At 36.7% G+C, this 72,089-nt stretch overlaps 3 gene segments (V, D, J or C); all 3 read right to left on the bottom strand.

Annotated features, from left to right (window-relative positions):
* Positions 1–12,914: 12,914 nt before the first annotated feature.
* On the bottom strand, positions 12,915–14,312 carry LOC130456256 (T cell receptor alpha variable 38-2/delta variable 8-like). The segment is given in 2 exon segments: positions 12,915–13,993; positions 14,200–14,312. Coding segments are annotated over 2 exon segments (357 nt in total).
* A 26,815-nt stretch (positions 14,313–41,127) lies between these two features.
* On the bottom strand, positions 41,128–41,950 carry LOC103096204 (T cell receptor alpha variable 14/delta variable 4-like). The segment is given in 2 exon segments: positions 41,128–41,495; positions 41,710–41,950. Coding segments are annotated over 2 exon segments (357 nt in total).
* Positions 41,951–51,163: 9,213 nt separating this feature from the next.
* On the bottom strand, positions 51,164–53,061 carry LOC130456255 (T cell receptor alpha variable 18-like). The segment is given in 2 exon segments: positions 51,164–52,689; positions 52,830–53,061. Coding segments are annotated over 2 exon segments (384 nt in total).
* Positions 53,062–72,089: the final 19,028 nt, after the last annotated feature.

Genomic DNA, 72,089 nt, shown 5'->3' with positions numbered 1-72,089 from the left:
TATCTATCTATCTATCATCTATCTATCTATCTATCTATCTATATCTATATCTATAGAGAAAGAGACTGATCCTATTTAGTATGAAATACCTAGATATGTGCTAGTAAATTTACGTTCTTACCCCCTCTGCCACCTAACTTAGGAAATCATTCTAGGCTTCTTGGACTTCTCTCAGATTTGGTGATAGCTATTATAACTGATCTTTTTGTCTTTGCCTCTCACACATGCCCCAGAATCCTTTTTGTAGTCTAGGGGTTTGGTGTGTATTAATCGCTTAATATTTGAGACTCTTAGCTCCCATCCTACTTTAGGAAACTACTCATCAAATACTTTTCTAGCTGCATTTCATTTAAGATCATTTACAAAGACATAACTGAACATTTTTTTAAATTCTAATATTACAAACTCATAAAAAATAAATAGATCAAAGTCCCCAATAGGAACATCTCCCAGTCCACAAGTTCCTTCTCAAACAAGCCCTTCACCTTACCCTTGCTGATAAGCAAGCCATATTCCAAGATCAAAATAACCCAGTTCTGGTGTTCAATCCAATTGTCCCATGGAAGCTTCTTTATGGAGCAGGAGTTATCAGTGACTCACAGGCTTCCATGTTTAGGTTAGCTGTTGGAGGTTCTAACTCAATCCTATCATACTGTTGCTTTTCCTCGTTCACTTTCCCTCTGGTTCCCACTCTGATTGCTGCCAACTATTCTCTCAGCTTCCTTACTTTTTGGCTTGGCTCTGTATACATTCACCCACTTGTTCTTGGGTTGAAATTTTGCCCCTGATGCTTCCTAATTATGAGAACATGGGCAAGTCATGTGATTTCTTCATCTTTAGAGTGACTGGATTATACAAAATGGTCTCTAAGGTTCCTTTCAGCCCTAAATCCCTGATACTGTGATCTTAGCTTATAAATTCAATCAACAATAATGGTATCATCACCACCCCCTCCCTTCCAGGTAATCATCAGATTGTGTCCATTCTTAACTCAGCCTTCTCTCAACTTCTCATACCCATCAAAGAGGAATCACTGAAATTTGTGTGACCCTGGACAAGCTATTTAAATGCTGTCTACCTCAGTTTCCTCATATGTAAACATGAAAATAAAAATAATCCCTACTTTACATGTTGTGAGGTTAAATGAGATAATATTTGTAGAGTATTTTTCAAACTGTAAAGCACTATATAAAACCTAGCTATTATTACTGAAAACTTGTTGTTGTGACAGATGGGATAGAAAATACTGCAAAAGTGAGATGACCCCTGACTTCATAGGGCACCAAGTCTACTTGGAGAGACCAAGATATATATGATAGCATATAATTCTAGATTCTCTAAAGAATGCTAAATTGAGAAACAGTGTGGTTTTGTGGATACAGAACTGTCCTGGGTCAAGAAGACCCCTGGTTCAAGGCCTGATTGTATAACCCTCTTCAAGCTACACAGCTTTTCAGTGCCTCAGGCAAAGTATCTAAATCTGTCATTTAATGTAGAAGAGCTATTTCTGATCCATATTGGTGAAGGGAGTTTTCTAGTCAAAATTTTCCTATATCAAAGAAATCATGATACCAGATTTTAAAAAAGAAAATAATTAAAAAAAACATAAAGTGCTTACTATATGCAAAGTGCTTGAAATATAAATAGGAAAGTAAGACAGTTCCTGCTCTCAAGAAACTCATATTCTAACAGAATAGACAATACATATAAGAAGGGTCAGCTATAAGTCATATAGGAAGATCCATGCCCCTTAGGATAGAACTGAACAGAAGATCATTTATCTTCATTAATTGATAAAATCATGAGGGATTTGATGTTGAAATATTTGATAATGTCATGAATAGTACAAACTCTAAGTTCTATGGGAGTCCAAAGAAAGGGAAAGATAAAAGAGCAGAAATAGAGAAATTAGTAATGATAAAATAATCATAATAGCTAATATTTATAGTGCTTACCTTAGGCCAAGTGGAAATGATAAATCTCCTTTGATCCTCATAAAAACCCTGTAAGGTGCTTCTATTATGCCATTTTATAAATGAGGAAACTGAGGCAAATGTGGGGTAAGTGACTGTTGCAAGGTCACAGAGCTACTAAGTGTTCAAGGTCAAGTTTGAACGCAGGTCTTTCTGATTCCAGGCTGAGTGTTCTAACCACTCTATTACCTGACTGAGAGGTAAGCAGGCACTTGAAAAATAGGCAAGCTTTGTATGAGAAGAGAAGTAGGATGAAGAAGGTGATTCCGGTTTGGGATAGTGGCTTTACTAAACACTCCCTTAATTACTGCTATTTTCAATGTGGCTCCACTAAGTAGAAGATTATGCTGTCCTTCCATCTTTGAAGCAGAGCTGAGGAGAGATTGTACTGGAGCTGAGAGTCTTGTTTTTCCTTCTTTCTTATTTTTCCCACCATATATATAACCCAGGGCTCAAGCCTTAAATTTGCATAATATTCTTTTCTTTGCTGGAGAGAACTATTATATTCCATGCTTAAGGGAGGGATGGAGTAGCTGAGAGCTTGTAGGAAGAGAGATTCCTGATTTTTTGGCTTCCAGCTTAGAAGGACAAACCTAGGTCCAGGCTTTCTTTAGAGAGGCATCCCTGGAGAGAGAGAAGGACTCTAGGAAGGAGTTGACACACAGCGGATTTAGTACCTCAAGCATGTCCTTGTTCTCATCTTGCTTCCTAGAACCTTTGATGGATTTTCTCTTGACTAGTTCAGCTACACTCATGGTTGAGCTAAGATATCTCACTCCCAACAGACCTCATTCACTTTGTGGATTGTTTGATATATCCTCATCAGTATAACTTCTCTGATTTCTCTTTTCTAGCAGCATAGATAAATTTTTCTCTCCTTCACTATTTACTAAGTGTGATGATATAATTAGCATTTAGTGGGAAGGGAATTAAGCCTTCTGATATAACTTGGAGCACTCCCTCCATATTAAGAGAGAGTTCAGTGGCTTGAAATTAAAAATCATTTTTCCAAGACCACTGATATTTAGATGGGCAAGCAGAGAAATATAATTATTGCCTGGTACCCCCTCTATGAGGGAAATAGAATGGCCAAACTTGTGGCCCTAATTTTTTGCTTTCGCCCTACCCTACCATCCTCCAATCCCAGTAGGAATCCAAGTATCCCTCGTAGAAGGGTACACAAAGGATGCTTCATTTACTTTTTTAAAAAAATCTATATTATTCATTTTGTGAGTAATATAAAATCAACACCCCAAACATAAACCCAAATAAGAAATTGAAAAATCATATTCTTTCATATGCATTCTGACTGCAACAACTCTTTCTCTGGTGGTGGATAGCATTCTTTGTCATAAGTCCTTCAGAATTGTCTTGGATCATTGTATCAATATTAGCTAAGTCTATCTCGGTTGAACATCCCACAATATTGCTGTTACAGTGTACAATGTTTTCCTCATTTGCTTATTTCACTCTGCATCAGTCCATGAAAGTCTTTCCAGTTCTTTCTGAAATTATCCTGTTCATCAGTCCTTATTAGTATTCATCAGTCCAATAGTATTCTATCACTGTCATTTACTCCAATTTGTTCATCTATTCTCCAATTGATGAACACCCCTTTAATTTCCAGTTCTTTACCACCACAAAGATAGTAGCTATAAATATCCTTTCCTCCTGCTTTTTTTTAAAATCTCTCTGACATGCAAACCTAGTGGTGGTATTAAGTGCCTAGCAATGGAGAAGAGAAAGCATTCTAGCTGTATTTCTGAGAATATATGTACATGGGGGAGAGAAGGAAGAAAAGATCTGAGTTCTGACCTTGACTTTGGACTTAGTCTTCTCAAACCTCCTCTTCTGATCTAGGAAGATCTTGTGCTTTTCTGAACTAGAAGATTTTTAACTTTCTATCTTTCCATCAATATTGTAGCAAAGTCTCTGGATTGGCTGAAGGCTCTCTGTATTAGGAGGCAAAAGCAGACTGGAGGAGATGAAGAATGCAGATTCAAGGCTCCATGAAAAAGACTCAGCATGATCTTATAGACTCCACCAAAAAGATTTAGAGCTCTAAGTTACCCCTTTGCCACACGAGCTCAAGGCCACATTCCTTTGGATTCTGTATTTATGCAAGAGTGTGTCAGACTTCTGGGGAAACATTTTGTACAACTATTTTTGTTATATCACTTCAATAAATACCCTTTTTGAAATGCCAATTGTGTCCAGAAGACTAATTTGTCTCAATTGGTAATCATGGAGGGAAGTGAGCTGATAAAAACTCATTAGCTACAACGTTGGAGAGATAACTCTCAACCACTCAGGGCTACCCTTGGACTCTCAGGGCACAGGTAACAGTCACCTTCTGAGGACCTGCTCCTTAAGCCTAGAGGCATGGTAGCTTCAAAGCATTTGATATACTCACTTCCCAGCAATTTTTAAGTAAAAGTTAATGGAAAGACAAGGTATGCTACTTTTTGTTTCTACTCCCCAACTTATGTTTTGTTATATTTGAATGCAAATTGGCTCCAATTAGTTCAAAAAGTAAAGAAAAAAGAAAGCCTGAAGGAGTCTCTAGCTCTCTCCATGGCTGACCTCATGAATTTATTATTTATCACATTTAACAAGGGGCAGGATCTCATGATTTTGAGCTGAGGTTTGTAAAGTATTTTTTCTATACATTTTTTTTCTGAGCCCAGGAACTAAAATTTCTATACCAATGGTTATCATCTATAAAACTAGGATCGTTAGGAATTAGAATAGAGTCTCATGATTCAGGGAACACATAATAGCAACCCTCAAAAAAACCCAAAAACCCAAATGAATAAGTTAAGACACGTCAGCAAGCATTTATGAAAAGTCTAATATATTCTAAACTCTATGCTAAGTGTTAGCAATGAAAAACATAGATACTATTCATCTGTGGATGGAATTCTCATTTAACTCTCTAGTGTCTATTCTTTTTGGTCTCAGGACCCCTTTATATTGTTAAAATGATCAAGGATAGCCCAAAGACCTTTTGCTTATATGGGTTACTATATTTATAATTATTGTTTTGGTAATTAGAATATTTTAGTATTATTACATAAATAATTTTGACCTTGAAGACCCTCTGAGCCTTGGGGAGCCTCCCCTCCCCTCTCCCCAAGGATCCTTGGACTAAACTTTGAGAACAAAGTTCTAAAGAATAATTTCACTATGGGTGCAGTGAATTGGTAACCATTAACTAGGGTTTTCCCCTCGTTTTTGCATCTGTGAAACAGATCACCAGAAAAGAAGAGGGGGATTGAGAATTGCTTCCACTACAGCAAAGGTGTGGTAAACAGAGCCTGGTTCCAAATCACTATGTAACCACATTAGAACTACAAAAGGAAAAAAAACCAACCTGGTGCAACAGGAAGAAAATGAATATTGGATTTAGAAAAAGTGGTTTCAAATATTGACTCTTCTGCTTAGTAGACGTGTGATGCTAGGCAAGTCATTTGACTCTCTAAACTACAGTTTTCTTATTTGTAAAATGGGATGAATTGTACTGATATTACCTGCCTCTCAGAAATATGTGAGGGAAAAACTTTGGAAACCTCAAAATGTCATGTAAATGTGAACTTTTCCTCTGTAATAGCCACCAGTACCTATAAGTGGTGCAGGGATGCCATCCAGGCCTGGCATCAGCAAGACTAATCTTCCTGAGTTCAAGTCTGGCTTCAGACACTTAAGTAGTGTGAGAATTTATTTTTTGTATATTATATTAACTTCCATTTAAGGTTCAATGAGAATTTTCCATGTATTCCTGTGTCCGAGCTTTGGGCCCTTTTTATATTTCCTTTGTTTCTATGAATCCTCAGGAGTGTATTCCTTTCACAGATTCTGGCTAATGGAAAGGTTTTACAATGGTTCTTTTCTGGGGTACATGACATACAATTCATTACCTATCCACCTGTGAGGATGGGGAGGGACAAATATTTGATGGACCACCTCTTAAATAGCTGTTTATCAATTAGAGAAGTCTTGGGATGTTCAAGGGAGGGGCTGAATAATGAGCTCCTAAAATTCTATTTGTTGCACTGCCTGACCAAGCTTCAAGGTCCCTTGACAGATGGCCATTGACCTATATCATGTTATTGGTTAAGATGCTGACCTAACCAATTAAGTGATATCAGCAATAAACAGTCTCTAAAAAGAATTTTAATTGTAACTTTATCTATATGACCTTGGGCAAGTCGCTTAACTTTGTTTGCCTCAGTTCCTCATCTGTAAAATGATCTGGGGAAGAAATAACAAACTCTCCAGTATCTTTGCCAAGAAAACCTCAAATTGTGGTACACTAATGCATTGCTGGTGGAGTTATGAATTGATCCAACCATTCTGGAAGGCAATTTAGAACTATGCCCAATGGGCACTAAAAGAATGCATACCCTTTGATCTTGCAATACCATTATTAGGTTTGCATCTTAAAAAGATAATAATGAAAAATGTTTGTACAAAAATATTCATAGCCACACTCTTTGTGGTGCAAAAAAATGGGAAAACGAGGGGGTGTCCCTTACCCCCTCGATTGAGGAATGGCTGAACAAATTGTGGCATATGTTCGTGATGGAATACTATTGTGTTGTAATGAATGATGAACTGGAAGATTTCTATATGAACTGGAAGAACATCCAGAAACTGATGCAGAGTGAAATGAGCAGAACCAAGAGAACATTGTACACAGAAAGGGAAACACTGTGGAACACTACAATGTAATGGACTATGCTATTGCAAGACAATCCCAAGGGATTTATGAGAAAGAACTATGGGAGTAGAAGCACAGGAGAAAAACAAGTGACTTATTTGTTTATATGGATATGTGATTTGGGGTTTAGGTTTTAAAAGACTGCTCTATTGCAAAAAGGAGTAATATGGAAATAGATATGTGATAACATTTGTATAACCCAGTAGAAGTGCTTATTGGATAGGGGAAGGGGGAGGGTAGAGGGGAAGGAAAGAAAATGAAATATGTAAACATGGAAAAATATTTTAAAAATTAAATTAAATTAAAAAAGAAAACTCCAAATGGGATCACCAAGAGTCAGACAACACTAAGAAACAACTGGATCTCCATGAATTCACATGGAAAACTATAAAATGCTCCTATGGTGCCACACAACTTTGCCTGTAGTAGGTGCTCTGTTTGTTGTATTGAATTGAAACATGTGTCCCTTAGCAGAGAGTGGGATTAGAGTTTGAGTCACAGGGTTTGAGAACAGCCTGCAGGTGCTTGAGGAGCACTGTGCCTCTACAGCACAAAGGTAGGTGGTTGAATCTCCCCTCTGCAAATTGTTGATGTGCAGAGAGCTACGACGGTCCTTCAGGTTCATCTTGGCAATGAATCTTCCTTTCTGCTTCACCCCGGAAGCAATGAAAAACAGGGAGACGGGGCCTTCCCCAGGATTCTGTGTTAACCACTGCAAATTAGTTGTAGAAGATGACCAATTGCATTCCAACATGGCGCTCTCTCCCTCTTGGAGGTTCAGAACTGAAGGGCTTTGATCCACCTTCATCTGCCCCCATACCCCTGGCCAGAAAGAGAAAAGACATAGGTGAGGAATTACTGTGACTCTTCCCAAACTAGTGACAACATCCCCAGAAACAGCTTGTGAAGAGGACAAAGAACTTATCCCCTACTGTCAAATTCATCTGTAAACCCCCCCACCACCGTCCCTTCTATGAACCTTCACTCACCGAAAAACTGTATCCACAGGATCACCAGGAAAGCTCCCAATTTCCTCTTCATGATTCTTGCCACTAAGGGCACTCAGGCACGAATGTGTCTTTTCTGCAATCTGGAGGTGTTTTCTTTTGGGGACCCAGCCAATTCTATGAGACACACTTAGAATCAGTAGCTGAGAGACTGTCTTCTCGGTTCTGTGTTTGGAAGCTCTGCCCCCTACATCTCAGCTCATCTGGAGCAGCATATTCCTCAGAACCATCAGAGACATCACCATTCAATTTTCTTTCATCTTTCTTTGAGAACACCTGTCAGATAGGTTGGGCTTTGTCCCTGACCACAGACAGTCCTATCACCCTGTCTGACTCAAACACTGCTCATTGCCTTTCCTGTTCTGGTCCTGATAGCTTATTTGATATGATTTAGAAAAGGGGAATGGGTTCCCCGTAGAATTTTTCTTTGTAGTAAATTTAAGTACTTGAAATAATTAGGAACTTTACTCATTTTTAACTATCAAAATATGGCATATAGTTTTATGGAGGTTACAGTATATTCTCTATATTTCCAGAAAGCAAATAATTTCACTTTAGGCTGACATTCCTTCCTGGAGGGTGAGAACTAATTATAAAGTGCTCATATTTCTTTCATTATATTTTTCTTTATCATTATAGTTTATTTTATATCTTTATTCATGAGATCATAGGCTTAAAGCCAGAAGGGACCTCAGAAGTCATCTACTCCAACCCTTTGATTTTACAAAATGAAGAAACTGAGGCAAATGGACTTACCCAAGGCCACAATATAATACACTGCCCAATTTTTCAATTAATGAAAGAAAAAAAACATTCTTTTTGATTCTCATTGATCCATAAATCTGTCCCAAGATATGTATATTATGGGCAAGACAAAGAGTTGAAAAAAAGGATAAAAGTCATGAGACAGATAGTGAAAGGGAAGGCAGAAGTGGGCAACTAGGTAGCACATAGAGATTTCTGGGCATGGAATCAGGAAGATGAGAGTTTAAATCCTGCCTCAGACACTGCCTGGATGTATGACCCTTGGCAAGTCACTTAAACTTGTTTGCCTCAGTTACTTCATCTGTAAAATGCATTGGAGAAGGAAATGGCAAGTCACTCCAGTATCTTTGCCAAGAAAACCTTAAAACGGGGCCCCAAAGAATGGTATATAACTGAAAAGGGCTAAACAATAAGAATATAAAGGAGTACCCCCAATGTGCCATGACACTTAACTCTCTCAAATGGCAATGGAATTGGACTTTGAGGAAGTTGGGAAAGAAAACTAACCTCCTTCTCCACCTCTTTCCTATTTCTCCCAAAGTGTGGAGAAGAAATAGCCTTTTATACTGTGAAAAGAAGCTCCCAAAGGCTTTCAACAACAGAAGACCTCATATAGTCCCTGGTTGTTATTTGTTCAGTTATTTTCAGTTGTATCTAACTCTTCATGACCTCATTTGGGGTTTTCTTGGCAAAAATATTGGAGTGGTTTGCCATTTACTTCCCTAGATCACTTGACACATAATGAAACTGAGGCAAACAGGGTTAAGTGACTTGCCCACAGTCACCAAGAAAGTAAATGCCTGAGTCAGATTTGAATTCAGGAAATTGAATCTTTCTGAAACCAAGTCCATCACTATCTATTATACCACTGAGCTGTCCCATAGCCTCTGGAGCTGAATACAAGTCAAAGTATCTGGAGGGGGAGATTGGAGATGAGTGTAATATTTGTCTTTCTTCCCTGCCACAGCTTCCAGGCCCAAAATATTCAGTTTGCAGCTGCAACAGCCCCATCTTGTGACTCGATGAATAAACTAAAAAGCCAACTCTCTCAAAGGCAACAGCAAAAACCCTGCTTTAGCTAAATTTGAGAGAAGACAGGGTTTTCAGGTCTGTTTATGCAGTTATGTCATTAATTCCTTGGAATGCCAGAATTTTGAAGAGACTCAAAGGTTGCCTAACTCGAGAGTTGAGTCACTTCCCTCTTAGATTATTTGGTGCCCCTTGATGCCAATACACTGAACTTGAGTCTAGAGAAAAGATCTGTAGTAATTGGAGACCCAGCTCATCTTCTCAACCACAAGATGCTCATTTTAGCCAGTTAACTTCCAGTCCCTTTGGGACACAAAGATTTTCCTCATGTTTTTAATTCCACAGCCAAATTTTTTCATATTCCCTTTATATTTCTTCCCTTTCTTTCTTGAATTCTAATAAATGTCATTATCAAAAAGTTAGTTAAAAGAAACTAGGCAGATCAAAATATTGTTTTTTTTTAATTTTCTTGGCAAAGATACTGGAAGTGGTTTCCCATTTGCTTCTCCAGCTCATTTTGTACATGAAGAAAAGAGGCAAATAAAGTTTGCCTTGGGTCATACAACTTGTAAATGTCTAAGGCCATGGTTTACCTTAGGAAGATGAGAATTCCTGACTCTAAGTCTGACCTCTCCTGTGGATTGAGGCAAATGGAGGTTAAATAACTTGCCTAGCATCACATAGCCAGTATCTGATGCTGGACTTGAACTTGAGTCTTCTTGACCCCAGGACCCAGTGCTTTATCCACGGAGCTGCCTCTAGTTGTGTCACTCACCTGTCTCCAGTTCCATTTCCTAATAATATGATTTTAGATAAATAGAAAGAACACAGATACTGGAATCCAATGACTTGAGTCTGAATCCCAGTTCTGCTTATTAGTATACATATGGCCTTAAGCAAACTCATTTACTGTCTTTCAGCTCCAGTTTCCTCATCTAAACAGTTGCAAGACCGATCTGAATAGTCTCTAAGACTCCAATTAATTTCTTCTTTCTCAGTCTTATTTTTATCCTCTCTAATATGAAGTGGCTGGACTAGAAGATCATTATTATCCAGTTTTAATGATCTTTGTCCCTTCCAGAATAAAAAAGGAATGAGCCATTTGCACAAAGCTGAGGATAATGCTTTAGGCCATCTGGTTACTGGGAGGGAACACAAAAATATGTAGTGAATCAATTACCATTTAAGACCAAGGCCAGGAAAGGTCTTAGTGGACAGTGAGCTCCATGTGACTCAGTAGTGTAACATCAATAAAGCAGAAACTTTGTAATTAGCTTTTACAAAAACAATACTAATAAAATAACTTTCAGAACATGTGCCCAAATTATTACACAATGAAACAAAAGGTTTTATGTTCCCCATTTAACCATATCAGGGGGCTTGACATCAGGGATTACTTCACAGACAAGGTGTTACTGTTTTGCTTTGTTTTTTTTTTAACAGGTAGAAAAACAATACATTTAGATGTGAAAAGAGAATATTCCAGGCATAGTTAAGTATAGTGTGTATCATGTTTTTAGTCTCTGTCAATTCACTCCTAGGAGTCTTGTGTTTTAATCATTAAAAAATAGCTTCCTAACACAATCTACATCATAAATTATATACCTTTCTGGTCCCTTTTGGGAAACTTTGACCTTGAGATGGTGTATGTTTAAGGAAAGAATACTTGAGATAGACTTTAACTTTACAGGAATTTTTCCCTTGGTGCTCCTGAAGAGGAGCATAAAGAATTAGAGGCAATGAGAAAAGAATCCCCAAATCTCCCTTTGAAGGGCCCTTTTCTTTACTACTGAACCTTGTACATATGTAAGCACAAGGTAGGGAATCCTTAATGGGAAAAGATATTTCAACCTCCTGGGTCAGCACCAACTTTTATTATATATTAGAGTTTAAAAAGAAGAGAAGGAGATGGAATGGATGATAACTATGAAGGGCAAGAGGTCCAAGATTTTTCTAAGATTAGGGAGACATAAACATGATTGTAGGTTAAAATGAAGGAAATATTGTAGTTGGAAAAAAAAAGCTGAAGATAGATATAAAATAGAGGATGGTTAATAGAGCGAGTTCCTGGAAAAGGCATGATAGAATGGAATCTTTTTTTATTCAAAGAGGAAGTATATCTCTTCCTCTGATATCAAATGCAAAGAAAGATGACATTTTCAGGACTATAATGAGGGGCAAGTTGGGGACTTCTTGCTGATAGGCCAAACTTCTCCATGAAATAAAAAGCCCAGTAATTGAATATAAAAATTGATTTTGAATAATCCACGATATAGCAGTATTTTAGCTTTAGGAATATAAACTTTGGCATGTATTTGGAGGATAGATTAGAGAGGGGAGAGAGACTGGAAGCAGGGTGACCATTTAGGAGAGTATTATAGGCCAGGCAAGAGGTGATGAGTATTGGAATAAAGATGGTGGATCTCAGAATCAAGGAAAAGGGATGGATGCAAGAGATATTGAAAAGTTATAATTGATAAGACTTGGAAACTGATTGGATATGGGGTTATGAGCCTGTTGACTACAAGAGTGACCATTTCAATTTTTCAAAGTTGGTTTGAATATCTCATCTTATTTCATTCTGAAGTTAACTTAATACTCAACAGAAATAGGAAAGTTGGGAGAAATAGAAAAATAATGTATTTTGTCTTGGAAATGTCGCATTTGAGATATCCAGTTAAAAATGTCTAATAGGCTGTACTGGAGGGCAAGAGAGAAACTAGTGAGGGAGACATAGATGTGGGAGTCAGCTGCATAGAGATGATAACTGAGCCCCTGGTAGCTGATGAGATCACTCAGAGAGAAGGTATAGAAAGAAATGAAGAAAATCAAGGGCAAAGCATGATAATCGTTGAGACATTGATAATAATTCAGTGTAGGAGATAGAGAAGGAAGTAGGCAGAGGTTGGGAGATAGATAGTGATAAGAAAAAATTTGGAACCTGTGTTTGTTTTTCTTTTGAATTTTACCTTCTGTCATAGAACCTCTACTAACTACATCATGAATTTTTTTACTCTTATCTTCCATCTTAGGATCCATACTAAGTATTGGTTCTAAGGAAGAAGAGGGGTAAAGAAAGAGAAAGGAGAAGGTGAAGAAGAAGAAGGAGGAGGAAGAGAAGGAAGATAAGGAGGAAGATGTAGAGGAGGAGGAGGAGGAGAAGAAAGCTGAAAAGACATTGTGGCTTGAATGGACATTTAAGTGTTCCATATTTTGGAGGATGTGTGCTTCTGAAAGATAATGAAATCTAAGTTGCAGCCTTACAATAGGGTGAAGAAGGTCATTAGAGATGAAGAATTAAGATAGGGGATAGGTTAGTGAGGAATACTCTGAGGAAGAAATTGAAGTCATTGATAAAATTTTAAAAATTACCCAGAGATCAGCCAATCAATCAATCAGTAAATAAACCTTTATTAAGTGCTTATGGTGCATTAAGATTATGCTAGGTTTGGAGGATACAAAGATAGAAGAAAACAGAACAATTTCTACCTACTTTCAAGTATTAAATAGATGATAGCAAAGGATGAGAAAGTATGATACAGAGATAAAAAGATACCTATAGACAGACATTGAATTATAAATATAATAATAAGGATAGTTAACATGTAGTGTTTACTATGTACCAGGCACTGTGCTAAGCACTTTATGATTATTATTTCACTTTATCCTCACAATAGCTCTGGTAGGTAGGTATTATTATTATTCCCATTTAACACTATAGAAAACTAAGGCAAACAGAGGTTAAATGACTTATCCAGGGACACACAGCTATTAAAAATGTCTGAGACTAAATTTGAATTCAGGTCTTTCTTCCTGATTCCAGATATTGTGATATTTTTGCCTTCCCTCAATACTAACATGAGAAACTTTCTGAAAACTTCGTTGGGTGCACTCATTTATCTATTACTTGATTGTGGGAGGAGAAGGGCTCAAGAATGTGAATACTTTTGAAGAATATGATTCACAAACGTCACTGTAAATTCCTTGAGGTCAACTTCAACTATGAGGGTGTGTTTCCTGGGATAAAGTCAATGGTTTCCTTCCCAGCCTCTCAGCTGAACTATGCACAGCCATCCTTGGTTCTCAGCCCACTTCCTCTCAGGGTTTCTGGACATCTGTTGGATTCTGTTGCAAGTCTCCGATGATCTCTCCTTTGCTGACGTTTTTGTACAACTGTGCTTTCCACACTTCTCACTGTGCCTGTCTTAGAACGCAGAAATACACTGCAGCGTCCCCCAGCTGGGAGGCAGAGATCATGAGCCTGATGGAGGCTGCCGCTTTCTGAAAGTTTACCGAATATCGGCCCTCACTCACATTCTGTGCGCCGTAAGAATCCTGACGAATAAGGAAAATCAGCTCCCCACCGGGAGACTGCTTGTACCAGAATAAAAAATAAGTAGCGTCACTGGTGGAATACTTGCAATTAAGAGTCGCAGTCTGCCCCTCCTGCACAGATACGACTGGTGGGCTTTGAGTGACCGTCGGTGCTGAGCCAAGTCCTGCGGAGAGGCATCAAAAATGAGACCGAAAGAATCCCTAATATGATTCAAAGCATTAGCAGACGACCATTAAACAAAAGCAGTGATCTAGCCCTCCTTCCCTCTCATCAGCACAAAGCCCCTTGGGGCTCCCAACCAATTTCCCCTCCTTTTGACCCCCTAGACCCAAGGAGTGACTCAGTTCCCCACTTGCTTGCTCTTCTCACCAAGGCAGCTGAAGGCTATGAGTACCCACAGCACTTTGGGGAGGGGCATACTGGTTATCCTTCCCTTTGGTGTAAAGTGACTTGTTCTGGACTGGAGCCTGGGGCACAGTGCCGCTCAGTGTGACAATTGAAGCTTCTATTTGTGCTACTCCAGAAGAGGAAATGGAGTCAAAGATTGGCAGCCAATCCTGGCATACCTCAGCACATTTATCTATCCCGACCTCCCCTTCTCTTTCACATCAAAGAACAAGACTCTGGCTGCACTTTCAATTGAAATAGAAAAGAAGAGTTATCCAGACCTTACTTTCTTCTTGGTATGAAGGAAGGAAGAAGGAGGTGGACGTTTGCAAGGTCATCTAAATACAGAAAAAGATTCATTCTTATGACTGACGAGACACAAAGAAAGCCTACCTAGAAAGGCAGGAAAGAGGTATCTTGGGAATCACATTACACCAGAATCTGGCTCTGTGATTTTTCTTTTTAGAACACACAGGCTGTTATTCGTAATCATATGAAAGATTGCTCTAACTGACTAATAATTAGGCAAAATACAGATAAAAATAACTCAATGTAGCAAACTGCAAAAATGATAACATATAAAAGTATTCATCTGGTAGGGCTGTGAATTGGTATAGGCCCACTGGAAAACAAATCGGAATGTTAAGAAACTAGCTGCAATATCTATACTCATTGACTAAGAAATCCCACCACTAAATATTAGTCCAAAGGAGATAAAAAACCCAGAAAGGTTTTGTAAATTCTAAAAACGCTTGTAGCTGTATTTTGTGAGTGTGTGTGGTAGCAAAGCACTAGAAATAAAGTAGATATTTATCCATTAGGGAATGGCTAAATAAATTGTGATATCTAAATGTTATTATGAGGTGAGAAAAGATGAATATGAAGAATACAGAGGAGCACAAGGAGGCTTATATAAACTGATGGATGAGGTAAACAGAACCAGGAGAACATATATGCAAACGACAAGCTAATATTAACAGAAAGAACAGGAAAACAAAACCAAGTACTAGTTAATATAATTATCATGCTTGCCCTGAGAAGAGTGGAGAAAATGTACTTCCTTCTCTTCATTGCAGAGGTAGAGGACTATAAATCTGAGATGCAACATTGTCATTGTTGGTTGTTTCTACTGAAATGTTTTTTTAAAAAATATTTATTTGTTTTGATAACAAATTTCCACATAGGTTTTCTGTCTCCCTCCCTTCTTCCTTCCTCCTTCCTGGAGTTCACAAGCAATTCAATCTGGGTTATACATGTATTATCATACAAAATATATTCCATGTTATTCATTTTTGTAAGCAAATAATCTTATAAAACCAAAACCCCCAAACATATACCCAGATAAACAAGTGATTAATGGCATTTTTTCATGCTAAAAATGCTTAATTTTTTCCATTATTTTGTTCAATGGGGAGGAGAGGGGAAAAGGAATATGTTTGGAAATGAATATGATATAAAAATAAAGTGTCCATTTAAAAATGTAAATAAAAAAAGAATACAGTTTGAGATGATAGTTGGAAACCCTAGTATGCTTTGATAAGGGGAACCAGCAACATATCGGGTGACAGCTTCTAATTGACATATTGATACTCCACAAACTTAGATTGAGCTGATGGAAGAGCAATAGGCCACTAGACTCAGAATAGCTCTGGACTTATCCCAATTATTTGCCAGCTGAGTTTCTCTTTTTAATTCAAATGAATCTCTTTGAATTACATTCTTTAAATTAGACATTCCTTACTGTTCATATCATACAACTGTTTTGAGAAACAAATTATGTATCTAAAAGTGTTTCATTAGTAAGATTATAAACACCTTTCTGCTAAGGATCTAACAGAAGGTCTTTGTTTCATCCATGCTTTTCAGTTAGGGAGCAAAGGACAAGAATTACTGCCTTTATTTTACAACAGGTAATTGTTTCTATTGATCCAGCTAAGACTCATCACATAGGAAGGTTTTCAAAGTAGAATTTTCTCCTTAGAAAAGAAGAATGGTTGGTTGGTGGGGGAAGAGATTCACTTCAAAATATTATGATCGTTAATATAAAATATTATATCATTAACTTGTAATGCAGAAAGCTTTGACATCTTAGAATAATCTTTCTTCTTGTTTATTCTCTTCTTTAAAACATTCTATAAGCGCTAAGCTTTTATGAGATCCTCCAGATGATATCTAAAGAAATGCTTGATTAATTGTAGCAGTTAGTTTTATCACAGACCCAAGCATTAGGTCTCTCTTCTATTTTTTAAATTGCTTGTCCTTCTTAAAATCTTCTTGACAATCCCTAGACCAGTTAGAGTAAATTCTATCTACTTCCCCACTCCTTCCCACTTAGCCTTCTGGATTGCATTGGCCAAAACTCTGTTCTCATTTCTTTAAAAAAATGTCTAGCTCAAATTCCAGATGATGCCGAAGGACCACTAATAAGACTCTCTAGGGTTTCTCTATTCTTCCTCCTGCCTAGGTTTACTAAGAACTCAGTTCTGGGGCTTTGGAAGATGAAAAGAGAGTAGGAATTTCTGCTTTGTCCCATTTCTTGGTCTGATCAAGCCTGCCTAGCTAAGCAGAGTTGTTAGAGTCTGTTACCTTATACATACATAGTCCTTCCCATTTGGACACTTTAGAAGAAATTTGGACTCTTTGAGACAGAGGATCTAGTTTCAATCACAGCTCTACCACTTATAAATAAATTACTTCAAAGGGGCAATAAGGTGATTAAGGGGATAGAGAGCTAAGCCTAGAGATGGGAGGTCCTGGGCTTAAATATGGCCTCAGATACTCCTTAGTATGCGACCTTGGGCAAGTCATTTAACCTCCCTGTCCCTTAACCTCTACTGCCTTAGAACCAATACTTAAATTCCAAGGCAGAAGGTAAGTGTTAAAAAAAAAATTACTTCTCTCTTTTCATATTTGTCTCATTTTTCTCATTTGCAATACGAAGGGAGTGGACTTAGATAAGTTCTAGTCTTTCTTATCCCCTTCTATCTTAGAAAAAATAGAAGATGTCCAATACAGGTTTAGTTTGAACCTGGGGAATCAATCACATCGCATTTCCTGAATTCAAAGGCTGTTTGGAACTGATTCCACCATAGTATATGAGTTGATGAGCCATGGAAATTGACTTGTTGATCCAGAACTGACTAATATTGTGCTCATTTGATCATTGGCCCCTGGAGGATGAGCTAAGGTTGTAAAAGACCTTGGACTGTAGGGGCTCCAGTTAACTGGGTTTTCTCTTGTCCTGTGTATGGCAGACTCCTATCTCCTACTTCCCTAATTCCAGTTCTAACAATTTACCATAGCTCCTGAGGGCCTGATGTTAAGTCATTAAACTGATTTGTGACCAGAGTAGGTGCAGACAGAGAAGAATATAAGACATTAAAGTAGATAGAGAATGAAGACTCTTGAAAGTGAACGTAGAGACAAAAATGGTGAAAAATGGTGTCTCCCGGCCCCTTAAAAATTTAAGGCTTTAATACTAAGCATGCCTGAGAATCTGACAAGATATTCCTTTGTAGCAAAAACCATATCCAGGTACAGGGGGGAAATACAAAATTAACAAGAAGCAGACAGTAATGAGGAGCTGTAGCAGCAAACTGAATGGGGTTGGAAGTGGAAAAAGTAAGATGGGGGCATATATCATAATCTGATTGGATAATCCCTTATACAAAACTTAGTTTATTGGCATGGGGTATACAATCCATCAAGGAACAGAGCTAAAAAGAACAGCCAGCTTTTTGCATGCCTGAGAGCTTGATAGGCATCAGTTACCTCAGACTACCCTCCACTGTTGGTTCCTTCACATGACAAGTGGAGATGAATACTTGAGAGACAGCCCCTACTCTGGTCTAGGCACTAGTCACAGATCCCCTTCCTGTTACACTGGGAATTTCAAGCTGCCAAAGTGAAAAGAATTTTTTCCTTTACTTTATCTGCATTTTAATGTATACCCAACTCAGTTCTATTGTTACAAAGTCAGATGATTGTATGAATAATAATAGCTAGTGTTTATATAATGCTTTATGGTTCACAAAGTATTTTAAAATATCTTACTTTATTCTTAACAAAAACTTTGGGAGGTTGGTGCTATGATTATCTTCATTTTACATTTGGGGAAACTATGGCAGATTAAGGTTAAGCAACTCACCAAGGGCACATAGCTAGACAGTGAATGAAGCAGGTTTTGTATCTAGGGGTTCCCAACTCCAGATCCAGTGCTTTCTCCACTGTGCCGCCCAGAAGCACAGTTGCTTCATAAGTCTTAATATATAAATACAGACCCAGGGCTGGAAGAAAATACATAGTCCCAACCAACTTTTTTCTCCTCATGCCCATTTCACAGATGAGAAAATTGAGTCCCTGGGAAATTAAATGACTTGCTCATTGTTATAAAGGTAGTAAGTAGTGGAGATGGGATTTGGATTGCATTAGCCAATAGAAATTCTGATAGATGGACCACTGGCAGATGGAGACTGGACTCAGGGAAATTAATTTTCTCAAAGTAAATAATCTAAGTGGATGCCAAAGATTTTCTCCATAAAAATCCTGACCTTCCAGGGAAAATCTCTTAGAGCAAAACTCCTCCTTCAGCTTGAAATTGTAGTCAGAGGTAAAAATCCACTCCCAGCTCAGATGAAATCCAAGAAGGCAGTGAAGTTCAGTTTTTTTCAGCTTTTTAGACTCCCACAATTCCTTCCTACCCAGAATCCTTTCCCAGGGTTTATCTCAAAATTCCCTTCTTTCCACTAACCCTAGAAAACCAGACCATCCCTAATTATATTCCTACATAGCTTCACACAAAGGACCAGGCTTATGTTGAGGCTCTTCAGTTCATTTCATTTGCCTGCCCGGCAGATTCCAGTACTGTGACCTTCCCCTTCCCATTTCCAAATCATATTTTGAAGAGAATAGCTTCCAATATATTGGGACAAATAAAAAGTAAGGAAAACTGATCAACTGGACCTATAACTGTGGGATAAGGATTAGTTCTAAAAACTGTGTGGTCACACTGGATTGAGAAGTGGAGCAATGGTTAAGCAGTAGCTGGACAAAGGATTACCACTGACTCATTTTCCTATTATTTTCCTTTCCTCTTCCCCACTAGTGGAGGAATTCATTGGGGAAAGAGGTTAGTGAAACATTGGATATGGAAGCTACCATAATATACTTTATAAGTAATTAATGGAATTCAAGTAAGATATTATTTTGGAGATACATGATTTTTCGTTTATAAGGTCAACTCTGCTAACCTGAACCAGATCTTCCTTTTTTAATATACTGATCTCCAGGTCATCCCTTCTTTCTGAAGATGCTCAGAAAGTTTTCCTCTCCAACCCTATCCCTGCAATCATTCTTTAATATACTTTTGATATCCCAAACAGAGATAGATGGAGCTAAGGTGAGGCAGCCAGCACACTGAAAGAAAGGAAGAACTTGAAGGTGCTTCCCATATTCCCCCTCATCCTTATCCCATCACACAGTGAGCTTAAAACTACTTCAGTAGCACAGGCTTACCCAAGTGGTCAAAGTAGAATGCATTAGGTTTCCATAGTATGTCAACAGTCCCCTAATCTCTTTCTTCACATTGCCAAACCTCTTTTTTTTAAACCACCCACACCCTCAGCTTTTTCTACTATTTGTCTAGTTCTGAAGCTTTGTTCTATGGGGCACTCTACACCTTACCTGACAGGACAGTAACTGTTAAATATACACATACATAGAAGGAGTAAGTAGGGAGTCAAGTAGATAGAGAGTCATCCTGGAAGTCAGGGTGATCTGGGTTCAAGTCCTGACTCTAACATGTTTTGTTTTTGTAACCCTAAGAGTTATTGAAACTAAAAGGTCTCAGGCAACTCTAAGAGTTCTGTATGGCACAAAACTTGCTGATATGAATTAGTAGAGGGAGTTGCAAAAAGAAGGAATTTCCTGTATCAATATAATCATAGGTTCAGACCCAAAATTCTATCTCTGAATATATATACACATATACACTTTTACATAAATATATTCATACTCTCTATTTAAAGACTTAAATGCTATTTTTTTCACTTAACTGCAGCAAAAGGAGCCTCACTGAGGCTAGAACAAAGATCACAGTCATTTGAATATAGAATCCTCTGGAGATTTAAGGGAGGTATGTGATGGACTGCTTAGACAGCCTAGAAAGCCTGATTATTAAATTTTCAGTGTATTTATAATCTCAGAAATTGGAAATCATTACAAATGGTGGCTTAATTTATTGCTTTGTTGATTGCCTAGACTTAGCATTCATATTACATTTTATTGTATATGTGAATTTTTTTTTCCAAAGTCCAGTTGTTAAACATTTATCAGTATTCTGTTTTTATAAACACTACTTGAGCTCAGTAGGTTATTAGAAAGCTCAAAGAATGGAGTCATTACCAGACTGGAGGCTTATGACTGTAGATTAATAATGATGATGATAACTGGAATATATGTATACATACACACATTATACATACACATAATTGTGTATATATATATATAAATACATGTTTATGTATGTGTGTATATGCACATGCACACAGAGTGCTTTGAGCCTCATAGAACTCCTAATTATGGGGTTATGTGGCTCTATACTCCCAATTTCTAGACCTGCCTGAGCATCTTCTCATTACTTTTGAAGCTGGCTCCATCTGTATATGCTTCTCTTTTATATGAGACACCTTGATTCTGTCAATGTCTTTACTATTTCACATAAAGAGAAGATTTGATTAGTGTAGACACCTTTTAGAGGAATTTAGACATGGGGAAAATTTCTAGGATATCCGTGAAACAGCAAACATTGTTCTATTGTGGCAAAGTGAATGAACTAATAATGGAAGTGGTTTTTGATGTGGTCCCAACATTCTCTCATTTCTTATTTCTGGCAAGGATGAGGAGGGGGAATTAGCTAGCTCATAGTATCACCCAAATTTCTTGGGACAAAAAAATAATTAAATTATTGATAAACAACAACCTTACAACTTTTTATATCTTAAAAAAACTTTTAATAAATTTCTTCCTTTTTTTGAAAACATTTGTTTCATAAAATCTAGCATTAACTTCATGAAATTTTGCCACATTGTTTAATTCCTCATTAGGGAACCACAATTATCATTTTAAATATTTATTTAATTTTTGTCCTGAAATTAACAAACATCAAGTTATTGTCTTGAATATATTGAATGTATCTTTAAAAAGAGTATATTTTCCCAGTTCGACTCTTGATCATAAATCACTTTTTAACCTATTTTGACATTTTTAAGTTAGTTTCTTTTTTAGCTGCAATCTTCAATTTTTCCTTTATTAATCTGTTTCTAATCCTACCTTATACAATTTCCCCTCCCCATATAAAGCAAATAAAACACATACAGATACATGCAAAGAAAATTAAGTCCTGAATACATAGATACATATTCTAACACAACAAATTCACACATTGGCCATTCTTTTGTGTTTTGGAGAGAATCTTGGGATATTTCAAACTGCTGCATATTTTCCCAAATGTAATCCTGCTTGCTCCTTTCCTTTCATTCAGTTATGGACCCAGTTCACTGTATATCTTCAGTATATACACTGATGGATTAAATAAATAAACTTTCCATAAATTTGATACCATACAGCATATTTTATCATCATTACACTGAATTGGCATTGACATTTTTGAAGTTCAATAATTTTTCAGATGCATCCAACTTTTCATGAAATTATTTGGGGTTTCCTTGGCAAAGATACTGATATGGTTTGCCACTTCCTTCTCAAGCTCATTTTTACAGATGAGGAAATTGAAGCAAACTGGGTGAAGCATCTTGCCAAGGGTCATACAGATGTGTCTCAAACTAGATTTGAATTTGGGAAGCAGAGTCTTCCAGACTTCAGGTCTGGCACTTCATCCTCTATACTACCTAGCTGCCCCATTGGATTGACATGAGTGATTTATTTGCTCCACTTGACTTTGCCTTTGGTCTAGAAACCATTTCCCTTTCCCAGATTCATACAATGGGCTGTAGTCACAATGTTTTAGTCAGTGAGGACCTGGGTAAAATGGTCCTGGATTTCACCAAATCATGGAATTACAGAGTGGTAGAGCTGAAAAGAACTTTAGCAAACATTTAATACATCTTCTAAATTCTGTTAATGGAGAAAGAGACCCAGAAAGATGAAACAACTTATCAAAGATCCTACAGTTATTAATTAATAGCAAAATGGATGCATAATCAAATTTTCTGACCCCCAAATCTGGCTTTCCTTACACTATATTATGTTCAAGAAGGTATTTGGTGTATAAAAATTAGCTATTTTATGCAGAAGGTAGAAGTAGAGAAGAATTTACCATATTTCCAGATTGAATGAAGTAAGTTTATGTGTTTTAAAAATGTGATTGCTCAGGGGAAGGACTATGTCCGTCATTGTTTAAAATCTTCAGTGAATCCTTAAAGCCTTTGGGAAAAAATACAAAATCCACAGTTTGACAATAAAAATTATTTATTTATCTGTTACATTAAAATACCTAGTTAACTCCTTCCCTCCTCTCCATTAGAGAAGGCATCATTTCACAAAAAATATGTCTGAATAAAACTATATCTTACTTATTTCTATTTATTCATTCTTTTTCAAGAGGTGGACACAAGTAATTCTTGAAACAATAGTTCTGTTGCTGGATATAATGCTTGCTGGATATATATATATATATATATATATATATTCTGCTCATTTCACTCTTCATAATTTTGTGTAGGCGTATCCATGTTTTTTTCCCAAACTGCTTGTCACTTCTTACAAAATAGCAGAATTCCACAATCATATGCCACAACTTGTTTAGCTATTTTTCAACTGATAGACATCACCTCAATTTCCAGTTCTCTGCCACCACAAAGAGAACCATTGTAAATAATTTAGAACATATAGATGCTTTTCCTTTTTCCCTGATCACCTTAGGAAATAAATCTAATAGTGGCATTGCTTGGTCAAAGGGCATATACAATTTTATAACTCTTTGAGCATTATTCTAGATTGTTCTCTAAAATAGTTTGATCCATTTACAGTTCCAGAAACTGAATTTTGCAAGCCTGACATTTTTGAAAACTCTACAACATGACTCCCACCTACCTTCCCAGTTTTATTTCATATTTCTTCCCTTTAATGCTTTCCATTCTCTTCCAACTGGCTTATTACCTGTTCCCTGTATTCAACAGTCCATAGGCTCTCCCTTGTTTGAAATGTGCTCCCTTCTCAGCATAGCCTCTTAGAATCTCTAGCTCTCAAGACCCCCTACTTTAGTTGGCGTTAGTGTTCAATTTCTTGAAATTACTTTCTACAAACTATTTAAAATTATTTATATTATTTGATCAATTATCTGTTGGGGAGTGGCTTTTGGTCTGATCATGCATTATGGATATCAGATTTCCTATTTATTTTGTATCTTCTTGACTGTGTTCATATCGTATTTCTACCTGTAAAATTGAGCTCCTTGAGGGCAAGGACCATTTTGATTTTGTGTTTGTATCCTTGACCTAAATTATGAAATATTACACATAGTCCATGCCAATATAGTGTTTACTAAATTGAATTAATGAAGTCTATTACACATTTCAGATTACTTTCCATTAGACTACCAATAAAATATCATTGTCCATATAGCCACAGCCCATAATACTTCACCTAGTAACTTCTCTTTCTCTTTCTTTTTTTTCCCCTCATAATTCTTTTTTTTTAAAGCAAGCCCACTATTACATATCAGAAGTCCTCTTTCAGGGAGTCAGATTGGAGTTGCAGGTGCAGGTTTTGTGAACAGGCTGCAAATGCCTAGAGAATGCTGTGTGCTTGCTGCACAGAGGTAGGTGCCTGAGTCTTCAGCTTGGGCAGCAGAGATGGATAAAGAACTGAGCTGCTTTTTCTCGTCAAACCAGGCAGTAAATTTTTCCTGACTCTTCTTTTCCCCTCCACTTAATAATAAAAGGATGAAAGAAGGCCTTTCTCCTGGCTTCTGCTTATACCACTGTAAGCCGTATAGAGAACTTGAGGAGGTACAATTCATGGTGAAGCTCTTTCCTTCTTGGATGTTCATGGACTGAGGACTCTGATCTAGCTGTTGGCCACTCACCCCTGTTCAGGCAATAAGAGAGGAAAATGATACTCATTAAACCCCTTCTGTCTCAACTCTTTATTTATTTATATTTATCTGTTTATTTACATCTCTGTGGGCTCTACTTCCACTATGACCATCTTCACTTGTGAATGCTTGCTATTCTTTCCCACATGCCTAGTCCTCATTTAAGTATCTCCAAAAATATAAAGAGGCCTAGATCTTTATCCTCAGGTAGATGACATCCTAAATGGAGTCCCTGTGAAGGAATCAAGGAACTTTCAAACTGAGGACAGCTGTGTAGCTAGAGCCAGGCCTAGAGATGAGAGGTCTTGGGTATGAATCTGGCCTCAGATACTTCCTAGCTGTGTGACCCCTAGCGAGTTACTTAACCCTCATCACCTAATCCTTGAGGCTCTTCTACCTTGGAACCAATACACAGTATTGTTCCTAAGATGGAAGGTAAGGGGAAAGAAAGAAAGAAAGAAAGAAAGAAAGAAAGAAAGAAAGAAAGAAAGAAAGAAAGAAAGAAAGAAAGAAAGAAAGAAAGAAAGAAAGAAAGAAAGAAAGAAAGAAAGAAAGAAAGAAAGAAAGAAAGAAAGAAAGAAAGAAAGAAAGAAAGAAAGAAAGAAAGAAAGAAAGAAAGAAAGAAAGAAAGAAAGAAAGAAAGAAAGAAAGAAAGAAGGACAGAAAGGAAGGAAGAACTTTTAAACTTACAGGCCAATTGTATCCATAAGAAAACTCCTAGGAGTTTTTCTATTTTTCTTCCTTCCATCAAGGGCAGTTGAAGCTATGAGCTCTAAACCAGATTTTCTTGTAATAAGCAACTTTGGGTTATATTATATCTTTTGCTGTTAATGTCACTTAGCAGCAATGACTGCTGCCTATGCCTAGCCAATCAGATACTACTGTTTCCCCTTCTACTCATATAGTTGGAATATTCTGTTGAAAACATTGCCCCCTTGTTGTCAGACTCAAAAAAGAAAGTTGTCAACTAAAAGTGATGACTTTCATTTGAGATTTCCAGAATGAAATTCCTTTCAAGGAACTTTTTATTATATCCTCCCTATTCCCAACACATTTATGTTATACTTTTAGTGAGTACCAGGGGACTGAGAAAATATTGTTGAGAAGAGAAGAAAAATTTTATGTATATTCTTTAAAAATTTTATTTTTATTTTCAATTCTAAATTTTCTTCTTCCTTCTGCATCTCCCTGACTTTTTGAGAAGCCAAGAAACATTATGTAAACATGCATATATATATATATATGTACATATGTACATCATGCAAAATATTTCCATGTTAGCCATGTTGCTGTGGGGAAAACAAGAAACCACAAAGTGAAAAAATGTTTCAATATGTATTTGCAGTTCACCAGTTCTCTTTCTGTATGTGGATAGAGTTTTTCATCAAGAGTCCTTGGAAACTATAGTGGATCATTGTATGATCAGAATAATTAAATCTTTAATAGTTGATTATCATTATAGCATTGCTATTACTGTGTATAATGTTCTCTTAATTCTACTCTCTTTACTTTGTATCAACTTATATAGATCTTCCCAAGTTTTTCTGAAAAAAGAAGAAAATCTTTGCTTGTGATTGTTAGGGAAATGAAAGGTTGTGGGAAATTAGGGAAATGTGAAAGATTTATAGAGTTCATAAAGACATGGATTCTACTCTTAAAGAACTAACTAAGTGGAGAGGAATCAAACAACTCGATCACCTAGAATAATGTGTGATAGAAAGAATAGTTGAAATCCAATAATCCACACACAGAGGAGTAAACATTTTGGGAATGTGTGTGGTCAGAGCATATATGTTGAGAGAAATCTACTGTTGGAACTATGAGCGTCAATGATGCATAGAATTATCATGAAATCATTCTTGTTTGGCTTGCTCCCTATTGATCTCACATACTATGTAATTTCTGTCATCTATAAAAGGAGTTTCAGAAAGAGAAAACACCTACCTTATAGGGTTGTTGTGCAGATCATAAAAGATAATATGTGTAAATACTTATGAAATAGATGTGTCAGTACTTTCCAAATATGTATGTGCGTGTGTGTTGTTGTTCAGTTGTGTCCAACTCTCTGTGACCTCATTTGGGGTTTTCTTGACAAAGATACTGGAGGAGTTTGCTATTTCCTCATCCAGCTCATTTTATAGGTGAGAAACTAAGGCAAACAGGATTGAACAACTTGTCCAGTGTTGCACAGCTAGTATCTGAGGATGGATTTGAACTCGTGAAAAAAGTCTTCTTAATTCCAAGCCCAGTATTCTATCTACGATGCCACCTAGCTTCTGAGTATATGTGTGTTTGTATGTGTGTGAGAAAGATACAACTGTGTGTGTGTGTTTATATTTGTATGAACCCACAAAGTACAATGAACATGGTGGGGGTAGTAATTTTCTAGGATTCCAGCCATCATGTATAAATTGGGAGAGTCAACTCAGAATTCTGCATGTACATGTTATTGCCACATTTAGGATATAAGCTCCTTGAAGGAAAGGATTGCTTCACTTTTTGGGTTTTTTTTCTTCCCAGTATATAACTCAGTGCCAAGAATTTAGTAAGAGATTAGCACTGCTTGCTGTCATTGATTTTCACAAATGTCAAAAAATTCTTTATGGACCCTAGACTCTCAGTTGTGGAAAGAATCATTGCTATATCATACTTAAGCAGTAGATTTATATTTTAATTTTCCCCTCCATTTAAACCTTTGATTCATATTTTTTCATTTTATTGTCCTATTTTCTCTATGCCTACTCCTGATTGAGATACAAATAAGCACATTTTTTACCCTTTGGGAAAAAATTTCAACAAATATTAAAATAGCCTGTCTTTATCACTTTTAGAGAGTAAAGCAGACAATCCTTTTCAAGTAACTTCCGAAGGTATAAAACAACCAATGTACAATGTTAATATCCCCACCTAGCCATAGAAGGAATGGGCCAGGAGCAAAACTCTTCAAGTTATGGTAAATTAACAGGAATCTCAGACTTCTTTAAAATGAGAATGATTTAAAACGTCAGCCTTGGTCCTTAACCCAGTAAATAGATCATGATTGATAGGACAAAGCTATGAGAATGGCAGAAGTTCAAAGCAGCAGGTATGGGAGGCAAATTCAGAGAGTTTAAAGCATTACAGCAGGAGTAGAATGGCATATCCCTATGTTCTATAGGGAAATGGAACATGGAAGCTACTCATCTAGTGATTAAAAGCTCCTGATGGTTCTTTCCTGATCCTAGGGGAAGAAGACTTGATTAAAGTGAAAAACTAAGCAGATTAAATAGCATATAGAGCTAGTTGAAATAAGAATTCAAGGGATAGTCATTTAAATACAATGATAAACATGTATCTTGGAAGAGTTTGTATCAGTAATCCAAAGCTGGGGAGTTAGTGTGGGGAAGATTTTTTTAAAATGGTGATAGCACGCTAGCCACACCCTTTGGTGCTATGACATATTAGTATGACCACTGCTACAGACACAGATAAGAAAAAGAATAAGAAAATGGAACTATGGCTAACAGCAATAAAGAAAAAAGATGATAAAGAATATCATTGTCTTTCCTTGTTACCTTATTTGCAGTACTATCTTTTTTTTTTTGCCAACTGATATCCAATCTCTTCACCATCTTCTCCTTCTGCTTACATTTGTCAGAGAAGCTTCTGGATCAAATACTATTGTGACAGAGGCTGGCACTAGGGGGAAGTGCCAGACTGAAGAGTGTGTGGATCTGATCATCTTGATGGGGAAGGGGCCCCAGGAGATTGGAATCTTGAGGAGCAGAAGGTTCCCTTGTGAAGAGCAGTTGGTCTCTGGGTCTGGAGAAGCTGAAGAGGGAGAATGAATAAGATTTTCTCCTGAGGATTACCCACTTTTTCCTGCTTGTGACTGGAAATCCTTACCCCCAACACTTCCCAGTTGAAGAGACTCAGTGAAGAGAAACCTGAGAAAAGGAATTTTGAATCTCTGTCAGACTTTACCTCAGCTCCTGTTGCTCTGGGTCTGAATTAGGGCTAAGGGGCCAAACACAGGGTCAGTCAACCTGACTATCTCTTAGGGGCTCAGGCTGCCAAAGCCCAAGTCTCCCCCCCCAAACTTGAGGAGGGATGAAAAAGGGTTTTAGCTAGAGAAAGGAATAACCTTCCCCTCCCCCCACTATCCTTTCCCATTCTTTCTCTGACAGTTATTCCTTTGTATTACCTATTGGGTTAATTGACATTAAAGTAGTTATCTTTTCTCCAAACTGTGAATCAAGTGTGAGTGAACAAATCAAGGGAAGAGACATCTTCCTAAGAAAAAACCTTTTGGTCTCTAGTATTGAAGAGGGGACAAGAGGGACAAGAGCAAATCTGGGAGAACAGCCATAGTTAAGGAGGGAAGGCAGAAGGGGGAAAATCTTCAAATCTCCTCTCTTCTCTCTGAACCAACTCTAAACATCATCTGTCTCTCCTAGATTACTGTTTCCTTTTACCACCCCCAAACCTTTTTCTCTGTTACATTATTTAGTATTTTTACACTGGCATCCATTTTGTTTCCAACTCTTTATTATGACAAATGATGATATGAATATTATGGTGTAACTTGGAACTTTGTATTTTACTTCATTATGAGTATATTACCAGTATTAGGACTATTGAGTCAAAAGTTATAATTGTTTAATCACCTTTCTTCCATAATTCCAGATGGAAATGTAAAGCAATTGCATCACTTCCTATCTCTGCTAACAGTTGCTTCATTGCATCCATCTTCTCACAGCCCCTCCAAGATTGATTCTTCTATATTTTTTCATATTTTTTGATTTGTATTGTATGGGGGGAAACTTCAGAGTTGTTTTCATTTGAAGGGTTGGGTTTTTAAGAATATGCAGCCAGTCTAGATTAATGCGCAGAAAAATTGAGGAAGCTAAAAGATGAGTTTCCATTTCTGGATATGAAATATATGTCTATCTCCAAATGGAGGTAGATTGTTTGGGAAAGGCCTAGATGGATTGAAGATGAGAAACACCCACCTAGGGACCAACCCAGGGCCACTAAAGCACAAAACCCTTGGGCTTTGGAAACCAAATTTATTTTGATAATTGGAGTAAAGGGAAAGGATAGGAAGGGTCCTAAAACTACAACTCTAGACTCAACCCACCTTCTATGCACCTCATGAGAGGTACTCTTTGTTGCTTCTGTAGGCTCTGCCTGTACACTCCCTGTTCTTACCTAAAAACCTAAATGCTATATGACTACCTGCTAATCTAACTACCAAGATTCTCTTTAAGAAGGCTAAGGAGACAGGACTCACTAGTAGCTTGAATCCTCTCTCAAGCCTGGGTTTGGCTTCCTGGATAACCCAGAGTCTCAGGTGACAAAATCCTTGGAATTACCTTAGCCAAATTGGTCTCTGACTGGTAACTCTCAGACTGGTGGATCTCCATACTCCAGGGAAAAGGCAATCTACTCCAAGGCAAATTCTCCAACCCAGGAATCCCTAACCTTTCCACAAAATTAGTTCTTCCCAGGGGATGCCAGAGCAAAGATTCCTCCTTTAGGTTTAGTGGAAATCCAGGTCAGGAGTAACAGGTAAAAATAGTCAACTCCCAATATTCTCTTCTCCTTCCAGAATCTTTCTCCCTAGAGCTTGTATCCAAGTTCTCCTCCTTTCCTCTTAAAGACAATCTATGAATTTTACTCTATCCCTTAGGCTATGAATGGTGCTTTAGAAGGAGAACTTGATAAGATTTTTAGAAGTCTTGGGAACATATAGTCTCTGGAAATGTGGAATGGTGGGAAAGGAGGCAAATTAGTGCTAGAGAGAATTAATTGATTCTATAATTTCATAGATCATAAGACCACAGATTTAGAGATGGAAGTGACCTTAGAAACCTACTAGCCCAACCCTCTTTATTTTACAGATGAGAAAAACAGATACTCAGGAAGATTAAGGGATTTTTTGAAAGGTAACACATGTAGTAAGGCTCAGAGATACATTAGAATCCAGGTTCTTTGACTCCAGAATCAGGCTCTTTCTACTCAGCAACACTGCCTCCATCATTTATTAATAGATGGTAGAAAGTTATTGAATATGAGGCAATTATAATAAGATTTGGGGGTACCGATACTGCTGTAAGAGTGGAATAGAAGGTAAAGGGCAAGGAGAACATGAAAGTAATTTGAAGCAGCAGAAGCTTATGGGAAAGTTTTTTTTCTTCCTATTAATCCATCTAATTTAATTATTTCCCAAAGATCTGAACAAGCTTAGAAACTTTTTTAAAAGCCAGGCAGCATGAGAAATCATAAACAATAAACAACAAGGGACTTTTAGGAGTTCCCTGATATTCAGTTCATGAAATTGTGTTTCTTATCTAGGGGAAGCTGAATTCCCCATGAAAACATCAAAGATAGTATGAAAGAATAAATCTTGTGTAAAAAAAAAAATCCCACCTTTAAAAAAAAGTCCTATGGGAATGACTAATAAAAGAGCTATTCACTTTGGATAAGGAAAATAAAGTTCTGAGTCTCATGTTTCTTTTAAGAAATTTCTTAAAATCTAAAGACAAGGAACATGGGGGCAACTTTACAGATATCTCCAGTGTTCTCTTGTTGCAGGTATTTTATAGGCCGGCATAGAAGAGAGAAAAGATATAGAAGAAAAAAGTATACCACTGGGTAGTGAAGGATGGAATATCTGAAACATTGACATTGGAAAAGGGAAACTAATTGTTAAATGGAAGAGATTTTTGAAGGGAATGTGAGGGTAGGATGCTTTTAATTTATTCCATTCAACATAGAATGTGTAACATGAAGCATGGTGTATAAGGAAAAGTACTGGATAAGAACTAGAAAGATCCCAGTTCTTGTACCCATTCTGCTACTACTACTTCTAATTTCCATATAAATAATATTTTCACAATAAATGTAATGTTCACAGAGTACTTTTTTCATAGCATTTCAGTGAGGTACATAACATGAGCACCATTATTTCCATTTTACAAATGAGGAAACTGAGTCTAGGAAGGTTGGCGACAGTTACATAGATATCAAGTTTGAAACTCAGATCTAGATTTTTTCCTATAGTGCCAAAGTGCTTGTCAAGTGACCTCTGTCTGACTGACCTTTAAGACAAATTACTTCTTTACTTGTCCTAGCCTCTTCCTTTATATCTGTAAAATAAGAGCATGGGACACCAAGGATTGCACCAGCTCTAACAGTCTATAGTCAGATTCCCAGGATTTTCCTCTGTCCCTAATGAATTATTTCTACTTATAGCTATTTGAATTTCATATTCATATATTTCACTTTAAGGAAGAGAAAGAGAGAATCCTTTTGATGGATGATTTCTAAAGAACATCAAGTACCATGGTAAGAAAAAAAAAAAGTCCATGCCTGAGAGTAGGAATTATCCCAGAGACCAAGGCTCTGAGTATTCAACACTCTTTGACACCTTTTTCTAGTCTCAAGTGCACCAGTCCTAATGGGGCAGCATGATTAATCTTTTTTCCAATGATATTATTATTGTCTTTATAGCTGTCTCCAAAATTTTACTGCTTTTGGAGTTTTCTTGGCAAAGATACTGGAATGGTTTGTCATTTCCTTCTCTAGCTCATTTTACAAATGAGGAAACAGAGGCAAACAAGGTTAAGTGAGTTACTCAGGGCTCCATAAAGAGTAAGTGTTCAAGGACAGATTTGAACTCAGGAAGATGAGTTTTCCTGACTCTAGGTCCAGCACTCTACTGATACTATACCACCTAGCTGTCCAGTTTATCAGCAGGGTAGTTAAAAAATTAGGTATGTTGGAGAGAGAATAAAACTCTCCCAGGGCTGGTGAGAGTCGGAATCACTCTCAGGGTTTGTGTTCAGCTCCCCCTACAGTCTTCATCACTGTGTCACTCAGAACACAATAATACACAGCAGAATCTCCCATTTGGACTGAGTTTTTCTCCAGGTGGAAGGAAGATTTTTCCTTTATCTTTTTGGCCCAAAATCCATTGTTGTCTTTCTCTTGGTCTTTCCCTGATGTTTCTCTCAGGAGTAGTTTCAGAGCTTCATTGGGATATTGGATATACCAGAAGAGGTAAGGTACCCCACTGGTCTGATAAGAGCAGTTCAGTGTGAATGGTGCTCCCTCAGGAAGGGTGACATGTCCTTCTGTCTGCATCACTGAGTCTCCATAACTGCCCTCTGAAAAATAAAAGATTTAGTTACAGTGAAAATTCTAATCATTGAATTCATTTAAGAAAAACAAAGAGGTTAAAGATACCACTAAATTGAAAAAATAAAATATTCAGTGTTCTTAGAGTCATTGTTCTCACCAAAAAATAACAAGATTCCAATCACAGATGTTGGAGCAAAAATCATAGCTGGTCCAATCGTGAGGAAGTGAATGTCAAATTAGACTTTTCTACTTAGCTCCTATCCTTCTCTTCCAAGTCCTTTTCTATCAGGAGAAAAAGAGTCAGACACAACTATTAATATTCCTAATTTTGCCTAAACTCCTTTCTTTTTATCTCCAAGGGTGGTTTAATAATGTGTGATCTCACCCTTCTTCATTGTCTTCACAGTTTGGGAGTGAAGTGAAGACAGAGGAGGCAGAATTGGTACTAAGAAATTTATAACAGACAATCACACTTGATGTACTGTTTTGGAAAACATTGCCCTCTTTTGGATGTTTGCTTGAAGAGGCGAGAAATAATTTCCTGAGTGCTATGTCTGTCAGTTACTATGTGCCATGCACTATGCTATGTGTCCACTGAAGCCTAGAGAGAAATGAAGAGATGGGCTGATCTGGGTACATTCCTTAAATTGAGATTCTAGGAAAAGTCTTCTAATCACAGGGAGGGGTCCCAAGGGCAGGAAGTACTTTCAATGATGAAGGAATCTTTTAGGATTAAGAGATCACTGGTGCATGATGGAGAAATCCCAAGGAGTGTAGCCTAATATGAAATGAAAAGATAAATGGCCTGGGTACCATCCTTCTACTATCTGATCTAATTTCTAACTATGTAGGAAAGTATTATTTGAAGAAGGTAGAAGCATCAGTAGTGTCTCTGTTTTCTAGTCATTCTCTTGAACCATCCTCATTCTTCATACTCAAACTAGCATTCTTTCCCTCTAAATGACTTGCTGACTGCCTTTCCTTATGATCTATTATCTCATTGCCTGTCTTCTTTTGTGTCTTTCTTCCTCTTTCTTGGCTTAAGTTCTAAGTCACTGTTTCTTCTTTGAAACTGTTTATGTTTTTGCTTTATAGCCTATAATAACAAAAAAGGAAAGGAGACAGAATTTACATCCAACAGAGGAATAGGGGATAATTGAGGAAGAGTAGTGAATAATCATTCAGGAAATATATATTGGACCAAGACTGAGAAGGGCTTTAAAGGCCATATATTGGAATCTGTGTTTTGTCCCCATAGTAATAGGAAGTTACTGAAGCTTCTTGAACAGGACAGTGGCATGGTTGGAACTGTACTTTAGGAATATATATATATATATATATATACATATATATATATATATATATTCTGCATCTTTGTGGAGAATTGATTGGAGAGGGGAGAGATGGAAGCTGAAAATTAAATTAGGAGACAATTGTTATAGTTCATATGAGAAATGATGAGGACTTGAAGATGGCAGGACAAAGTCAGTGAAGAGAAGGGAAGAGATATAAATTAATCTGGTAACTGGTTTGATATGGAAGAGAGAATGAGGAGGAATAAAGAGTTGCAAATGATTCTGAGTCTTTGAATATGAATGATAAGAGATATAGTTAACCACACTGGCAAACCATCTTGACAAATGGGCTAAACCAGGTTGAGGACAGCTGATGGGCCACAAAATCATAGGTGAGTTAGAAGAGTGTCTACCTTAAGCATGTGAAGACTTCTCTAATGGAATGGGCAGGAGATGAGAACAATTTGCTCCAATGGTCATGAAGGTGCCTGAAGCAGGCACTGTGGAACCCTTAGAGCTTGGTCAGATATTGAAGATGCCTAAGGCATCCATTGCATCCTGAGACCCCACCAATCTTCCTGACTTTTGTCTTGCCACTGGACTTTGATGACTTTGACTTTGGACGAGAGTGAGGTTGATGACTTTGTACAACTGCTTCACTTAAGTCCAGTTCTTTGTGCAAAAGTCAAGATATTCCCCCCTCCCCCCTTGATATCATAGGTTTGTTTTGTAAATGAAGGACAAATAACAACAGTAACTCAGAAAAAAATAGGGAAGTTAGAAAGAGATATTGAATTTGAGGGTCCTGAGAAGGTATAGAAGGAGAGGTTATAAATTCTGCTTTGGATGTTTTAGTTTGAAATTCCTATGGCACACCTAGATGGAAATGTCAAGCTAGTAGATGGTAATGAAGAATTGGAGTAGGGAGTAGGGATGCATAGATAGATTTGAGAGTAATCTGCCTAGAGAGACTAATCTTATATATGCAGATTGATGAAAGGGCAAGGTACTGAAAAGGAATGATCATATACTACCCAAGGGCATCTTTGTAGGCCATGTCTACAAACCATTCCTTGGCATCTGTACTTTTCAGAAACTTTCTTCCTTCACAGAGGAGATGAGGCATTGTCTTCTCTGGGAAACTTTCCTTGATGTTCATAGCTGAAAATATTTTCTTTATGGTATAATGAAAAACATAATTGGAAAAGGGGGTGGCGACAGCCACTGACCCTGGCTTTATGAGTATGCTCAGAGTACATCCCATATAATCACCTGTTAAAACCCTGAAAGGCTGTGGAGGCTGCTTTTTGGCAAATCATGATGATATATTATGTAAGTATCTTGAAAGGACTTTATAACATACATAGATATTCTCTTTCAAGTTATAATATGCAAACCTCATAGTGAGAAGGAAACTTTAGATCAGCATGGGGTGTATTCAAAAGATATTATTTGATTTATTCCATAACTTTTGGTTTATCCCAATCTTCATGTGATTTCTTTCTTGCTGACAGTTTTATGAGCTAATGCTATAAAGTCAGATGCCTCAGACCAGCCTACATTTGTCCCATGGTGGACCTTGGTTCTTTGCCTTGGTATTTGCTCTTTCACTTAGGCAAAGAAAGTTGAAAACCATAATCTTGTTTCAAAAGGTCAAGGAAGCAAGCCACCTGAGAATGAGGAGTACAGAATTGGGTCCATAAACAGCCCAGCATCAATGCCTTGAGTAAGCCCTGTGGAAACTGAGATGAAGAATCACCTGGCAGCAATGCCACATTTAGACATGAAGTTAATGGTACCAGTGCTATGTAGAAATAGTATAAAGTACTATCACATTCTTTCCAGGAACCATGACAACATAAAAGTGAATGTGACTTCCACATGTGTATTTGTACTTTTTTCTTGCTATAAATTTGAAGTCAGTTTCCCTTTGCAAAAATTTAATGATGTTAATTGTTTAAATGGTACTGGAGTGCTAGTTAATTGTGGCTAGTAGCAGGGGGAAACACTGGAATGAGGAGAGAGCCAATATTATTAGAGGAGAGACATACCAAACCCTCACTGGCACTACTACAAATCTGGGGATGGGGATGGAGATATAGCTTGGCATACTCTGGAATAGAGAACCTGGAGTATACTTGCTAAGAATAGTATGGCGGACTTGGGAGTTGGTAGGACCTAGATTCAGATCATAGGTAGGCTACATAGTAGTAATGATCTTGATGGATTCACTTCACTCATCTTCATTTTCCTTATCTGTAAAATGGGGAGATTGATGAATATAACTGGAAAGTTCCTTTCTAGCTAGTGATCTGAGCTTTGCTCAGATTTCCCCAGAGAATTTCGTCAGTAATTTGCTTTTCCTACAATCACATTTTAACTGGCACTATACTTATCTATGTACATGCTGTAAACACTGTGAGTGTTTTTAGGGTAGTTACTGTGCCATTTTAAAAAATTGCATCCCTAACAACTAGACAGTTGATATAATAATAGATTTTTTGCTGATTGGAATTGTTTGGGTTACAGTGAAAGAGATATTCTGAAGTTTGAGACTGTAGCCATATGGAGGCAACAATAAGCAAACATTCAATTTTCTTCTTAGAACTAGCCCATTAAGTAGGAGAAACAAGAAGAGGGCCAGGCCAGAAAACTTCTCCCTGAGGCCTTTGTTTCTTGGATGCCAACATTTTCTTTTCTTTTTGCACTCTGTGGGGAGGATGCCTAATATATACTTTCCCATTCTTCTATCAAGTGATCTTTACTTTGTAATTAAAGATTAAATAATAAAGAGAATAAAAGTGCCAATCTTTGAGGCATTTAGATGGCTTAGGCAATAGAGTGCTCCCAACCCGAGTTCAAATCTGACCTCATACACTTATTTTAGCTTCATGATTCTACTCAAGCCACTTAACCTTTGCTTGTTTCAGTTTTCACATCTGTAAAATAGGTATCATAATAGTACCTAACTCCCAGCATTTTTGTAATGATCAAATGAAATAATATTTGTAAAATTCTTAGGACAGTGCCTAGCACCTAATAGTTATCTAATAAATGCTTGTTCCCTTCCCCTTCTTTCTCCTATTCTATCTATTAAATGTTTTCTTTTTTAGGGAATGACTTATAAGTCTTTATGATATGGTAGTCACTGACGTCTTGAGTTAGACTCCAAGTCTTGAGCAAATCTGTAGCCTTGTGGAGTCCAGTATGGCCTAGATAACCACTCATCCCCAACTAGAAACATTTTGGTCAAGACAGAAAGTTATGAGTGGAATATTAGTATGTCATGGGTAAGAATAATCGTTCCTTATTTTATTTTTAAAATATTATTGTGTTTTATTGGCAGTTAGGTAGGCCCAGTGGATTAAACACCAGAGCCAAGAAGATCTGAGTTCAAATCCCACCTCAGACACTTCTTAGCTGCAAGACTCAGGACAAATGATTTAATCTCTCTGAGTCTGTTTCTGAACTTGTAAAATGGAGCTAATAATAATGCCTACCTCATGTGGTTTCTGTGAGGTTCCAACAAGATGATATATTAAAGTACTAAAAGCAAACTAAAAGTTTTTGCTATTGACTTATTTTGATTTCTAATCACATTGATTTTTAATATATCCTTTCCCATTCTTTTTCCAAGTGATTTTTCCTTTGTAACAAATATCAAATAATAAATACAGTCAAAGCACCAATAGATGAATTGTGTTTTACATAAGCACAATATTCCATATCCTACTTCTGTAATGAAGGCAGAGAAGTACATTTTCTCAATTGTTCTTGGCCCCCATCTTGATCATTATTATTAAACAAATGCTCAATGTGGGGATTTATTCCTCAATGTCTATTTAAATTATTGTAGTTAATGTGGTTCTACTTCACTTTGCATCAACCTCTATGTTCTACTGTACTTTCTTTAACTTGTTTCCCATGACTCAGCATTATTCCATTGCATTAATTTGTTCAGCCTTTTTCCAATCAATGGGCATCTAATTTGTTTCCAATTTTTTTATTACGACAAAATGTTCTACTATGTAGTATCGTTCTTTCTATTTTTTGAGCTGCTTTGGATATACACTTGGCATTGTTATCTCTGACTCAAAGGATAGGAGTAATTTAGGCCCTTTAAGCAAAAGCAAAAAACAAAAAACATGGTTTGTTTAAGTGCAAATCATCCTTTCGCCTTATTCTCTTGCCTCTGAAAGGCCCCAAGCTTTTGATCCATCCATCCATCTGCCTGCCTGTGCAACCCTAGAGTCCCTAAATGATTGTCTGCTCATTTGGAGGACTATCACTGCTAAGACGGATGGAAATGGTTGTTGTCCACAGCAGCCTAGAGAATGACAAGTTCCTGTATTAAAGGATTGTTCCTTTGCTCTGAAGCCCAGGGCTCAGCCCTCTTATTTGTGCCTGACAGGGATCCAGGGGACAGAGGCACTGGTGTTGCCCCAGAAGAGTAAACAGAATTTCCATGTCATTAATTCACACTCCTTTCCATATAGGCTAAAGCTGATCATCAGATGTGTTCATGCCAATGTCATTCTTATGTAACAGATGTAACTCAGTTATTCTATGAGGTCATTTTTTAGTTTAGAGGTTTCTTATTCGATGGCCCCAGTGGTACCTTAGAGAGGTCTCTCATCTACCTAATTACCCTGCTTTACATTTATGAATTGGTTAGTTTCCCTAAGAAAGGATAGCTGAAAGATTACATTTCAGCCTTTGATCCTGATTTTTCTTGAAAAGGGGCCTCTCTGCCTTGAGTCTCTCCCCAATTCACTCCCCAGTTCATTCTCTATTCAGCTGCTAAAGTGATTTTACTAAGACTAATGTGATTTTCCTAAACATGTCACTTCTTCCTCCTATATTTAATCCATTCTAGTAGCTCCCTAGGTTCAAATATGTAGATCTTTAAAGTCCCTCACAACAGGACCTTTTCCTATCTTTTCAATCTTTTACTTTTTCCACTCCTCCTTGCATCCAATTCTATTGGCCTACTTACTGTTCCTCAACACAACATAACCCATCTCCTGATTGTATCTATGCATTAGACATCCCTCATATTTAGAATACTCTCCCTTTAAGCTCTGTCTCTCACCTTCCCTGGCTTCCTTCAAGACTCAACTCAAATCTCACTTTCCACAAGAGGCTTTTCCTGGTTTCCCTACCTCTCCACTCTCCTCCCACCTCCCTGCCTCAACTCCCCACTCCAATCCACCCTCCAGGCTGCCTGAAATTGAACTTCCTAAAGAGTAGATCTAATCATGACATCCTTCTATTCAATAAATTCCAGTGGCTCCCTGTCACCTCCAGGGTCAAACATAAAATCCTCTGTTGGATATCTAAAGCCCTTGCCAGACTTCTTATAACCTAAATTCCTCTCATTCCTTCTGCCCTTCTCTCTTACTATGTGCTGTGCAAGTCAGGGACAAATGGCCTCCTTGGTGTCCTTCAAAGAACACACTCCATATTTTTACTCTGGGCATTTTCACTGGCCATCCCCCACACCCAGAATTCTCTCCCTCCTCATCACTGCCTCTTGGTTTCCTAGGCCTTCTTCAAGTCTCAGCTAAAACCTCACCTTCTACAGAAGCCTCTCCTCATCCCCTTTAATCCTAGTGCCTTCCCTCTGTTGATTATTTCTGTGATTTCTCTCATATAGTTTGTTGAAGTATTTCTAAGTTATCTCTCCCTCTAGATATTGAGCCAAAAAATTGGCTTTTGCTTTTCTTTGTATCCCCAGAACTTAAAATGGAGCCAGGTCCATTTTTGATCAGATGTATCTGATGCTACATGATCACAATAGACAAAGTTCATGGGGTTTTCTTGACAAAGATACTGAAATGATTTGACATTTCTTTCTCCAGCTTATTTTACAGATGAGGAAACTGAGACAAGTAGTGACTCATCCAAAGCCACACCACTAATAAATGTCTCAGGCCAAATCTGAACTAAGCTCTTCCTGATTCTAGATCTAGTGCTCTATCCAATACACCCCTTAGCTTCCTCCTGATAGAGAGGAAGGAAGCCTGGAGAGGAATAGATCCAGATGTAAACCTTAAAATTTCTTAGGCTAATAAACGTTGTAAATTTCACCATTGGGAAATTTCATACTTGAAAAATTTCCTATTGAGAGTGGGAACTCTATTGGAATGTGAACCCCATTGGCATGGGAGGTTCCTCCTCCTCCCTTCTTAAGATTACTTTAGGACAGAAACCTTTTGCTGAACAATGGAAAAGGCTTTGACCTATGCTTAAGCATAGAACAAGAAGTTCTTTGAGTCATGATTGATTTTAGAATTGATACAATGGAGATACTTGGAATGACAGAACCAGGTCTTGGAAATTGCAATCTCCACCCTACTCAGTCCTAACAGGATTTAGGAAGGGCTGCAGCATAGATCAAAATTTAATTATTCCAATCTCTACCCTACTCAGGGTAACAGGATTTAGGAAGGGCTGTAGCAAAAGATCAAGATTTAATTATTCGAGAATATGACCTTCAACAGACATGTGCAAAGCCACAGACCTCTGGGGGGTCCTGGGTTAAGCTAGAGCCACCATTGGCACAGGGAGACATGGACAGTGATTGATAGATGTGAGAACTGAGGGGAGGGAACTTGGATGGTTTCCTTAAAGATAGAGGGGTCTGAGGACTGAGGGGTGGTTGGAGAGTTTTGGCTCTGAGTGGTTGGAGAGGTGCTCTGAGAAGCTTGCTCTGAAGGAAGCTGGAGGTGGAGGCCACTGAGACTGTTTCTCCATTTTGGTCACGTGAGTAATAGGGACTGATCTCCTTTCTTTGCCCCAGCTATCTAAGGGCTTGGGCCTTTTGGCCCAGCCTAAACAGAAGGGGTATTTAAGCCCTATTCTCTTCTCTCCCCTTTCTCTCTCCCTCTCTCTCTCTATCTCTAATTCCTTTCTTCCTCCTGTTTATAATTAAACTCCATAAAAGGTTGACTGCTGGCTTGAGTTTTCATTTAGGAATTACATAGCTGAATTCCTTGGCGACCTTAAATTAATATATATCAGTCTTTTAAAGTGATTTCCTTGTCACACAGAGAAGGTCCATATATCTTAAGGGCCAATCCAATACAAAGATCTAGAAGAGTCTGCTGTGTTTGTAAAAGCCTTCTGCAAACAACAAATTATTTGGATTCATCTACTAGGGCAGCAGTCTTTTAGTTTCTTTTAGCATTTTACTAAATGCCTTTATCTACTCAATGATCATCCTTACCTTAGAAGTCTGTGGGAGTGTTTTTCCTAGAACTGTCAACAGTTTCCTTTTCACATCCCACCACTGTGCCCCTCTAAAACCTCATCTTTCCCATCTGCATCCCCTCTGGGGCATAATTAAGGTCTGTTCTCTGAGCTGCTGCAATAAGAGTGCAGATGAAGGGGGGGGTCTCATGTTGGGGTTTTTGTACAGCTTGTCCCTCAATTAATTCACTGTGCCATTCGTCTGAGACCACAGAAGTATATCCCTGAATCTTTTAGGTGTGAGGACAAGATGTTGAGGGTGATGGTTCTGTCTGATTTTCGGAAGGTCACAGAATATCTGCCACTTTTTCTACTATTGGATTGAGAATATTGGTAAATGATATAAATAAGCTCTCCATTAGGAGATTGTTTGTACCAGTACAAAGCATAATAGGCTTCATTGGTATCATACGCACAATCCAGGCTCACAGATTTCCCATCCTGAACAGTTATTGCTCGTGAGCTTTGAGTGACCGAATCAGCCATGCTCCACTCTGTGTAAGGAAAAAGAAAAGATTTCATCCCTTAATATGACTTATGGAAAGACTAGGTTTAGGTTGAAGTCATTGGAAATAAGCAGAAGGAATTTTCTTCATGTTCCTCTAACTGCTTACCAATCCAAAGCCTATGACCCACCCAAGCAGTTGCTGATCTCCCCAGTCCCTAGATCCTTGTGAGATGGCTTGGTTCCCATTTCTGGGTCCTTACCCAGGCATATGGAGGCTGTGATCATCCAGAGCAGGCTGCAGAGTAGCATACTGGCAACTCTCCCTCTGTGGGAGTTTCTTCTGGTCTTCTCCAAAGCTCAGGGTTGAGCTGTGTTCCGTGCATATGACTAGTTATGGTGCAGACTCACTGGAGACAAGAGATATGGCTGACCCAGAATAGCATGTGTGGTTTCTGTGGGAGACAGATTGACAACTGTTCATGTCCCACTCCTACAAAGTTTTTCTAATGCTTTCTTTAAGCTTTGCTACTCCCCCATCCGTTCTGAAAAAAAAAAAAATAGGAACTTACATTAACCTATAGATGCAGGTTAGTATATAAATGATATGTGGGGTAGAAAAAGACTGAATCTCTGGCCAGGGAGAAAGGAGACAATGATGTGTTGCCTTTTCTCATCAAATCACCTGAATATTTCTCCTGAACTTTCATTTACCTGACCCTGATTACTGTCATTCAAAGAATTGTTTTGTTTTGATGCTTGGCAAACTTTGGGCCATTGGGAAGATACTCGTAGGGACTGAAGATTCTGCTCCTTAAGAAATTGAAAGTTTTTCCTTTTGAGGAAAACAAGGGAAGACATCATGTCATTTTATACTCAGAATGCTGATGGATTCTCCCACTATTTCTTTTTATTGAGATTTCCCCTACCATCATTAACCATCATCAAAGGGCATTGCCCAGTCTTCTACACATCAATAGGTTTTTCATTGAACAGAACAAAGAGATGGCATGGCAACTACCTTTTAGAAATGACTATCCTAGTTAAATTGTCTATTGTTGAATAAGGAAATTCCTAAATTTATAAGCCAATTTCAATCAAAGTATCTCCATGGAAACCCTCAGGAGCATCATCTGGCAGCACCTAGATAGACTTCCCTTTGAGGAAGCTTCTCTCAGACCAGTTGTACTTATTTCCTAGGTATCGCAGACAAGCCTCTCCTCTTCTCTAGGCAAAGTAGTGACTGGCCTTTGGTGACCAATCATTTATTGATTATTTTTCAGAAATTACAAATACCTCTCTATGGGTACTAAAACACTCAAATATGAAGGGATTGATCTATTTTCTTTAGCTCTCTTCAGTTTTCACTCAAGAACTTTATTATCCTCTCAAATGTATATGTTAGGTCAGCCAGGGTATTCAGAAGATATGTGGCCTGTGACTTAGTTGAACAGAGAATCCTTGCCTTTTAGACAAGGATGAATTTTCTTGCTTTGTTTAGGAATGTTATAGAGAAGGAAAAGGTAAGTTTTTCATCATTTTCAGCAACCCATAGATGTATGCTTAGCCTTTTACCAGAGGTTTACAATCAAAGGATGAGGCAGATAAACATGTACACAGTCAAATTAATTCATTTGGGTCCCAGTGTTAACAATTTGTGATGAATTAGATATGACGTGTTTGTGGGTTTGTTATCCAGGTATCTGATCTCAAATTCCACTTAATTCCACAAACATTTTAAAAACCACTCCCTTTGTTATATGGTAGGGGAGATGCAATGTTTAGATGAGATGTTTTCCCCTGTTCTAATGGTGTTTAGAGGTGAATAATTGGATGCGGTTCATGCACAAACCACTATAATACAGACCAGGGAGCTTGTGGACGGTGTTATTGAATAAGTATCATTTGAGTTAGAATTTAAAGAACAGATAGGAATTCAATAGGTGAAAGAGGATTGGGAAGAGGCAGGCATTCTATGCAAGGAAAGGGTAAGGCAAAAGGTACTAAGTAAGGGAAATGAGGGGCAGGTATCAGGAACACTTCAGATTGCCTAGAGTATAGAATAAATGGAAGAGACTACTTGGAGACAGAGTTTAAAATGCAAAGTGGTACCACATTATACTAGCCCTTTTGCAGCACAAAGGGGAGTTAAAATTTTACTTGATAGACAAAAAGTAATGACAAAAAATGTTTTGAAACCCTTATCTTCTGTCTTAGAATCAATACTGTGTATTGGTTCCAAAGCGGAAGAGCGGTAAAGGCTTGACAATGATGGTTAAGTGACTTGTCCAGGGTCACATACCTAGGAAGAAGATCTGAACCCTGCACCTCCTATCTCTAGGCCTGGCTCTCAATCTCCTGAGCTACCTAGATTCCCCTAACCAAATGATTTTAAGCAGGAGTGACAATAGCAGATCTGTGTTTATCAAGATAGTTTTGGCATCAGGGTAAGGGACAGATTAAAGGAAAGTAGAGGTTCTAGGTACTTGGAAGCTATTGCAATAATCTAAGCACTATGTAACTAGAGATATTCTAAGATTGTGCTAGGATGTAGAGAAGGGAGATAATGAGGAACTAGAATTAGTAAACTGTTTGAGATTAGCTTATGGCTTTTCCCAGAGAGGATTAAATTGCATATAACTGTGTGTGTGGAGGTGGGGGTGGAGTTGAGAGGATAGGAGTCATACTTTTGTTCTTACTGTATCTTCAAAGTAAATATCCCTTTCTAAAAACTAATTGATGTTAACTGGTTAAATAGAACTGGAGTTATAGATATTCAGTGGTGGTTATCATTGGGGAAAAAATATAATCAGTGGAGACTTGAACTATTGGCATTAGAGAAGAAGTTCCCCATATTCCTCATGGTATCTCTAGAATCATGTAACAGCCTATCTCTGGCCAGAGTTTACTATAGACAGACAGACAGAGATAGAGATAGGGAGAGAAAGAGAGACAGACAGACAGACAGACAGACAGACAGACAGAGACAGACAGAGACAGAGAGACAGAGACAGAGACACAAAGACAGAGACAGAGAGACAGAGACAGAGACACAAAGACAGAGACAGAGACACAGAGACAGAGAGACAGAGAGAGACAGAGACAGAGAGAGGTGATTTTCCTGAGGTCACAAGGAAAATGAGTGACAGAACAAGAATTTAAACCCCGATCTTCTTACTCTAATTTCAGTTTTCTTTACATTGTATCATATTTTCATAAATTAAGAATTCTGGCCTGCATTCACCCTCTTTATCTACCTCTTGAACTGTTGTGAGAGATTTGAGGATATTAGGACAGTAAATGGTAGTAGGAGTTGAGGCAATTGAGTGAACCACACTGACTATTTTGTGACTCATTTCTACAGTTAGCTTAATTCCCTTTCTATTTAATTATGGGTCTAGTCTAAATTTTGTCTTGTGAGAAACTTTATGCTATTATGAGAACTGGAGAGAAAATCTTAAAGAATAGTTTAAATTCAGCCCTATGGAACTGGGAAACTGGACCACCTATACCTGCTGCTTAGAGAACCCTAACCAGAAACATAGGTTATATTGACCAAAAGAGCAGTCAGATCCTAAGATTGATGCAAGAGATTTTGTCACAATTGTATATTTCAAGCAATCCATATGTCTTATCTGAAAATTGGCCCTGTCTGATCAATTATTGTTTCCATATTCCTTTGATTGTTTACAGATACTTGAGGAGGAATGGGATGCTCCTTTCCTGAATTCAGGAAATTGTTACTGTTTGTTTTTCCTCTCAACTTGGAAAGTCCCTAGTCTTTCCCCAATTAGAAATAAAATTACCTAAGGTACATTGTCTGCTTTTAATTAATTCACCTTATTCAATTAATTGTTATGAATGTATAAAACTCTATCTCCCTATATATTCATGGTCTAGCTCTAAAATGATGAGGAGCCTTGTCCCAATTTGTTGGATAATTGTCATGCATTGTTTGATAAATCGATGCTCAGAAGACTGAATGTTGGTTTCCTCAGTCACTTCATCTTTCACCTGCAGGCTTGTATCAGACTGTCCATGATCACATATTTGAGGTTTTCTTGGGAAAGACACTGGAATGGTTAATAATTTTTTTCTCCAGTCCATTTTACAAATGAGAAAACTGAAGCAAACAGAGCTTAATTGACTTAACCAGGGTCACACTCTTAGTGAGTATCTGAGGTAAGATTTGAACTCGTGTCCTCCTGATTCCAGCTGGCACTTTATCTATTGAGCCACCTAGTTTCCCATCCTTTGCAGATAGGCAGTCAAATATTTTAATTTTATTCATTCATTAGTTCATTTATTTATTCATATATATACATATTTCCTGTCATCTATCATCTATCATCTTTATCTCTCTCTCTCTCTCTCTCTCATCTATATATCTTCCTTCTGTGTGAGAATGTACCTTCTTGTCTTGCTCAGACTGGGAGTATAGAGGTTGCTTATGGTCAAATGCTGATGACTATGGAAGATTTAACCTCGATTTTTCTGACCTAGACCAGTTTCCTTCAACAGCCTGGTGGCTCTCCACTTCTGGGAGCTCACCATATTGGTGTTGGACTTAGGTCAGACACTTACTTAACTTTAGCACTACTGTAATTTAAAACACTTAAACTAAAATTCTCAGCCTCACCAGAAGCAAGAATTATAGAAGTCTTCCTTATCCCTCTTCCTTATTTTGATTTTATTAAAGGATATTTTGATTGCTTTGAATGATTTCATATGGGGTTGAAAAGGCTGACTGGGTGAGTATGGGTGTGTGTTTGATGTTTACAATCCATTTGAGAATAGGACCAAATGTTTTCTCTTTTGTATATGTCCTTAGACACTGCTAAAGGGACTGTAATTTACATGGGTAGAAGGAAAAGCCATACTAATGGAATCAGAGACCTTGGTTTTAAAACACACATGTAATCAAGGTGGCAAGTCATAGTAAACAGAGAACTGTCCTTAGAGCCAATAAGACATTGATTTAAGTCTCTCCTCTCGAAACCTAAATTTTGAGTTTGGGGTTGGACAATATGAAAAAGAAGGCTTAGAAGGTGCATAATGATTTAGTGTTTAATAAATCAAAAAGTCCAAACTTCTGGGACAAGAACTCACTATTTAACAAAAAGTGTTGGGAAAATTTGAAAATGGTATGGCAGAGACTGGGGACAGACCAACATCTCATACCATATATCTAGATTAGGTCAACATTAGTAGATGATTTAGACATAAAGGGTGAAACCATAAGCAAATTAGGGTAGAATGGAATGGTTTACTTGTCATATTTATGGATAACAGAAGAATTTATAACCAAACAAGAGATAGAAAACACTATAGTATATAAAAAATGTAATGTTGGTTATATTAAATTTAAAAGATTTTGTATAAACACAACCAATGAAACCAAGATAAGAAGGAAAGCAGAAGGTTGGGGGGAAATTATATAGCAATTATCTTGGATAAAGGTCTCATTTCTCAAATATATAGAGAACTAAGTTAAATTTATAAAAAGTCATTCTCCAATTGATAAATGGTCAAAGGATACTAACAGACAATTTTCTTATGATGAAATAAAAATCATCTATACTCATTTGAAAAAGTGTTCTAAATCACTTTTTACCATCATTTTAAGCTTAATACTTTATTTTCCTCATTACGTGAAATAAAATTTTTCAACATATATTTTCTGAACTTATAAGATCCAAATTATCTCCTTCTCTCCCTTCCCTCTCTCCTACCAGAGATGGTAAGCAATTTGATCTGGATTATACATGTATTATCATGAAAAACATTTTCATATTGGTCATAGTTGTAGGACAATACTCATATAAAACCAAATAAACAAATAAATACAATCTCAATAAATTCAATATACCCCAGGTAAAAATACAAATAAACTAAAGTGAAAATAGTATGTTTTGTTCTGCATTCTGATGCCAATAATACTTTCTCTAGAAATGGATTACATTCTTTGTCATGAATCCTTCAGAACTGTCCTGGATCATTGTATTGTTAAGGATAGTAAAGTCTTTTATAGTTGATCATCATACACTATTATATGATATTAGAGTGTTCTTCTGTTTATAGTGTTCTCCTATGTATAGTGTTCTCCTGGTATTGCTTATTTCACTCGGCATCAGCTCCTGTATACACATCTTTATGCTTTCCCCCCCCTGAAATCATCCTTTTCATCATTTATTATAACACAATAGTATTCCATCACCTTCATAAACCACAATTTGTTCATCCATTCCCCAATTATTGGACATCCCCTCAATTTCTGATTCTTTGCCACCACAAAAAGAGTTGCTCTAAACATTTTTGTACAAGTATGTTTTTTCTCCACTTTTTAAAAATGTCTTCGAGATACAGACTTAGTAGTGGTATTGAATCAAAGGGTATACAGAGTTTTATAATCCTTTGGGTATAATTCTAAATTGCCTTCCAGAATAGTTGGATCAGTTCTTAACTCCACCAATAATGCATTAGTGTCTCATTTTTCTGTCATATTGGCTAGTCTGATAGGGATGAGATGATACCACAGAGTAGTTTTAATTTGCATTTCTTTAATCAAAAATTATTTAGAACATTTTTTCATATAACTATTGACATTCTTCATCTGGAAACTGCTTGTTCATATCTTTTGATCATTTGTCTATTGGGAATGATATTTTATAAATTTGACTCAGTTCTCTATCTATTAGAGAAATGAGACCTTTGTTGGAGGAATTTGTTGCAAAGATTTTCTTTCTAGTTTGCTGTTTCCCTTCTAATTTGCAACTCAAAAACTTTTAGATGAATGTTAAAATTGTTTTTACATGAAATTGAGGAAAAAAGAAATCTAAAAAATTATGGAATAAAATAAAAATAAAAAGTACCACCAGATACATTAGGATGAACTATTCTTGTTGGGGACAATTTTTGTTGCTAGCTGCTTTCATTGAAAATTCAGTCAATTTCAGCATCCATGTAATTTCCTATCATACTCCATTGTTAACATGGCTTAAGTCTTGAGTAGGAAACAGCTAGGTGAAAAAAATGGAGATATATAAAAATTATTCTCAGACTCTATCATAATACAGATCATGTTTAAGATACGGTCCCCTGAAAATAGGGACAAACTTCATTTGCTAGGGTAGAATTCAACTGTCAAGAACCATTAACATTGTTATATTTAAAGTGATGGAAGAAAGTGGAATTTTTTAACTATGGAGGCCAACAATTGGAGAGCAGGGAGGTGTAGCACAGTGGGTAGAGTTCTGCACCTAGAATCAGGAAAATTCACCTCTGTGAGTTAAAATCTGGTCCCAGACACTTACTAGCTCCATAGTCCTAGGCAAATCACTTATCCCTGTTCACCTCAGTTTCTTCATCTTTTAAATGAGCTGACAAAGAAAATGCCAAACCATTCCAATATTTTTGCTAAAAAAATCCTAAGTGGGGCCACAAAGTTGTGGACACAACTGAAATGACTGAACAGCAATAAACTCCTTGGATCTGGAAGATAGAGCTATTTCATATGTTATATCTATTTCCATTCATTTATGAATTTAAGAGTTGTGATGTTGTCTGATTGTAAGGAACAATATTGTTTATCTTTGCAGAAACTTAGATATTTGGGATTTCCACATCATCTGAATGGAAGAAGTTTAGAAGAAAATGGAAAAGGTCCTAAAATATAACTGACTTCTTATAGTCAGAGAGAGATATACTGTCACAAGATAATGGATTTATGTTTGATTTCTGGTGAACTTTTCTCAGTAAGTGAGCCAACTTAAAATTTCAAGAATCTTCTATTTCTCTTTGTGAATAAAACCCTTTAGAAAATGTTTCCTTATCGTTACAGATGGTCCCATGAGAAAAATGTATCCAGAGTTTCAGTTTGTGTTCAGGGTGCTGGTGTTAGGGAACATAGTGTCACCTCAGCATACAAGAAGCCAGCCAAGGCTCTGGAAAGGAAAAACATGACAAGTAAGAAACTGTGCTGCTTTTTCTTATCTATCTGAGCAATTCCAGACTCATTTCCCTGTTCTTAACTAAGATATATAAGAGAACAATAGTTTTCTCAGAATTTTCCTATATCTATGTAAGCTATTTAAAAAGCAGGATAAGTTGCAAATATTACTGGATGTTGAGGACTTTATTCCTATTGTAAGCTATTCAGGCTTACTCAGAAAGAGAGGGAGAGAATAGAAGCCTTGTGAGAAGTCCTCTCATACATTATCTCAATGCAATGACTTATTTTTCTTTCCCTGTCATGCTCCTGAAGTTGCCTCTAAGCATCACAAATGCTTCTGCAACTTACCTATGTCTGGTCTGGAGCATTTCTAAGAATAAAAGAGAAAATATTTCCCACCTGGAAGGGGGCTTCCAAAACTAGTAGGTATCCTTGTGAGGAAATCATGAAAAATGCCAGGCTTACAGGCTAATAGCAACCATAAATTGGCTAATGCGCTCCCAGCAAATTGTTAATGGCTTCTCCCTTTAGCAAGACCCTCTGAAACTAGCAAGACATGAATCAGGTACAGCATCACTGTGAGTATATAGCACCTGTTGCACTTGATTCCACAAGACATTTGCCAAGCCAGAGACTGTCTATACAAGTAACTTGATGTAGGAGGAAGAGTTTGTTGCAAGCATCACCCTATTTTGGTCAAAGATTAAAATGCCGAAAAAATGATCACTACTTTTCACATTTTTTCAATTAAATTATCTTTGTTACCTCTAATTATTTCTAAATTATATTTAAGTTATTGGTAGTAAGAAAGAATCAAGTTGACCTTGATGGATTTGAGCCCTCTGGTCTAAATGACCCATATCCTCCAATGCTGCAGGAACTGGTAAATGTGTTTGCTAGATTATTGTCAGTAATATTTGATAGATCATGGAAAAATGGAAAGGTACTAAAATACTGGACAAGGGCAAATATTATTTCAATTTTCAAGGAAGGAAAGAGAACTGAATCTGAAAACTAGAGTTTTGACAAGGAGTTTGACTTCTCTTCCTGGTGGTCTAGGATAGATATTGAATATGTTGTAAACAAGATGATCAAGGAATATTTAGCAATAAAAATATTGATTCTAATAGCCACGATGACATCAAGGATAGGATGTGGTGAGATAATCTTATATTATTATTTGAAAGGCTGCTCAAACTAGTAGTTAAGGTTGTTAGATGTAGATTACCTAAATTTTAGCTTACCTTTTTATTTGGATCTCTGAATATTATTGTAGAAAATAAACAGATATGTGAACTATACAGTAATAATTTTTAAATTTGGAGCTAATTGAATTAATTGTCAGACTCAAAAATAGTTAAATGGTTCATCATAAATTTGATGAGAAGTCTCTGTTGGAATACCTCAGAGATCTGCATTTGTTCCTTTTAAAAATATTTTCATCAATCACTTTGATAAAGTTATAGATGGCATTTTCATTAAATTTTCAGGTTGGGTAAGACTTGGAAGGATGGGTAGCAAATAAGTATAGGATGCAAAAAGATATTGCTAGGTTGAATCTGAAAGATGAAACAATATAAAATTTTATACTCGGGTTCAAAAATTCAAATTTATTAGTACAAAATAAAATAGACAAACATCTATCTGAGGAAGAACTAGAGATTTTAATTTACTACAAACTCAGTCTAAGTCAACAATAGAGAAGTGCTGGTGATGTTTAACAACTGGAAAAAAAATTTTAAAAGGAAGCCTAATATGTTTTAAGTTTAATTTGTATTTTTAATTCATTCTTCATAATTTTCTTAAGTCTCTTTAATATATTTGTTCATTCAATAGACTAAACTAAATCCTATGTTTGCTGATTCCCAAGTTATAACCACATAATGAAAATTTGATAATTTACTTTTGCAATTTGGTTCAAGTTGATCTCAGGTAGCTAACAATGTCATGCAGTAATGGAATGTGTTGTGAGGTAATTTCTAGGAACAAAGAGGTTATAGTCCCTCTGTAATCTATCTTAATGAGTCTCTCTATATAATATTTTACTGAGTTAGAGAAAGAAGGATATTGAAAAATTTTAAAGTGTACTGAAAGAGGGGAAAAGTATATTAAGAAGGGTAACCAGGATGACCAAAGACCTTGAAAAATTATATTTGATTAATAGTTGAAGAAAGTGAGGACTATTTAGCCTGTACAAAAGAAGACTCACTGGTGACATGATAACAATTTGAATTTATAAAAAAAATTAGACTTTTCTGTTTGGTCTCAAGAGCAGAACTAAGAGCACTGGGTATAATTTACAAAGAGGCACATTTAGAGTCAATTAACATTTCTAAGAACTAGAACTTCCAAAAAAGGAATAGGATGTTTCAAGAGGTTTGATAAGCAACTATTGGATAATGATTCATTGGATTTGTTCTGTGGTTTTCTTTTGGGTATGGATTGGATTAAACCAGTAGAGTCCCTCCTACTTCTAAAATCCTACACCTCTATGACTTCTGCCTGATTTGGTAACTTGGGTCTCTCTTCACTTTTCATGAATTTCACTTTCCTTATCTGCAGGGATTTAATGAGCCCTTTCAGACCTAATAGTCAATAAATCTCAATTTCCTGTACTTTTACTAGGTGAATTATTTCCACCTACATCTATTACAATTCCAAACTAAAATACTATAGTTTATGAAAGAGAATGAACACATTTCTCATGATTAATTCCTAAATATGAACCCCCAGGGCCAGGGCAAGAGCAGTCTCCATGCCTGAGAGCAGGAACTGTCCCAGAGATGGGATATTCCACAGACTTTCACCCTTTCATTTATTTCCTAGTTTCAAAAACACCACTGCCTGTGGGATGGCAGAACTCATTTGTTTCCCAAGGTGATGTCCCCAAAACAGGGTTTGTTTGCGAAAAATAAAAACTTCTCTCCCAGGATTGGTGAGAGTCAGGATAACTCTCAGGGTTTGTGTTCAGCTCCCCCTGCAGTCCTCATCACTGTGTCACTCAAAACACAGTAGTACACAGCAGAATCTCCCATTTGGACTGAGGTTTTCTCCAAGTGGAAAGAAGACTTTTCCTTTATCTTTTTGGTCCAGAATCCATTGTTGTCTTTCTCCTGGTCTTTCCTTGCTGTCTCTCTCAGGAGGAGCTTCAAAGCATCATTGGGATACTGGACATACCAGGAAAGATAAGGTGTCACACTAGTCTGATAAGAGCAGTTCAATGTGAGTGATGCTCCCTCAGGGAGGGTGATGTGTTCTTCTGTCTGGGTCACTGAGTCTCCATAAGTGCCCCCTGAAAAACAAATACATTGTTTGCACTCTACATTCAAGTCTTCTGTGAGAGAGAGCCAGAGAGACAAAGACACAAAGAGTAAAGATCCTACTAAATTAAAAAAAATATATATAAACATTGATCGAGGTCATTGTCCTTACCGAAGACTAACAGGATCCCAATCACTGAAGCAGAAATAGAGATCATGGCTGGTCCAGTTGTGGAGAAATAGATATTAGTATTTCCCTCCCTAAATCTAGTCCTCCAAGTTTTCTTGTACCAAGAAACAGAAAGCAGATACTATTCTTGATGTACCTAATGTTAGGCAAACATTCTTCTTTTTTGGTTCTTAGGTTGTTTTTCTAATCTGTGATCTCAGCCTCCCTCTGGGTCTTCAGTTTGGAGAAAAGAGAAGAGAAAAGCAGAAGTGGAGCAGAGACATCATCACGTCAAAATCTCAGTCAATGGTTTTTATTGGATTTTGTTTTGTGAAATAGCATCCTCTAATGGTTGAGGGTAGGAATGACTATGAAATAGTCCTCAGAGTATCTGTCACCACTGTCAGCCATCTGTCCTCATTTTAAGTTAGGCACAGCAGTGTGTACATAGGAGAATATATAGTGAGGAGGTCAAGGGAAGGCCAGTAGAAAGAACATAATCAGAGGAACTGGAGGGGAAGAAATTGCATAGAAATCGGGAACTAGTCTCCTTACATATATCATTTTGTCTCACTTATACATTATTGTTCTTTTTTCTAATTCCTTTTTTCCAGTTATATATAGATAGAAATTTTTAAAAATAATTGCTTCCTGACCTTTTGTGCTCCAAATTTTCTCCCTCTTTACCTCCTCCCCAGATGGTAAACAATCTGATATAGGTTGTTCCAGCATTGTCATGTAATATAAATTTCCAAATATATCATGTCATAAAAGAAGATGTATCGCACATATAAGAAAAATCTCATGAAGGTAATACGGTACAAAATGGTATGGTTGGGGTTGTCTTTAGACATTATCTTTCTTTTTGACATCATGCTTTTATGAGTTCTCTTTCCCATCCTCTGCTATCTTAGATCTTAATAATTAGTATGGGAAAGAGAGTTGACTATTATGAAAGCCAAATCCTTCCTTTTATAGAAAAGGAAATTTCATCACAGAAATGTGAGGTGACTTACCTAAGATGATATAGGTAAAAATAACAGACTTGATATTTGGACTCAGGGCATTTGACTTAAAATGCTTGCTGTTTCTACAATCTCACATTGCTTCCACCTTCTATCATATGCATCTAACCTTATTTCCTCAAAAACAACCTAACCCACATCACATAGATTCTTTGACTCCAAAGGCAATGTTTATTCCACCATTGTCCTTTGTCTTAGTATTTTCTCATTGATTATAACATTGAAACATATATAGTGGGTGGATGGAGGGTCAGAAGACTTCTTGATTAAATTATTTATATCAGACTAAAATAATGTTGAGTACATATACTTTAGAGATTCTCACAATCATCCAGATTCATACAAATGCCCACATTCTCACACACATCCATACCAAGGACCAAGAGAAAAGGTTATACATAGCAGCTATTTCAGGGAGTTTGAAAGGTCAGACAAATGCATTTCATGGGTGATGGAGAAAATGCTTCTTGGAAGAGATTTTAAAGTGAGATATGTAGGAATCTATATGAGATATGTAGGAATATAAAGGAATATGTAGTTTGAATGAGTCAATAATTTAGAAGAGGAAATATAGGGTTCGTGATACCCAAATAGGCCAGTAGAAATATCAAACCCAATCTCCTCTTCTTTCATTAAATCAATCATTAAGCTTTTATTAAGCATCTACTATGTGCCAGGCACTGTGTTAGATGCTGAGGACACAAATATAATAAATACAATAATTCCTTCTGTCAAAGAGTTTATCTTATGAAGTCTAAATAATTGTGGTGCTCCCATGAAAGTGTTAGTCATGAGGACAAAGGGGATTAAGTTACTTTTGTCATATGTCTTCTCAGCAGATTTCTACTGTCCCACTGGTGGTGCTGACTTGACCAAGAGGAGAGCCCTCTAATCTCACTACCACTAAACTACCTGACTCCATCATTCTCCAGAACTCCTATAGTAGCTTTATTACAAGTCTTTCAAACTTGTTGTCTCTCCAGTCTGCATCACAACCAGAATTATATTTGTATGCATGGATTTGAATAAATTACTCCTCCAATTTGGATAACTTTAAAGGAACTCAGGTAGGAGAGGAGCCACGGGTGAAGCATATATTCTTGTCAGATTAGACTATTAGCACTAGCTCTTCCCCAGTTCAATTCAAATGGATTCAATTCAGTTTTTAAAAATTCATTAAATTTCTGGTCTGTGCTCAGCACTATTCTAAGTGTTATGAATAGAGACAAAAAATGAAAAACAAAAATTAAAATGTCCAAGATTTAAAAAAAACTCCTCTTACACTTGAAGAAACATGTTAGCAATGAGAAAGAATATGTAGACAGAAAGGTAAATTTGAAATATATGCAAAGTAAGTATGTAGAGAGAAGTACATGAACAATTTAGGGAGTGAAGATTAGTAAATCTCATATGGAAGATGGCCACTAAGCAGTAGCATAAAAAGTAAGGGATCCTATGAAGTTGACCTAACTAGGGACATAAAAGACAGAGAAAGAAGATGAAAGAGTAAAAATGAAGACACTTTGGGCAAACTGAGGAAAAGTAGCAAAATAGACAGGCCTGAACTTCTGCTCTGAAATCCTTTAGCAAGGCCAGACTTCAACAGGCCTTTGTTAAGGGCCAAGGTTAGCTCCAAGATAATAAGTTAAGTCATTCCTCAAGTGGGCTTCAGCTGTCTGGCCAAACTCCTCAGACAAGCAATATCTGCAAGATCTAGCACTATTTTAGGCAAAAGACCTTGAAGCTGAATCTTCATAAAGACATGTATGCTAAGACCAAAAACCCTTTGTGTTCTGTGTATGACCATATTACACCAGCACTCCCCCATCCCTCATTTCATTGGCTAATTCTGATATGCCTGTGATTCCTGATTGGCTATCAATGATATAATGCTTAATTTCTTATAAATATTGGACCCATGTGCTCAATAAAATGGAATCCTTGATCCCATTCATGGCCCCCTCGACCCTGCCAACTTCTCATCCACATGGGCCTTTTCTCTCTCTTCTCCTTTCTCCCTGAGAGCCAGTATCTAGAGTGAACCATCTCTTATCATCAAATAAGAACTATAGAAGAAATATTGGGAAAAGAAATGAGAACTATACAAGAAAATTATGAAAAAAGAATTAAAAACTTAGGAAAAGAGGCACAAAACTACTGAAGAAAAGAACTCTTCAAAAAACAGAACTGACCAAATGATAAAAGAGTCTCCCTGAAGAACTTAAAAAATTAGAACTAGTCAAGTTGAAGGGGAAGACTCCATACGATAAAAAACCCCAACAAAACAAAGCTGAGATTGATTAAACATAAAATCTCTCAAAAGAAATACAACTGATCTGGACATTAGATTGAGGAGAGATTATATAAGAATTATTGAACTACTTGAAAGCCATGATATTTTTTAAAAACCTATACATCATACTTGAAGAAATTATTATTATTTTTCCTGCTTATACACTCTTTTATTACTTGAAGAAATTATTAAGGAAAATTACCCAGAAATCAGAGATCTAAAGGACAAAGTAGAAATTAAAAGAGTATATTGGTCACCTCCTAAAGAAAGTCTCAAAGTGAAAACTTTCAGGAATAATATTGCCAAAATCCAAAGCCCTAAGGTCAAGGAAAAACCAGAAAGAAAGAATTCAGATTCTATGGATTCACAATTAGGATTACACAGGATTAGGAGCTACCACTGGGGTAGAGGGTTTGGAATAAGATATTTTAGAAGACAAAAGAACTAGGATTATGATAAAAAATAATTCCATCCAGAAAAACTGAGCATAACTCTATAGGTGGAATATGAACAGATAATGAAATAAAGGACTTCCAAATATTCCTGATGAATAGACTAGAACCAAGTTAAATATCTGAAATTCATACACAGGACCAAAAAGAAACATAAAAAGTTAAACATGGGTAAGAAATTACAAGTAATTTTACAAAGGTAAACTGTTTGTATTCCTATTTGGTAATATAATACATGTGAATCCTAAAAACATTACCATCATTAGGGAAGTTAGAAGGAGTTTACTTGGACAGAGGGTTAGATATGAGTCCATTATGTTCGATAATCTCTCTCTTTTTAAAAACCTTAGCCTTTGTCTTAATATCAATTCCAAGACAGAATTGAGTTTGTGTCCTGCTGAAACCCAGGTCCTCCCAAGTCCTAGACTGGTGCTCTAGCCAGTATGCTACTTAGCTGCCTCTTATTTTGGATAATCTCAAAAAAAAAAAAAAGGAAAGAATGAGAAAGAAGAATCCACTTAGAAGAGGAAGGAAGAAGGGAATGACAGGATGAGGAAAATTATCTCACCTAAAAGAAATTCAAGTAAGAGTTTTTTATAATGGGGGAATATGGGAGGAATGGCCAACACTTAAACTTTATTGCCATCTGAACTGGGACAAAGATGGAAGTATATCTATTATTATAACTACTACACACACACACACACACACACACACACACACACAACATACACACACTCAATTTGGTATAGAAATTCATCTAACCCAACAGAGAAAGAGAAGAATGGGCTGAGAGAAATGAGGGGGAGGTTTTAAGAAGGAGGGTAAATTAAGAAAGACAGTAATCAGAAGCTAAACATGAGGAGGAGGGAATGGGGTAAAAAAAGAGGAGAATAAATAAAAGGGAACAGGATGGAAGGAAATATTTCATTAATATTATCATAACTGTGAATGTGAATAGGATAAACTCATTCATAAAATAGAAGATAGAGACTGGCTTAGAAACTAGATTCTGACAATATGTTGTTTACTAGCAATATACTTGAAGCAGAAAGATACCAACAGGATTAAAATAAGGGACTGGAACAGAATATATAAAATTTCAGCTGAGGTAAAAAGGGCAGGGATAGAAATAATGATATCAGATATGGGTGTCAAAATAGACCTAATTAAGACAGAATCAGAGAAATTATAATTTGTTAAAGTTACCATAGATAATGAATTATTATCAACGCTGAATATTCTATCTATCTATCTATCTATCTATCTATCTATCTATCTATCTATCTATCTATCTATACCACAAAATAAACAAGAAAGAAGTTGAAATGAATAGAATTTTAGAAAAGTTAAATAAGATAGACTTTTGGAGAATATTTAATGAGGATATGAATATAGCTATTTTGACTATACATGACACCTTTACAAAAAATGGTCATTTGTTAGGGCATAAACACTTCACAAACAAATTTAGAAAAGCAAAAAAGATCATATGTTTTGGGAATGTTATTATAATAAAAAATTAAATTAAATAGAGTTTTGAAGCAAAAATTAAAAATGAATTGGAGGGGCAGCTAGGTGACTCAGTGGAAAGTCAGATATAGAGAAGGTAGGTCTTACATTTAAATCTGACCTCAAATACTTCTTGGTTGTGTGTTCTTGGGCAAGTCACTTATCCCCAATTGCCTTGTCATTACTGTTCTTCTGCCTCGGAATCAATACTTTTCCAAGGCACAAGGTAAGGGTTTTTTTAGAAAACTAATTGGAAAATTAAATATCCAACACTAAAAAATAATTAGATCATAGAACAAACAAACACAATCATTAACTTCATTAAAAACAATGACAACATGGGAAGCTAGGTGGCTCAGTGAATAGAGCTCCAGTTTTGGAACTGGGAGGACTCAGACACTTCCTAGTTTTGAGACCTGGGGCAAGTCCCCATTTAAGTCAATTAACCCCATTTGTCTAGTGTTTGCCCATCTGTCTTATAGTTGTTACTAAGACAGAAAGTAAAGATTTGAAACAATAATGACAACACATTAAAATTTTCAGTATGAAGTCATAACAGTATTTAGGAACACTTTAAATATTTACATTAATAGAAGAACAAGTAGATCAATGAATTGAGCATCCAACTAAAAATCCTATAAGAAGAAAAAATTAGAATCCCCAATTAAACACTGAAGTAGACATCTTAAAAAACCAAAGGAGGGATTAATACAACTGAAAAAAATTGTACTAATAAATAAAATTAGGATTATTATTATATAGGAATGGTATTGATTTTTGAGGAAATCTTTTGTAGCCTGCATTTTTCTGAAGCTATTATTTGTCTGATTCTCTAGGATATTCCCAGTATAACATCATATTATCAACAAATATGATTAGCTTTATATCTTCTTTACTGATCTTTGTGCTTTTAATTTCTTTCCTTTGTATTATTGTTATTGCTAGTATTTTCCTCCTATACTTTGTCCTTCCTTAGTTTAGATATTAAGGATATTTTTGACTCATAAAAGACATCTGTTAAGTACTTTATTTTTTGGTTTTACAAAATAATTTGTGTATTATAAATTATAATTGTTCTTTGGAAGTTTGATAGAATTTACTTCTGAATCCATCAGGATATTTCATTTCTTTTAACATTTCACAAAATGTCTTTTTATTATCTGCCATGTGATCATCTATCTTCAGAAAGAAAGATGACTATGGGAGTATTTCCTAGATTTCATCAAACTTTCTACTTTCCATACTCATATGACACATATAGTAAAATTCCTTTTCTTGACCTATTTCCTCTCTGGGGCTTTTAGGGCTTCTTTAAGCTCCCAAAGTGGCAAAGGGGTGGAGTTATGTGTCTTATATTATGCTTTGGAAGTTTTGTATTGATAGTACTTGCACCATGGACCCCTCTAAACAATGAGATATGTCTCTAGTTTTTGGTTTTTTTTTTTTTTAACTCTGAAGGCAAGCTGGTTAAGCTGATGGATTTGATTTCTTCTGGGAAGTTCACAGAATATTGACCCCCTTCTTACACTACCAGATTGAGATTACTGATGAAGGAAGTAAATTGCCTCCCTACTGGGAGACTATTTGTGCCAGAACAAGCTGTGGTCTCATATTGGCAATCCAGATCTACACTTTCTTCCTCCTGATCAGATGCTGCTGGTCAGAACTGAGTGACTATTTGGTCATAATCCATTTTATGTAAAAGACAGAGAATTATATTCATCCCCTGATTTTGTTCATGTCAGACATTCAGAAGCAATCAGGTTTAGGTTTTGAACATGAAATAAACAGCTATGTAAATAAAGTTCTGTACCAAATGCTTCCTGCCATTATAGGAGTTCCCATGATAGCTGATATCACTGGAGCTCCAGGTATATGGTTTGTGTATAGACAGGGGTTACCTAGGCACATAATGCCTCCCCATTACAGAAGTAGGTATCCAAGTCTCTGAGATGGGAAGATATAATGTCCTGCTTTTTCTTAACTATCCAATTAATTAAAATTTCCAGACTCTTCACTTCTCTACTCTTAACTAAAATGTACAAGAAGACAGGACTTTCCCTGAGCTCCTGCCTATATGAATGGATGTAGCTAAGAAAAGGTTACATGAAAAGCTTAACTATTTGCAGATCATCGTAAAGGGTTTTTTTCTCTTTTGAATTGTGATGACTCTGCTCAGCTTGTTAGATGTTTAGCCCTGTTTAGAAGGTGAGAGAAAGATATTCTTTAAAAAATCCTAACTTCTCAATACGCGTGTATTGGTTCCAAGGTAGAAGAATGTTAAGGGCTAGGCCAGTGAAGGTGAACCTGGAGTGCCAGGCCCCCCAACTCCCCACACCAAGTGCCAGGTGCACCCTGTATCCCCCCATTTCCCCACACAGGGGAGGGAGAAAGCATTCCCATTGGGCTGCTGGGCAGAGGGATGGGTGAAGTGAAGAATGTCCTCAGCAAATGTAGAGAGGGGCAGGAGAGTGGCCCAAGCATTCTGCTTTCCTCCAGGCCTGCTACCCATGACTTACCTATCTTACCCACTGTGTGCTCCTATTGGGCAGAGGGGAGGGTGATGTGAAAAAAATGTCATCAGGCATGGTAGAAACCACCTGAGTCCATCTGCCTTTCTAGTAATGAACTAGACAAGGGGGGCACCCACCAAATGCCCACAGAGAGTGCTCTGCATGCTGTCTTTGGCACCTGTGCCATAGGTTCACCATCATTGTTCTATCTACTATGCTACTCAGCATCAAAAATTCCTATGTAGCCTTCCATTTCTAAGAATAAAGAGAAAATAGTCTCCTTCCCCTAATGGAATCTCCAAATCTTTGAGGATTCACTATAAATAAAGCATTAGAAATGCCAAAATAACAAGTAAACAGAATTCAAAGTATAGTTAATGGAGCTTGTAGGATGTTCTTCATCTTTCTTGACTTCAGTAAGGGATGGTGAAACCAGCTAAGACTGAATGAGATGCAATGACACTCTAGGTAAGGAGTAGCACCTGTTTCAATAGAGTCAACAAACCAGAGACTAAATCTGTTTCCTCCTAATATGGAATCTACTGACCTAGTTGGAAATTTCTTGCCTTATTTTGATTAAACACTAAGATGCTGAATAAATGATTATTTCCTTTTAGATTTTTTTCAATTAAAATTTATCTCTTATCTCTCAAATCATCTCTAAATTTTATCTAAGTTGCTAGTTGTTCTTGATGAATGCAAATCACCTGACCTAGGTGATCTATATCCTTGTGAATTGAAGGAATTAGCAAATATGTTTGCCAAGACATTGTTAATAACATTTTTAGTCAAGTAGTAGCAATAATAGTAAAACTAGTAGCAGAAGCAGCAGCAACAGTAGCAGTAGGAATACTAGCTACAGTAGCTATAGCAGCAGAAGAAATTAGCACTTAAAATATCGTAAGGTGTTTTACAAATTATCTCACATGTTGTTGAGATTTTTCTCAACTAAGAGGAATGAGACCCACAGGAGAGGCGCCCCATTCAGAGGGGTCTGATGTCTGAATGTCAAAGATAGGAAGGCATACTGAAAGTAATGTATAAGAACGCTAAAGAAAACTACTCTCACTGATAGCAGCTTCACCATCCTAGGATACAGTTTGATTTTTATAACTTTTCAGATCCACTTAGAGTACATTGTCGATTAGGAACAACAGAGAAGAGAGAGGTGCCTTCCATGAGAGTGGGGGGAGGAGGAGGAGGAGGGGGGAGAGAGACACAGAGAGACAGAGAGACAGTGACAGAGACAGAGAGAAAATAATGAAGAAAAATGAATATAGAGTACAAAGGATTAGATTTATACCAGAATAAGAAAATATTCACTATTAAAGAACAAGAGATAAAAATATTTACAATTATGAAAGGTGTTTCAGTCAGAACTGCATCTTTTCTAAGAACTGCAACTAGTCTTTACAACAATGCATGAGAGGGCAGCTAGATGATTCAGTGTATTGAGAGCTATGAGTAGAGACAAGAGGCTCTGGGTTCAAATTTGGCCTCATATATTTCCTAGATGTGTAAGTCACTTAACCCTCATTGTCAAGACTTTACTCCTCTTCTGCCTTGGAACCAATACACAATATTGATTCTAAGACAAAGGTAAGGGTTTGAGCAAAAAAACAAAAAACCAATATACAAGACCATCCACTTTGCCATATCCTTGCACAGCTTTTAAAAATGTCTCCATCTATAGTAGTTGGGGACTTTCTATGATTAGGCTACCAGATAGTGAATAATTGTGGTTTCTTTCTTCTTCCACAATCCTTACAACAACCATGGGCAGTCCTCAGATGCTATTATCTTCATTTTACATACAAAGAGACGGAGGTTAAGTGCCTTCCCCACACATTCACATGGTTTATAGTATCTGAGGCAGAAATCAAATCCAAGTCTTTCTAATTCCAGGTGAAACACTGTCCGCTATGCCACCTAGCTGTGTGGAAATCATTACAGATACTAGAGAAGGACTAGTGTTGACACACTTTATTTTCAAAGGGAACAAAATGGAGTCTGGGGGGAAAAGGAACCTCAATTTCTACCCTTTGGGAAATTTTGAAATCCTTAAAAGAAATACTTAGCAATATAAATACTGATTAAAAAAGTTTCGATAGTATAGCTTCATCTAGAACCACCATGTTAGACTAATCTTATTTGCTTTTTAAACAGAGTTACTAAATGGGTAGATTAGGAAAATGCTGCAGAAGCCTTTTACCTCAATTTTAGCAAAGCATTTGACAAAATCTCTAACTATTCTTTTGGGAAGCAAGGAGAGATCTGAATAACTTGGCAATGGATGGACTTCAGGAATATAAGCTTGTGTTTATCACTGAACTTGATGAAGATATAGATTCCATTACCAACAGATTTAGGGATATAGAAATAAGGGAAATCAGCAACTTAACTATAGTCATGAGCAAAAGGATCCTGATTGATTAGACTAGGGGGTCAGCAAACTGTGGCCCAAAGGCCAGGTCTCACTCTCTGCCTCTTTTTGTAAAGTTAACTAGGAATTGTTTTTATAATTTTTGCCAAAAAAATGTTTATTAATGTATTTTCATACTCTTTTTTTCACAAGAGAAAGTAAGTTACTAGATCTGGGGAATAAATCAACCCAAGACAATTAAAAATACATTCAATTCCAATGTAATACACACTAGTCATTCTAACACAAGTTTAAAAACTTGTTTGTAACATTAAAATACACAATTAATTCCCTCTTTCCCCTCCTCCCATTAAAGAAGGCATAATTTTACAAAAAGATATATCTATACATAGATATATATGTAAAACCATGCCTTATTTAATTCTATTATCAGTTCTTTCTCTGGAAGTAGACATACACAAGTCATTCTTCAAAGAATATTTCTCTTGCCAGATATAACATTCTCTTGAGTTTTATTCTAAATAAAATTCTATTGTATTAAAAAAAACATTCTTAGAATACAAAGACAGGTGGCAGGTAGAATTGAAACTAGGGTTGTAGTTTGCTAATGGCTGAACTACAGTATTGGACTAAATAAGATAAGATGAAATTCAGTAGAGATAAATGTAAAATTTTACACTTAGATTCAAAAATTTAACTTCATTTCTGGATGGCATTCTAAGATTAGCAAACTGAAAAAAAATTCAGAAGACAACCAAGATGGTGAAGGCCTTGAATTTATGTTATTATAAATATTAGTTGTAAAAACCAGGTAACTTGGAGAAGAGAAAATTCAATGGGGATCTGATATCTGATTTCAAATATTTGAAAGGCTGTCATATTGTAGAAAGACTATATCATTTTTGTTTGTTTCTTTGTTTAATTGGCATCAAATGGAAAAAAGATCATCAGGGGAATATTACTGGTGCTGTTTCATGTAGAGTCTATGAAAGGGAGGGAAAAGAAACTTTCAGAACAGTTCAAAAATTCTATGGGCTGGAGGGCAATTTGGAACTATGTCCAAAGGGCACTAAAAATCTGTCTGTCCTTTGATCTAGCCATAGCACTGCTGGGTTTATACCCCAAAGAGATAATAAGGAAAAAGACTTGTACAAGAATATTCATAGTTGCGCTCTTTGTGGTGGCAAAAAAAATTGGAAAATGAGGGGATGCCCTCTGATTGGGGAATGGCTAAACAAATTATGGTATCTGTTGGTGATGGAATACTATTATGCTCAAAGGAATAATGAACTGGAGGAATTCCATGTGAACTGGAGCAACCTCCAGGAATTGATGCAGAGTGAAAGGAGCAGAACCAGGAGAATATAATTCAGAGACTGATACACTGTGGTACAATCGAATGTAATGGACTTCTCTAGTAGTAGCAATGCAATGATCCAGAACAATTCAAAAGGATTTATGAGAAAGAATGCTATCCACATTTAGAGGAAAAGCTGTGGCAAGAGAAACACACAAGAAAAACAACTGCTTGATCACAAGGGTCGCTGGGCATATGATTGGGGATGTAAACTCTAAGTGATCACCCTAGTGCAAACATCAACAACATGGAAATAGGTTTTGAACAAGGACATATGTAAAACCCAGTGGAATTGTGTGTTGGCTAAGGGAGGGATGGAAAGAGCATGACTCTTGTAACCAAGGAAAAATAATCTAAATTGACTAAATAAAAATTTTAAGAATGCAATGGGATAACCAGGAAAGTTATGGGTTCTCTATTGTTGAGTTCTTTAGTAAAAGGCATGATGATCATTTATTGTTTGTGTTATCACAGGAATTTCTTTCGGATATGGGTTGTACTAGCTAGATACTCTAGAACTTTTTTAAATACAAAATTCTGTGATTTTATGATTTCTGACTCACCCCTCTCATCTTTTCCAAATGTCTTTTATGTGTTGTATTCCCCAGTTATAATTTAAGCTTGTAGAAAGCAGAGATTGTCATTCTTACTTGTATCTGTGCCCTTAGTACATGACATAGTGCCTGGAACATACTAATTGCCTACATATTGCCCCCTCTAATAGACTGTGAGTTAAGTTCTCTGTTATTGCTTTGTTCATAATGAGTTATTTCCTCCTATAATAATTATAACTTTAAATTCAAATGCTTCCCTTTACATAAGAAAAACAACTAACTTCCTATAAATAATTCCTAAATGAGAATATTCAGAACCAGAAGAAGAGGAGTTCCAGTCCCTAAGAGCAGGATCTGAGCTTATGATATTCCATATATATCCAGTTTCAATGGAACCATGACTTATAAGAGAGTAATACAGTAATAAAGTAATAAAGAGTAATAAGAGAATAAATACAATTTATTCCTTTATCCAGGAAATGTCCCCAAGGCTGGTATTTTTGGAATAGAGAATAAAACTCCTCTCTCAGGACTCGTCAGACCCAGGATTACTTCTATGCCTCTCAAGATTTGTGTTCAGCTCCCCCTACAGTCTTCATCACTGTGTCACTCAGAGCACAATAATACACAGCAGAATCTCCCATTTGGACTGAGTTTTTCTCCAGGTGGAAGGAAGATTTTTCCTTTATCTTTTTGGCCCAAAATCCATTGTTGTTGTTCTCTTGGTCTTTCCCTGATGTTTCTCTCAGGAGTAGTTTCAGAGCTTCATTGGGATACTGGATATACCAGAAGAGGTAAGGTACCCTACTGGCCTGATAAGAGCAGTTCAGTGTGAATGGTGCTCCCTCAGGAAGGGTGATGTGTCCTTCTGCCTGGGTCACTGAGTCTCCATAACTGCCCTCTGGAAAAAAAAGGCTTTGGTTATACTCACTATAAAATCATATGCTATTATTAGAGATTAAAGATCTTACCAAATTGATAATATGTTATGAGAATGGTCAATGTCATTGTCCTCACCAAATAGTAACAGAATCCCAGTCACCAAAATGGCAGAAGACATCATGGCTGGTCCAATGTTTGGGAAGCAGATGTGGAAGAAAGAGCACTTCCTTCTTCTTTTCCAAGTCCTTTTCTAAGATATAGAAGGTGGATGCCTTCTGTATATATAAATGTTACTAATTTTAGGAAAACTTCTTTCTTCTTGACTCTGAGATTGAATATACAGGTTCTGCTCTTAGCTTGCCTTTCAGTCCTCAGTTTGGAGAAAAATAAAGAAAGAGGAAAAAGCAGAATTGATGCAGAGAATTCATTTCACTAAATTGACATGTGACTTTTATAAAGTGAGAAACATCGCCCTCTTATGGTTTGGAAATATTTCTCAATATCTTGAACTGCTGCCTCATATAATGGTTAAGAGGTGGAATGTGAGATGTGGAAATAGAACAAAATGGAGAAGTCAAGAAGTTAAAAGTGAAGAACAATGGATATTGCAAACTGAGGAGGGCAAAAGAAGGTCTGCAGAAGGGCATAATTAGTATGAATAGAAATGGAAGAAACACCTGGCTGCTGACCCATCTCAGTATCACTTTGCCATTTTATTTTGTTCCAACATTTCATTTCATTATTTGAACTGTCCCTTTGTATTTTATCTAAGTTTATAAGGTTATAAAACTGGAAGGTATGTTAGAAATCATCTCATTGTCCATAGACATCATGGACGTGCACATGACTTGTACAAGTTAACACAGATAAAAATATCAGAACCAAATATTGGATCTATTATGTCTGATAACAAATGTAGTACTCTTTCCATTACACTATATTTCCTCTATCCTGGACACACTTTCCATCATATATATTCTAATTCATTGACTTTTTAGGCTTATAACCACTGATATACAGGCATACAAACATACTCATACATTCATATTTGCGTACTCAGTTCCTATTTCCTTTCTGATTCTTTTTGTCCAGAGTTGTCAATTTATTTTATTGTTTATATATTTATATTATAATTTATAATATAATCTTAAAACTCTTGTTTTATTTCTTTCAAGAATTCAATTGACCTTGTAGCCTAACTATGGCTTTTGTTTGAGACTTTGCTTGCTTGTGTTATTAAGATATTCTCTTTTGGGATTGTGTTTTAGGCCTCCATGATTCCATAATATTGCTTTATTGATGATATTTTAATATAATCATTCTTCTATTACTAATTTCTGAATGGTACTTTTGTCTTTTTGTCTCTGACCTTTGTCTATGAAACTTCTCAAGCAAGTACCCAGACCTTATTTGGTTCTGACATATTACCTGGGATGACACGACTACTTTTGTAAAGTTTTGAGTGATATGTTCTTCAAAGGTGGTTCAGGCCAGAGATCATGAAATTTATTGACTGTCCTAAGTAGGCTGGTCTAGGAATCAATTTGATCCCTGTCCTCTTGGTCTGAACTTTCTAGATTTCCATGGGTATTTCCAGTTCTAATGGTCAATGAATACAAACTTGTTCTGTTCTTGCTCTGTCCCTTTTGAGTTATTTCCTTTTACAAGGATTCTAATTTCAAATTCAAATACCACTTCTGAATTTCTGTATTACTATTGAAGGTACAAACATCCTCCCATTCAAACAGGCTCAAAGCATAGGTTTTATATTCAACTCCTCATTCTCTCTCACTGACCTTATCCAATTCGTTGCCAAGTCCTGTTGATTATAATTTCCTAATATCTTTCACATATACCCACTTCTCTTTAACACTGTCACCATCCTGTTATAAGTCTTTATTACCAAATGGCTGGATTATTGCAATAGCTTGCTGGTTAGTCTCTGCCTCATCTCTCATCATTCTAATCTATCCTTCATATAACTATCAAAGTGATCTTTCTAAATATGTCTGCCCATATTACCTCCCTTTGCAATAAACTTCAATGGCTCCCCATCATCTTTAGGATCAAATATGAAATCCTCCGACTTTCAAGTCCTAGCTAATACGCAATCTTCTACAAGAAGCCTTTTCAGACACCCCCCTTTAATGCTAATTATTTTCCATCAGTTGATTATCTTCAATTTATGCTATATATAGCCTGTCTGTACATAGTCATTTTCATGTTATCTCCCCCATTAGACTTTAAACTTCTTGGAAAAAGAGATTGTTTTTGTCTTTATTTTTATCTTTGGAGCTTAGCACAGTGCCTGGCACATAGCAGGTGTTTTTGTAGATGCTTATTGACTGATTAATTGGAAGACAGAGTACATATTTCCTCAATAATTCTGAAATAAGAATATCTTAAAGACAAATCAGGAGAAGAGAAAGAACTACCTCCCCCAAGAATAGGAACTGGCCCAGAGACTGAGACTTTTATTGTTTTATGTTACAGTCACACCAGTGTTCATGAAAGTAAAGTTTAGCCTTTTCCTTAGTGGCACCAATTGCCACAACATGTCTTTGTCTGGGAGGAACAGAATAAAACCCCCTTTCCAGGGCTGGCCAGATTCAGTAACATTCATAGGTCTCTCTGGGTTTGTGTTCAGCTCCCTCTACAGTCCCCATCACTGTGTTACTCAGAACACAATAGTATACAGCAGAATCTTTCACTTGCACTGAGGTTTTCTCTAAGGAGAAGAAAGACTTTTCCTTAATCTTTTTGGTCCAAAAGCCATTGTTGTCTTTCTCCTGGTCTTTCCTTTTTGCTTCATTCACAAGAAGCTTCAGACCTTCGTTGGGATGCTGGATATACCAGGAGAGGAAAGGTGACCCACTGGTCTGATAAGAGCAGTTCAGTGTGAGTGATGCACCCTCAGTAAGGATGATGCGTCCTTCTGTCTGGGTTACTGAGTCTCCATAAGTGTCCCCTGAAAAACAAAGACATTAGTTACACTCAACATATCAATGGTTAAACTCATCAATAAAATAAGAGTTTAAAGATCCAATTAAACTGACAGAAATTGAGGGTGATTCATGCTATTGTCCTCACCAAATAGTAACAGGATCCAAATCATTAAGGTGAGAGCAGAGTTCATAGCTGATCCAGCAGTGGGGAAGATGTCAGAGAAACAGCACTTTCTCTCGCAGAAACAGCACTTTCTCTCTCGGAAACAGGTCCTTTTCTCCCAAGTTCTTTTCTACCAGGATACAGAAGGCAGATTTAATGACCAATGTTCCTCATTTTAAGCAAATGTCCTTAAAAATGTATTTTGTTCTTATATTGATTGTAAAGCCTCTTATTTAATCCTCCCCCCCCCCCTTAGGATCCCCACAGTTTGACATAAATGAAGACAGAGGAAGAGGCAGAATTCATATAAAGTCACACTAAACTGACACGTGGTATTTTTGTGTTGGAAAGCATTGCCCTCTTGTGGTCAGGAGTATGAATCAAAATGAAATACTCCTGAGCACCTGCCACTATCCTCAGTTTACCATGTGGTCTTATTTTCAGCTAGATAGGAAAGGAACTGTGCATGAAGACAAATCATTGCTACTGTGCCTATTTTCTAAGTAATATGTCAGGGCATAGTAGAGTTCTGATATCTTGCAAGAATTTGCCCTCCAGTCTTTCTCTTGAGTGCATTGGCTGGCTGTGCTTCCTGATATCTTTCATCTGGGAGTCTCTTCCTCAAGATGACTCTCTCATCTTCTGCCCCTTTTTTCTTTTTCTTTTTCTAGCCAAATAAAGCATTTACTAATAGTTTATCATGTGCAATGCACAGTGCCAAGTATAAGCAAATCAGATAGTCCCAGGTCTGAAAGAACTTACGTTCTAATACAGGAAGACAGTACATAAAGGAGAACTGAGGAACTGGAGAAGTCCAGAATGAGTAAAATCAGAAATAAGGTGAGTATGGCTAGGACTCGTCATGAAATGTGTTCTCACTGTCTTTTTATAGTCTTTTGTGTTTTTATTACTGTAAATTTCTTGAAACTCGTCATATTTTCTTCCTATTCCTACTCTTTAGCCTGTGCAAATGTGCAAGGCAAAAAAAAAGAGTCTAATTGGATTCTCTAGTGTAGTGACTAGGAAAGCTTGCCTTGCTGTGCCAAATTATAACTGATAGAGTTTGAGGTCTTTATAGGGAAGAAAATGGAAAAGGTAGGACCTTGGGTGTGTATGCCAAGAGTATTGGAGACTGCAGAATGGGAAGGTAAGGGAAAGAATGGTGTGTAGTTAAGATGAATGAGAAGGAATGAGAGTGGAACATAAGATGAATGAGAAGGAACATAAGAATGGTATAGTTAAGATAAAAGAAAGATGCTGAATGGGGGTCATTCAGGACCTCATCGCCTTTTTTGCCTCAACTATTTATAATAATCATGTCCAACTCTTCTATTGACTAACTGTTCATAAGATTTTCTTGGCAAAGATACTGGTGTGGTCTGCCATTTCTTTCTCCAGTGTATCCCCATTTTATAGATGTGAAGCTGAGGCAAAAAGAGTTAAATGACTTGCACAGGATCATAAAGCTAGTAGATATCTGAGGGTGGATTTTAACAAAGATCTTCCTGACTCTTGGCTTGGTATTCTGTCTGCTCTGCCATTAGCAGCCTAACTAGGGGTAATTACTAGTTTTTCAACTGGTCAAGTTGCTTTTCATTTCTCCTTTACATACATTGTTCACTATACTTGGAACACTCTCCCACTTTCTTTTACTTCTTGGAATTTATGGCTAGAATTCTTCTAAAAATTATATTACTACACATTTTCCTTTTAAACTCAATTAATTGTCATCTCTTCATGAGTTCCTTTCTGGTCACTTTAGATAACAGTGCCTTCTTGTCCAAGTTTATCTTGTATCCATTTTATATATACCTACAAATTTGGTTGGTATATGCCTATGTGTTGTCTGTCCCATTAGAATGTGACCTCTTTGAAGGCAGGGGCTAGCTTTCTTTTGTCTTTATATTCTGGAGGTCTAATATAGCTTCTGGAATCCAGTAGACATTTAGTAAATGGTTGTTTGCTTGCCTGATCAATTTACTTCCTACTCCAGGTTCACTTTTCCATTATATTTTCTTCTGTTATCTCCTTTAATAATTATTTGGGCCAAATTTTATGTCTTTTTAGGATCTTAGGAATTAGAACCATAAGGAAACTGAATGACCATCCAATCAAATTCCTTCATATTATATATTAGGAACTTGAAGCCCAGAATAGAGATCACTTGCCCTAGGTCACCAAAGTAATATATAATTGAGTTAGGATTTTCGACTAGAACCTCTGACTTCAAATTTAGTTCTCCTCTGACTATACTGCCTCTATTTTATACATTCCTACCATAATATGAGTTCTATGTCTCACTAACAAACAAATTATCATATTCACCATTATAACTCTTCTCATCATGAATGATACATGCACATAGATTCACTTACACATTGCCACTCAGGTATATGTGTATTGATTTTTCTAAACAACCACTTCTGAGGGAGAAAGGGGGAGAAGAGAAGGATGTTCCATAGGAGATAGAGGAATGAAAAAATTTCCACAGGGAAGAAAACTTCATAGTGAGGTGAGGGGTTTTGAAGCTCAAATAAGGATCTATACTTTTAGAAGTGAAAATGTAGTCCTCAGTGGCAGCTAGATAGTGCAGTGGATAGAGCACCAGGCTTGGAGTTGGGATACCCTAGGTTTAAATCTGGTTTCAGATACTTCCTACCTCTGTAATAAGCAAGTTATTTAATTTCCCCCAGCCTTTGCCCTTTTGTCTTTAAGTTACTAAAACAGAAGGCAAGAGTTAAAAAAAAAAGAAAATATTAGGCCTCACACTGACAAAATAGTCCTATTTGGATATTAAATTCCCCCTATTTTCCTACTACAAGTAATCACTCTAACTTATTGCTCTCATTTTAATTTTTAAAATTATATACTTGGTAACCACCACTGCCAACAAAAAACATTTAACCAAAATGCATAAAAATATTATGTGCAAAACCATAAACTCTACTTTGTTTACAATTTGTTTAAAGATATATAAGTTATGGATATATAAATATAACCATCCTCTGTTTTCAGTTCCTTTTGGATTTATTTTACTTGGCTACCTTTTTCTCTTTAGTTTGTGACTTTTTTTAATGAAATCATGGTATGCATTATTCTTATTTTCTTTTTTCCTTTTCATTTTTTCATGTTTCCATTATTTTCTTTATGTTTCTGAAATTTGTCATTTCTAATGACATAATAC

Source organism: Monodelphis domestica, chromosome 1 (genome assembly GCF_027887165.1).
Source record: "Monodelphis domestica isolate mMonDom1 chromosome 1, mMonDom1.pri, whole genome shotgun sequence".
NCBI classification, from domain to species: domain Eukaryota; kingdom Metazoa; phylum Chordata; class Mammalia; order Didelphimorphia; family Didelphidae; genus Monodelphis; species Monodelphis domestica.
The sequence above is the reverse complement of the archived record's forward strand: the minus strand, read 5'-3'. Positions and strand labels throughout refer to the sequence as shown.